This window comes from Erigeron canadensis, chromosome 1 (genome assembly GCF_010389155.1).
Source record: "Erigeron canadensis isolate Cc75 chromosome 1, C_canadensis_v1, whole genome shotgun sequence".
Classification (NCBI taxonomy): domain Eukaryota; kingdom Viridiplantae; phylum Streptophyta; class Magnoliopsida; order Asterales; family Asteraceae; genus Erigeron; species Erigeron canadensis.
The window spans coordinates 5,691,472-5,763,560 of NC_057761.1; the positions used below are offsets into that span (position 1 = coordinate 5,691,472).

General features: G+C 32.9%; 4 protein-coding genes and 1 long non-coding RNA gene across 6 annotated transcripts; 2 read left to right on the plus strand and 3 right to left on the minus strand.

Annotated features, from left to right (window-relative positions):
* Positions 1 to 1,857: 1,857 nt before the first annotated feature.
* Positions 1,858 to 3,451, minus strand: LOC122585834 (zeatin O-glucosyltransferase-like). The gene is made up of 2 exons (XM_043757958.1): positions 2,751 to 3,451; positions 1,858 to 2,633 (listed from the first exon to the last, which is right to left on the minus strand). The coding sequence occupies exons 1-2, from the start codon at positions 3,385 to 3,387 to the stop codon at positions 1,858 to 1,860; spliced, it is 1,413 nt and encodes a 470-aa protein (XP_043613893.1). The 5' UTR covers positions 3,388 to 3,451.
* A 2,101-nt stretch (positions 3,452 to 5,552) lies between these two features.
* LOC122594458 (ABC transporter G family member 39-like) lies at positions 5,553 to 26,227 on the minus strand. The gene is made up of 20 exons (XM_043766913.1): positions 25,850 to 26,227; positions 13,526 to 13,646; positions 13,363 to 13,451; positions 13,162 to 13,246; positions 12,792 to 13,082; positions 12,624 to 12,714; positions 11,238 to 12,138; positions 10,982 to 11,142; positions 10,347 to 10,450; positions 10,041 to 10,206; positions 9,877 to 9,960; positions 9,321 to 9,466; positions 8,430 to 8,762; positions 8,053 to 8,343; positions 7,532 to 7,615; positions 7,332 to 7,465; positions 7,019 to 7,246; positions 6,698 to 6,869; positions 6,372 to 6,626; positions 5,553 to 5,953 (listed from the first exon to the last, which is right to left on the minus strand). The coding sequence occupies exons 1-20, from the start codon at positions 26,080 to 26,082 to the stop codon at positions 5,684 to 5,686; spliced, it is 4,239 nt and encodes a 1,412-aa protein (XP_043622848.1). The 5' UTR covers positions 26,083 to 26,227; the 3' UTR covers positions 5,553 to 5,683.
* A 2,472-nt stretch (positions 26,228 to 28,699) lies between these two features.
* LOC122596685 lies at positions 28,700 to 30,580 on the plus strand. The gene is made up of 3 exons (XR_006323362.1): positions 28,700 to 28,913; positions 29,866 to 29,932; positions 30,335 to 30,580. It is a non-coding gene; the product is annotated as an uncharacterized LOC122596685 (long non-coding RNA).
* Positions 30,581 to 34,950: 4,370 nt separating this feature from the next.
* On the plus strand, positions 34,951 to 48,219 carry LOC122586005 (BTB/POZ domain-containing protein FBL11). Its single transcript, XM_043758120.1, has 18 exons — positions 34,951 to 35,309; positions 35,528 to 35,645; positions 36,242 to 36,381; positions 36,973 to 37,015; positions 37,925 to 38,013; positions 38,098 to 38,188; positions 39,641 to 39,677; positions 39,793 to 39,944; positions 41,482 to 42,013; positions 42,591 to 42,866; positions 43,459 to 43,604; positions 43,762 to 44,097; positions 44,236 to 44,479; positions 45,669 to 45,724; positions 46,701 to 46,781; positions 47,303 to 47,347; positions 47,428 to 47,496; positions 47,880 to 48,219. The coding sequence occupies exons 1-18, from the start codon at positions 35,044 to 35,046 to the stop codon at positions 48,051 to 48,053; spliced, it is 2,895 nt and encodes a 964-aa protein (XP_043614055.1). The 5' UTR covers positions 34,951 to 35,043; the 3' UTR covers positions 48,054 to 48,219.
* A 1,455-nt stretch (positions 48,220 to 49,674) lies between these two features.
* Positions 49,675 to 54,127, minus strand: LOC122602619 (serine/threonine-protein kinase D6PKL1-like). 2 transcript variants are annotated; one of them, XM_043775225.1, is made up of 4 exons: positions 53,983 to 54,127; positions 51,226 to 53,073; positions 50,320 to 50,576; positions 49,899 to 50,237 (listed from the first exon to the last, which is right to left on the minus strand). In XM_043775225.1, exons 2-4 carry the CDS (start codon positions 52,887 to 52,889, stop codon positions 49,990 to 49,992), a joined length of 2,169 nt encoding a protein of 722 aa, XP_043631160.1. In that variant the 5' UTR covers positions 52,890 to 53,073; positions 53,983 to 54,127; the 3' UTR covers positions 49,899 to 49,989. The 2 variants fall into 2 exon arrangements, with proteins under 2 accessions (XP_043631153.1, XP_043631160.1); XM_043775218.1 differs by having other exon boundaries at positions 49,675 to 50,576; positions 53,983 to 54,116.
* Positions 54,128 to 72,089: the final 17,962 nt, after the last annotated feature.

Here is a 72,089-nt window from a genome sequence, read left to right on the forward strand (position 1 = left end):
ATTGTCTCTTATGCCCATAAGAATCGGCAGAAGAAATGCATAGTTTCAACCTTTCCATAATTGCTCAAAGTGACTCTTCATCTTGAGTACATGAGCACTTACCGGTTTCCCATACTCATGTTCAAGTTATGGAGTGACTCAATTAACTCAAGTAATTCAACTCCAACTTGTTTTCCATACATAGACTTGAGTTATTTGATCATATCACACGGATTTTGCAATCCGAATTGCTTTTTGAAGCTCAGGAGACATGCTTCTAGCATCAAATAAGCAACCTCAATATGTCTATTGTACCGAGTATTTTATGCTTCCAACTGCAAAGTAGTGTCATTCGCATCAGGAATAGCGGTATCTGAGTTTCAAATGACATCGGTTTTCTTTTCAACTCTTAGAACAATTCTCTATTGACAAAACAGTCATTGAAATTGGTTTCAGAAAGTTTTCTCTTTCTAGCATCGACCTGAAAGCCGACTGGTGTATGTTTTGTGAAGGATTTGTTGCCATTTACAAAACAGATTCAAGTTCAATTATCGGTATTTTCAATAATAAATCCTTAAGAAATTAATTACCCAATGTTTATAAAATAAATAATTAATTTCATTAAGGCTAGGATCTAATTGACATGCAACCATTTCATTAGTTGATCTGCTAGAAATGATTACACTCAAAAGGTAAGTGACGAGCAATAATTGCATTACAAGTGCAATTCCTAGTGAGTATGGGACCTACGTAAGACACTCGATTCATCAAGTGATCTTTTGTAGTCATGTTTTGTCCCATCTTTTGCCACGGGTCAAGTTCTCACCGTTTAACTCGCTTTAAGTCGTCCAACTAAGATTGTGCAAAATTGACCACCATTGTGTACCAGTGAATGGGTTTCGCCATGCAACCGCCATTTCACCACTGTGTACCAATGAGTAAAACAACGACCCCATGTGTCCTTGAAAAATTGGATGGCAAATGACTTAAGTTTATTGGGTCATTCAATTGGATATGTGATCAAAAAGTTATGTTTGAAAATTCATGCATATCTTCTAAACATAACATTTAATAAAATCATTTTTATAGTCTTAGCAACACAAAAGAGCTCAGTAGCTCCATTTGAACGCACAAAGAAGCGCAAGGGCAAAGGTTTGCGATGAACGCAATTAAAAACCCGCCCTTTTAGAAGGCTAGCACACTCCGACTTATACCTCTCTTAGAGTTTGTTCAAATGGGTGAGCCGGTGTATCTCAAGGTTGTAAGACTCCAATTTTATTAAAAAATATCTATTTCGATATTGCTTAGTCAAGTTTATATTTTCTCAAAAACAATTTTACATCACAATTTATATCACAATAAATATGCAAAATCATAAACTATTAACTATTAAGCATGCAACGAGTTATGGTAAGCCACCTAAACATGTCACTATGGTTTAATTATGTCTAAATCGGCTCCCCCTTCAAAGAAGAGGACCACATACATCAAGTTGCCTTGATTGCGTAAGCCTTAAACATATACAAAACAATCAATTATCATATAAGCACATAGTTGCTCACTGGAAATTCCAGTAGCTTCACGACCTGTTTAGACCTTTTTCTGGTCCGATTCAGACTTCTACCAGAACTACAAAGTTTTAGCCATATGTTTTGAGAATCTACACTTCAAAGTACGACCTCTAACTCAATACGGATTAAAAGATATGAATTTTTTAGTGAACTGTCGCAAAGCAGAAAAATCACACGAAAAATTCACATAGTCACACAATTAATTATCCAATTATCTAGCATAATTAACCCTAATGATCAAGATTTCATATCAATATATCTAAGTAAGAATCATGAATAATTTGCATGAAAAATTCATGATTTTAACCTATCTTGTAACATGGGCAACAAATGAGTCCAACTCTAACCGTGTAACACCACCAATCTCCATGGATTGTCGAATCCTATCACCAAGCTCGACTGCCCTTTTCCGTATCTCATCCCCTTCCTTTGATGCCATCAATCGCCTAACCACGTCTTCTATCACCCCCGAATTCACCATCTCCTTTCTTTGAGTCCAATCCCTTACATACATCCCAACATTTAAAACCTTAGTTATCAACATAGCGTTGCGTGGCTGATCAGAATGCATCGGCCACGCAAGAATAGGAACACCCATGGTCATACCCTCCATACTCGAATTCCACCCACAATGACTCATAAATCCTCCCGTGGACGGGTGTCCCAATATTTCCAACTGGGGCGCCCAGTCTACTACCACCAACCCATTCTCTCCCACCCTCTCTTCAAACCCTTTTGGCAATTCAATCTTTCTAACTTCACCTTCAAATATATCGCCTTTATCCGCATCTCTCAACACCCAAATGAATTTGTGCTCGCTTTTCTCTAAACCCAGAGCAAGCTCTTGTATTTGCTCATTGCTAATCGAAGTTGTAGTACCAAATGAAACATATAGGACCGAATTAGGCTCTTGTTTGTCAAGCCATTCAAACAATTTATGTCTTTTATGACTAGAATCACATTTTATCTCAACCGGGTTGAACGGGCCTAGAGGCCAAAGTGTTTTATCATTTTGATAATTTTCTTTTTCCACTAGATCAATGAATTTGCCTTCAATAACCCTACTTGCATCATAAATTGTACCTATAAAGTGTTTGTAAACCCCGTCAGGATAAAAATATAACTAAAAACAAATACGAGTATCAAATAGACCTCAAAAGTACATAATTTATATATAAAAATAAAAATAGATATATATACCAGATGAAAACGTCTTGTAAGATACATCTAAGGAAGCAATAAATTGCCAATCATCCATAGTATAACAATCATCATTAGAAGGAACTTCTTTTAATAACAATTCAAGTTCTTCGTCAAGTTTAAGCTTGCCAGCTGATGCGTCATTCATGTACCAAAAGGAAGCAAAAGCCGAGCAACAATAAAACATATAAGTTTCAACATTATTATCCGCGGCCAACAACTTGACATCTTGAACTACAGAACCCATGAGGGAATCATGGATCACAACCACCCTTTTCGCACCATGCGAAAGGGTTGAGAGTAAGTCATTAAAAGGTTGTCGTAAATGCATTGAAGAATGGAAAGCTGGGATTAGTTGTGAAGGGAATTTGATAGTGGCATTTGGGTCGGGTTGTGGGGATTGAAAGGGTGGCGTTTGGTAGTGATGGAAATGGATGTTGGGAATATTGGAAAACAACGGCGTTCGAGTGGTGGCTTGACGACCGTGGGTGGTGGTGGTGATGACGTGGATAGGGAGGTTATAGGTGGTGGTAATAAGACTGCTTAGGTGGAGAAGCTGGTTGAGATGGCCTTGTGCCGGAAAAGGGACCATTATTATTACTATGTTGTTATTATTGTTGGTTTGTTGTGATTCCATGTAAAAGAGTATGTGTTCGATATGGTGAGAGAGATGTCACAAGATATTTAGTTGTTTCTTGTAGTAATGTAGTTTGTACGTAGATGGTAGTGAGATTAATTGGGCTTGAAAACTGTGGTTCATAAATTTCATATATATACAGATTTGGAAATTCGTACGTTTCGTTTCTTACGTCCCTGGTAAATTTTTGCGTCTAATGAATGTCATTGCGCTTTTAACATTTTACACATTAATTAAAGATTTTGATGATCAGAACTCTTATATTCAAAATAGACGGATGCTCGTGCGATGCGGCGGTTATGGTGGTAGCAATGAAGGTGTGGTAACGACGGCAGTGGTGGCGGCGTTGTGCAACGGTGACGGTGGTGGTTACATGGTGGTGGATGTAAATTAATTGATACAAGAGACGTTAATATCTTTGTTTAAGGGTTGGAGGAAATTAGTCTTAATTTAATATTCTTTGGCAAGCTCTTTTCCCTTTAACCAAGTTTAAAGTCTTTGTCGTAAAATATAATATAAATAAATATCTAAATTTATAGTAAATTAATTAATAATTTTATTATTGGAGTTGAAATTTGATGCATTCTTGCTTCTAATCAAAGTTCTAGATGTAATTTATTATTTAGTAATAAAACTTTGAATATTCTTTCACCACAAGTCATTCAAACCCATTCATGAATATATTCCATCCATGAACCAAATATGAATTGCTCCTCTGAAAAGGTAAAAAACAAAAAGTCAAAAATTATACTGTATTATATATTAGTTACACAAATATACGGGAGAGTATATGACATTGAATAAAAGTTTAAAAATATGCATTGAATATAAGATTAACAATATGCAACCCAAAAAGTCATATAAACTCAAATGTATAAATATACTTCAAAAGTCGTTAAGAAAAATGAGTTTATATGAGTACTATTTAATTAGCTAGCAGAAACATTGACTTGGCAGATTAAATATATATTTTGGGCTCTGGTGATTCTATGGTGTACATAAGGATCGGAGTTATATATCCTAAATTCTATTTCTATGGATTATATAGATCGATATTATTTTTATAGTTGTATTTATTCAGAAATTAATAAATAATGAAGTGGGTATTAAATTAAATCTTTAGTATATTTGTGTTTATATTAAAAAACATGTTTATGTGTATTTTTCTTTTTGTGTGGGCAGATTTTTGAGTAATAGTTGTATTTATTAGACCCAAATTTACCATTCAGAAAGGTTTTAAGGGTTGGTTTTAAGCTATAACAAATTAAATGTAGGTGAAAAATAAACCAACAAGACAAATAAAATAACCAAAATAAATAAAATACCAATTGAATGTTTGAAAAAAATAAAATAATCAATATATATGTTTATTTAGACATTTTTTCTTTTTCGTGTAATGGTCATGGTTAATTCAAATAGATAAATAAACCGGTTGACAAACGACAATAAGTGGAACTTGATTTTTTACGAGCGCGACGTAAGCCAAACTTTTCATTTTTTTTATAGTTCTTCTTTTAATAATAAACTTTAATTTTAGACTAGGTAATATCGAGGTATCGCGGTCACAAATATACCCCGACGTTGTCCATTCAATCAGGTGGATATATCCTTTTCGTTATCAAACAAATCGTCATAAAATATATACGAATTTAATGGTTGCAATTTTCGTATTATCATATTTTATTAGTTATATAAAACAAAATGCTTCATTAGATAAATATAATTAAAGTTAAAGGCTCATTTTACACCATCATTGACCACTATTCAAAGACAATCATAGATTGGTAGCTAAGTAGAATTAGCCGTCGTCACCCTTTTAAAGTTATAAGGGTCCTCTTCAATTACGGAAAATTTGATTATTTTAATGTTAAAATACTCGGAGGAAGTATCCACCTTCACGCATGGAAACTATTCTAGTTCTAGTCTATAATAAAAGAGACGTGTGTCATTTGAAAAACAAATCACTTGTCCATTAATAGAAAACAATCAATCATGTTTTAGCTACATTTGATAAAAGGAAATGATTAATTCTCTTAATATAATAGCTTAAAGATCTTCTTAAATCAAGGGTGAGATTAGGAAAGAGAATTAACGGTACTCATATGTCATCATTTAAAGTTATTAAGAGGATTTTTAAACTAATTTTTTAAGAAGATAAATCATTCTCCTTTGATAAATCATATATTGTCACCCAATACTAATTGACCTTTGGCCTGTTTTACAACCATTGTCTAGCTAATATTTGAAGAGTTCATTGAGAAACATAAATTGATTACATAGAGATAAAACCCAACTATTATCTGTGCTGGAAATTGAGAAATTTGATAGCAAACACGAATGCAAAGAAAAATAGAATGATCCAACCAACATGTGCTAATGCCACCACCGGAAGGAAGTCATACTCGAACCCAAAACTCTCTTTAATGAACCCTTTTACAGTCATGTTACCAGCTCCTGGTACCTCGAACATGTAATCGACCTGACCCAGTTCACCAGCTATGAGACCGTAGATCGTCCAGCTGAAAGGGTGTGCCCAGTAATACCACCTGCACCATATTGGTATTTGCTGCAATATAATGCCCATACTAAGTTTATTAGTAGTTTCCATTGTTATTACCAAATTATCATACTTATGGAATGGATTTGCACAAAAATGCAATGTGCAGACACATTTTTAACGAGATGGACTTGAAGAAATATGCAAGTTTTGGTCAAGTTAGTCCCGGGTCATAAACATTTAAAATCTTGGAAAAACAATACATTTTTCTGAAGTAAGCACGAAACATATAACGACTCTTATATAATTCCTCTCTTATTATGTTGACATCTTCTAAACATTATAAGTAGAACTCAATATAAACCAAAACTTTGGTTAGCTCAGCGTCAATGTGGTCAAATCTTAATAGCTGTGGGGGTTGAGGAAGTTACATTAACTAGTATATGTTGCAAGTCTTGAAGAAAGAAAGGTGTAACGAATGACATACCGGTCTTGGGATGATGAACCCGGAAAACAAGTTCCAAAGGCAGGTGAAGAAGTATATCAAAACAGAGGAAATTTGGGGTGTAGGTGTTAGTGACATGGTCATCATGCCAAATAATGTGAAGTAGATGAAACTCATAAACAAGAAATAGTAGAACCACAAAAACTTGGCAGCAGTCCACTCGAACCCCAGCATTGGGTACAAAAACAAGGCGTAAATACTAGTCTGGATTACGATATATATAGATTCTATGGACACCTGCAGAATGTTGACATTCAGGTTATTATTAATTCATCAGTTATTTGTAGACTTTGTAATTCATTCCTTACCTGGGCAATTGCATAAGGAAATGATGAATACATCCCTGCAGCTCTTTCACGATAGAAAGCTGTTCGCTCCACAGCAACTATAGGTTGGACAGAGTTTGTGTTGATCGCTCCAAGAAAAATAACAATAGCATACAAAGTTCCCAACACGTCTAGAAGATCTTGTAGGTTTTGTCTGCATACCAAAACTGACAGTTAAGTAGCAGATTCTTGTCATGTTAAGATTACCGTTATGCATCAATACTCTTCTCAAATATGGAGAGAAAGGAAAAGAACCAAGTTGAAGTTATGAGAAAATAAATAGGAACACGATGATGGCCGTACATCTTTTCACCCTTTTTGAAGAAAATAGCACCAAATAGAGCAGCAATGACGATGGTAGTAATAAAGCGAATGACGTTATACTGAGGATTTCTCCAATACGACCAATGTTGTTTCCACAAACAAGCTTTGCACTGTATGATGAAAGGTTGAGTGTATTTGGTTCGAAAATGTAGATCATTGGAACCACTTGGAGGGACACTAAGCTCTTTGATTAGTTCTTGATTATCTCTGGAAATGTCACAGAAAGTCAATGAAAACATATTAATAAATACATAGAAAACAGTTACACTAGATAGAGAGGTTTAGATATTACTGATAAAGCTTGGAGTTGGCATAAATCTGAGCATAGTTAACATTAAGCTGAACTTCAGCCAAAGCAGAAGTCACTTCCAGCACCCAAGTAGCAGGATTATAACCATTCTTGATCTTTGGCACTCCTGAAATTGACTATAAATAGGATTTTTAGAGGAAATTTTACTCCAATATTAATATGATCTGGCTTTGCAGACTCACATGGAAATACTCCACAAGCTTGTGAGATTGGTGGCCTAAAGGTCCAGCATAGATAATTTGACCTCCGATCTTCATCAAAAGTAACTGCAAAGTTTATGATCATAGTCATATTAATATCAGCAATATAGCCATCGATCTTTACAGAAATGGATGTAAAACGATAACTTATGAACGGGATGACGTGGGTTTTGCTTCTAAGAGATCAAAGCAGTTAAAATACAGAGCTTATCTATAAGGAAAGAAGTGGAATGCGATGGTTGCCCAAAGTATAAGAATGTCCTAGATCAATTCTGAAAAACACCATTTTAATTATCATCGACTTTAACCTTTTTCATTTCCAGCATATTTTCAACATCAAGCGATTATAAAAAATTTATTCTTTTAATGAAAGGCATTTTGACGTCCAACCAACCAATCAGGTTACAAAAAAAAAAAAAGAAAAACTAGGTCTGACCCATTACCCAACCTGCCAGATGTGCTTATATTGTCACCTCTATCTTTTCAGAGCTTATGATACAAACCTCATCAAAGGATTCAAATATGTCTATGCTTGGTTGATGAATTGTGCATACAACAGTCCTCCCAGTGTCAACTGTGTTTCTTACAGTACGCATGACTATGGCTGCGGCTCTAGCATCCAGACCAGATGTCGGTTCATCCATGAAGATGATGGATGGATTTGCCACCAACTCTACAGCTATTGTCAATCTCTTCCGTTGTTCTATTGTAAGACCATTTACTCCAGGCAGCCCAACGATTGCATCTCGTAAAGGATGAAGCTCAACTAGTTCCATTAATTCATCAACAAATACCTACAGTTCATAGTAATCAAGCAATCACCAATACAATAACCGCACAAATCTATATGCAAAAAAGGCATTAGTTAACAAGAAAATACCTTGCGTGTTTTTGTGTTAACATCTGAGGATAAACGTAGCCATGCAGAGTATAAAAGAGATTCATAAACTGTGACATTCGGTGAATGAATATCATTTTGTTCACAATAGCCGCTAACACGAGCAAATGTAGATTGATTTTTTGGGTATCCTGAAATGAAGACACTTCCTTCAGTATATCCACCAGTCTTCCGACCTGCTAGCACATCCATTAGGGTGGTCTTCCCAGCACCACTAACACCTATAAGTGCAGTAAGTATCCCTGGCCTAAAAGTACCACTAACATCCTTGAGCAATTGCAGTCTATTATCTTTAACCCCTCTAGCCTTCATTTCCTAGTCAAAGAATCATTTATGGTTTTTGTCATCAGCATTTATCACATACAATTACATTTTCTGTAGGTAGCACAGAGATGATAATTTCAGCTCATTTGCATAAAAAATTATAACCTCGGTTGTATTTTATTCATAATGGGTCAAACAGTTTGCATAAAAAATTATAACCTCGGTTGTATTTTATTCATAATGGGTCAAACAGGTAAAGTATAAATAGGCCTAAAACTCAAACAGCTCAAACTGATGACACCAGTTAAACGGGTTAAAAGTCATCTACTGTGTATCTAAATGATCTCAGTATCCTTTTACATATGATTGTGTTTTAAACCATACTAATCATTATATTAAATACAATGGTTAGTTACTAAATTCAAAAGAAGTGTTGGTGGGCCTTGCCAGACCCGTTTGACCCATACATGAAGATTAGCATCCGTCTGTTTTGACCTGAACCCATTATGAGTTATGACCAGTCACCAAACTTGACCAGCCTGCTATTTATGTTTATTGCTTAGACTCGATACAGTTTATACAGGGAAGGGTTTTAAGAAGATTACTAACAAATGGTGTATCGATATAGTAATTGACATGGTTGAAAGCAAGTGAAAGAGGCTGAAATGGCAGAACCATTCCTCTTCTTTCCATACGTTGAGCAATGGCGCTTGAATTGTTTTCTTCTGGGGTGCTTCTCACTTCTATATCAATACCTTCAAATTCATAGCATGTCAAAAGGACGTCTTCTTTAGCTTATTATCCTTCAAATAGTACTTTTTGAACACAGCTAAGGAAATTTGTAGATAAATGCCAAGTTCTTAATTATCATTTATACCCATGTAAAAAATGCATACATACATAAGCCAAAAGATAGAAAAAAAAATCAAAAGAAACTTTGCGCTTATAATTGCAGAAAAAGATGGTGCAAACATAGTCTAAGATTAATTTGTTACAACCAATATCTTTAGGCAAGAGCAATCGTGTGTGTAGCCATAGTATACTTTTAAACGTGCATATATGGTGATAAATGTATCAGTTTCAACTTATTTTTGTAGAAATTCTTTTATCAAGTCGAATATTTTTATTAATGCTATGAATGATGATAAAAGTGGAAGAAGCCCACCTTCATAAGCCTCTTTTCTGTTACCGTTTTCCGAATTATTTATGTCCTTTTCCTCTCTGATAACCGGTTTAGCATCACCAAGAGCTAGAAGAAAAGAATTTGTAGAGTCAAATTCTAAAGAAAGAAATGGGGAAAGAAGATAAGATTTACTGCAGGTAACCTACGATTAAGAAAAGTTAGTGCAACGATAAATAGGACGTTGAAGATAATTGAGAAGCCAATGAGAGTCCCAAGACATATCCAGAACCAATAGTCCTCGGTAAAAAAGCTTCGTGATTTAAGAAGGGCTTCCCCAACAGTTAATGCATTGATCCGGGGATCTATATTTGGCTGCATCAAGGATACTTCATTATGTCACAATAACAATATTCTTAATTATTTACTTCTAGACTTCCACATTCATTTATTTAAGAAATGTAGTAAACTTAACCATGGTTGAAAAAAATACTTAAATAAGCTAGAGAACTCACCGTACTCCATCTTTTGTCAAGAAACTCATTTAAAACCAAGGCATTCTGTGCATACATCATAGGAGAAGCATAAAATCCCCATGATATCCATGCCTCACTGTTATCTGAAATTGAAGATTGTTGATTCAGTTTTCTAAATTATGTTGTCTAAATCTAGGAATGGTTGTGTTGTCTAGTTCACTAGAATTCAATTATCGGAACAAGTTTATTTGGAATATAAGCAAACTTGATGGCCAGGTCTGAATCCTATATATAGAAGTCATAGACTACATTATTTGGTGAGGAGGTTGAGAGAAAAGGAGAAGACTACTGAGAGTTTTTTTGTGGGTCTCCCTCCGTCCATGTCTGTGTCTACGGGTACACTATAATGTTGAGGGATCCTCCATCATTGTAATCCAACCCGTTGAGAGTTGTGAGGATATTTAAGAATGTTGTAAGGATATAAGACATGTGATGGGTCACTTATAATCAATTTATGTTAAAACGGCCAAACGGTTAAGGTTGAGATATCTTCTGTTGAAAATTATAACAGTCACAAAAGAATAGTCAAGTGTCAAAATAACTAGTTTTGTCCTGTTACTCAATCCACCCGCCAGGTCATTTTTCCCCACATAAAAAGTGAATAAAAGTTATACCCTTAGCCACTATGAACCCTCCAAGGGTGACTATAAGCAACATGGTGAAGGCACCCAATGTATTTGAAAGTACTTCTGTTCTTGCAACAGCAGCAATCAATCGAAAAAGGGCAAGCGCCATTTGATGTATGGCAAAGAAGGTCAAGAACTGCTGAGTGAATCTGAACAATGAAACTGTTAAATATCAATAACAAGTATAATGATAAATAAATAAATATATAAACTGAGAAGTTATTCATGCTCTTGATATATTTACCTGGTGACGTCTGGAGCATACCCTATAGTGTAATATGTAAGAACCACCCAGATTGCCGATTCCATAATAGATAACGGGATTCTAAGTATCCAAATGGGAAGGGCAAAAGCCCAGGCTGGATACAACAATGAATCTCTTTGTTTATAGAAAACCGGAAGCCTCATAACTGTCAGTGCAAGCTCTGCCATCCCATTAAACATTACAATAAGAAGACCAAAAAAAAGTGAACCGAAAAATTTCCCCCCATCTTCTAAGCTTCCAACATGCATCTCAGTTCTGAAAAACATAGCCATGCTTACCAATGACATAAATGTCAACTGGAACGTTTTAAATATGTACAGAAAAGAGTTACGCTTTGATAACAACCACTCCCTATCAAAGCATGCTTTCAGTAGTTCAAGATTAGATACTCCATACTTTTCTTTGGCCAAAACATCTGGATGTGTTATGGATGTATCGTAAGGAGTATGAATATCTGTTTCAAGTTTCTGTCCGATATGAAAAGACTTAAAAGCCCGTGAAAATTCAGGGATTGTAACATATCTATAGTGTTCGTTTTCCTTAAACCAGTATTGTTTTTGGTCTTTCTTTGAAGTTACCTCTTGAAGAAAGTCAGCTACCCCCTTCCTTTCTGGGCACTTGAATCCCATCCATTCAAAAAATTCAAGAACATTTTCGCAAGGACCTTGATACACAATCTGACCTTCTGACATTAATATGACATCATCAAAAAGTTTGTATGTCTCAGGGTCAGGTTGTAAAAGAGAAATAACCATGGTTAAATCCATTACATGAACCATCTGTCTTAAGAACTTGGTGATGCGCCAAGTAGTGGAGCTGTCAAGACCAGTTGATATTTCATCCATGAAAAAGACATTCGCAGGCCCGACTAACATCTCTCCTGTACCAAGTTTTTTTCTCCAAAATTTAGCAACCAGATAATGTTGTTAGGTTCATTATTTTGTATGTAGTTTTCTACTTTTTGTTTATTTATGCAAACATTGTGGATCGGTGGGACTTCTGAAGATGTAAAAGCAGAGGTGGCTAGTTCAGAGTGCGAGTTGAGTAATGGGTAATAATGAGTAGCCAAAATGGGTGATCATTAAGTGAGAGCCAGGATGGGTCAACCGACCTACAACCACTACTAATTTAGTCTACACTGTTTGTCTCTTAAAGCAGATTAACTACAGTATAAAATAAGCTTCCAACAACAATCGTTCATATATTTCTGGAGATAATCTACACTTTTTAACAAAAGTTCTTCGTAGGTTTGTATATATTTGGTGTGTTTCTTCATAGTTTGATTATAATGTCACATTGTCACCTCTATGAAAAGAAGGTTTAGAATGATGAAAAGTGATATGTTGCAAACGAGATACAACGTACCAGTAGTGACACGCTTCTTTTCTCCGCCGGAGATTCCTCTTCTCATTTGATCACCAACCATAGTATCGGCACAAGCTTCCAGACCAAGTATCTATTGAATGAAAAAGCTCAAAATGAAATTAAAAGCAGCTAATGTTCAATTCATTTTAAATTTGGTTACTGTAATACCTTGAGAACATAATCAGTGATCAAATTGGTTTCTTTGCCTGAGTGTCCAGTGGCATCCATGAACGAACCGATATCAGGATCAACCTTGGTTCCTTCCTCTTTATCCATCTTCAAGAGTTCAATAAGTTGCTTGTATCTTGGCCCAACACCTAAACATCGTCCTGAAAAATCTAATGTCTCTCTCACTGTCATCTCCCCAGTATGAAGGTTATTTGGACTTATATAAGCACATGTTCTTTGAGAAACGAAGTCAGATAGTTTTTGGCCGCAATATGTGACATTTCCAGACACCTGCTAGCCACCGTCTAGTAGTGAACAAACGCAACGTAATTTAAAACTACCTTACCCGATTTGAAAAGAAATATCTTACTTTTAAATCATGGCCAAGTTTCCCAGCTAGTGCTAGCAGCAATGTGGTTTTGCCCGCACCTGGTGGACCTAAAAGCAGTGTCATCCTGTATTTAATCAAAATATTTGATACAAAAATGAAAACCGGAAAAGAAAGTTACAAAAATCTAAGCTAGATAATGAGATCATCTAAGAAAAATGTGAATAAAACAAAGTAGTATACCTAGATGGTTTGATGATTCCACTAATAGATTGAAGGATCTTCACATTTCTCTTCTTAGAAGGAGTCAGACCGATCGATTGCAGTGTGCTCTACAAGTTTATTTCAAGTATGAGAAAGGTAGATGCACAAAGAGAAAATGAGCAAAAAAAGTTCATGTATGCACCTCAATTGAATTAAAGGTGACATTATAGAGAGACGGAAGAGCCCTATCACCAACATAAGCCTCTCCTTCAACCGATAAGTTCTCATATCGTACTTCGATCTTTGGTGTCTCAGTCTCAACCCTACACATATCAGTTGTTTTAAGCAGGTGTATGTACATATCTCATATAGCAACATTACATGTCTAGTATCATTATCCATATAAACTTTGGGCTATTGCCTCCTTGTAGCTCTAAAGGAAAAAACCTATACATATATATTATGGTCTTTCCATGGAGACAACAAGCTAATGTTGACACAAGAGCCATTATTTAATTATGTTTTAATGACACATCCTCAATATGCAAAGAAATACTTTCTGCTTGCTATTTGAACAAATAAGTTGTTGGGCGTGAAGAATAAACAACCGTTTAGTGTGCTCGAGTCGCAGGTTGCCAATGTGTCAAGCATGGTGCGTTCGAATTGCACAAAGCCAACCCGTCCAGTGGGTCGCGTAGATTAGGAATTCTTGGAAGTTAAGTTTGTTTCTTAGGCCGGTCCTTATAGGTGTGTCGGATTTCCGTTAGACGCCACACCCAATTTGGACGTTGTTGGCAGGGCGGCGTCTAAGGCCGGTGTCCAGCCGTTTATCCCTATTGTAGACGTGCGTACGAAGTGGTTGTGGGGCCCAGTTTTGTGGTTGTGCGGCCCGGTTTTGTAGTTTCCGTTGCAATATAAGAAAAACGAAAATCGTTATCAAAATAACCGTTACTTTTGAAGCCCCCACTCCTCCTCTGTTTTTCTATATTTTAAGTTTTTCTATAAAAACACCACCATTTTACATCATTTCATCGCAATTCACCCTATATACTTTGTCTCTCAAATTTTATACATTTTACATTATTTTTACCCCATTTCATCACACTTTATTCAAATTTTATAGAACGAATTGCATTTTTGGTCCCTGTGTTATCACTGCATTTGCATCTTTGATACAAACATGTGAAAAGTGACGAAACGTATCTCTGTGATATCACACCTATTGCAATTTTGGTCTAATTGTAACATGCCGTTAGAATCTAGCCGTTAATGCCCTCATGTGCGTCTCACGAGCGGGGTAATTGAGTCATTTACACCCTCCCACCCATATATATACCAGAAACCACCCCCAAACTCACTTTAATCGGGAGTTCTTCCCAAAACATTTATCAAATCCACAAATTTCATAAACAAATCCACAAAATCATCAACTATTACTAGAGGAAAATTTGTAATGGCTTTAACAAATCAACAAAGTCATCAGCTCCTGAGTTTTTCTCTCTTTGAGTAACTCCGGCCGGCCACCACCTCTGCCGCTGGAGCAGTATCCAATTTTGCCACCACCAGACCACCTTCACGCTGCTACATGACCACCGGACCACCTCTTATTTCTTCTTTCTTTTCTATATCATATATATTTATACACATATACAAATCAAAAGTGATATCAAATCCACGGTCATAGTGATTCCAAATCTTCTTTATTTATTTAATCACTACTTCAATCTAAACCCACCTTAGATCTGGGTTTTCGTTGTACCCGAGGGATGTGGCAGCTGGTGGTAACGATTCGTGGTGGTGGTTTCCCGGAGTTGTGACACTGACAAAAAAGAAAGAGGGAGCAAAGACAGATGCCCCTTTATCTAACGGATGAGTGATGCTTACATCAAATATGGTAGGTATCCATTTGTGTGGGGAGAGATCGCTGGATATCAAAAATAATCAGTGGCCGAAAATTGCGGAAATTCACTTGAAAAAGGTATATAGATTTAATAATTTTCACACAAAAAGATTAGATAATATTTTTTTCTATTTACTTGGAGATTCTTTTTGGGTGAAAGTAATTGCTTCTAATAATGGATGTGTTGTTTTTTGATTTAATTGTGAAAGTAATTGGTTGTAATCATCGATGTGTTCTGTTTGGTTATGGATTAACACATAATGTATATGTATATATATATACCTTTATTTTGAGAACCCATTTTTTTTTGTAAGAACCGTGAGAACTCCTAAATTTTATATTGGATCACTTGTTTTTATTGTTCATTAACATGTGAAACGTTATAAAAATATATGTTGTACAATAAATTTTTTTTTTCAAAACCTTATATAAAGTCGTTAGTCACATGTGAACAGAAAATGTGAACAAATATATAATTTAAGAGTTCTCATGATTCTTACAAAAAATAATGGTTCTCAAAATAAGGAAACTCTCTCTCTCTCTTTCTATATATATATATATACATTTGCGATGGAAAAACCCGATTGAAGTGAATCTGGGGTGGTTTCTGGTGTATATATATATGGGTGGGAGGGTGTAAATGACTCAATTACCCCGCACGTGAGACGCACATGGGGGCATTAATGACTGTTGGACAGGTATGATATCACAGGGATACATTTCGCCACTTTTCACATGTTTATATTAAAGTTGCAAATGGTGTGATAACACAGAGACAAAAAATGCAATTCGTTCAATTTTATATTTTCTCTCTATCCACAAAAATGCCTAGAAAAAACACCAAAAACCTTTCACAACAACATTCATCACAACCGTCGTCATCTCGAGTGTAGATCAATGCCAATTTTAAAGCGCTTCTAACCATGGGATCTCCTCCATCTATGTCGTCTTCAAATGCGGTGGGCCAATTGAGCAACTATGGTCTAATAAACACATCGTATTCGAACCAGTTAAATGAACAAATTTAACAAGGACAACAAGAATAGTTGGAAAAACAACAGTTTCAACAATTTCAAACGGCACAACAACAATTCCAAAGGCTAGCTATTGATACAGATCCTCAAACGGCACGAACTAGTGTCGTTTCAGCAAAGGAAGATGTCGACAAATTAGCTGCACCGCCCAAACTATTGATTAAAAGGGGGAAAGAAATGGTGGCTATACAAAAGTGGTATGTTGCGAACAAGGTTAAAGAGGTTTAATTTAAGAGAAAATGATTATGACAGCTCTATGCGTTATCATTAGTAGCTTATTACATGCATAAAAACTAGTAATTTATACATAAAGAAACAACTCCTAAATTTTCGCATGACAAAGTATAATCTTTAATGCACTCAAATAGTCTAGTAAAAGTCGTCACTAATAACACTCTAATTTAATAAATAAATTTTGTTTTATAGAAAGAGAAATGAGAAAAAGAATAAAACAATTTCGTTCTAAAAAAACAAATGTAAAAGGGAAATGTTCGTACGAAAAATACTCTTTTTAATCAAATTTCAGTCAAAATATTACAAGACAGATATCAATTAGGGCTGTCAATTTCGACCCAACACGAACCTAACTCGAAAAAACAAGGTTAGGGTTGAGTATTTTTGACCCACCAACCCATCAACCTGATTTTTTATGGGTTTGGTTCGAGTTGGGTTGTTGGGTTGTCAGGTCGACCCGGCAACCCGATATCTTTAAAATAATTGAGTTATATATAATAACTCATACTCCATATTACACTAATCCATACGCCTCATTCTCATTTTCAATATTTCTAACCTAAAGTAACTTCAAATCTGAAATAAGAGGAGGATTCAAAATTTTGTGAGATGATAAATGATGTGGAATGAGACGGTAAGTTTATTAACATTGTGTAAAGTACTAACAATACCCTCGTATTTCTTTCTTTCTTTCTTGTACCATTCGTTTTCAGGTTATACCATCAATGATAAATCTTTATATTGGTTGATTTGTCATATTTTATATTTATATATATTTGCTTATCAGGTCACATGGGTTGCGTCATGGGTTGGCGGGTTGTGGGTCAGGGTTGAAATTTCTGACCGTAACTCAACCCATGCGTCATGGGTTGGCGGGTTGTGGGTCAGGGTTGAATTTCTGACCTGAAACTTTTAGTGGGTTGGGTTACGGTCGGAGTTTTTCAACCTACCAACCCAAACCTTATACAATCTTATTTATTTTAATTTAATATTTTCTTTATATATTTTATCTTTAACCATATCATTTATATATGTTCATAGTGACAAGTTTTTTAGTTAAACATTTTTCTAAATTTTTTCGCTCCTTTATCTGTCTTTTTTTTTTTTTTTTTATGGTCGAACCTCAAATTATTATTTATAAAATTAATATTTTGGGTAGCTCATCTATTGATTGTACTCGTAAGAATTTATTACCAAATAATGATCACTTTTGAGCGTACGATAAAGGCACTAGTCATATATATAGTACGAAGTTACTAGTATTTATTATCCCAAATTCCCAACGTTTTCATTTCCTTATATAAAAGTATTTATGTAATATATGTTGCTATGATTGGTTATTTACTATAATCGTATCCACACGATGCTATGTGTTATGTGTAGTATGGTTTATAAAAGAATTTAAATTTTGGTGTGGATCTACTTTAAAAATATAATACGTAACTTTAGTAAGTTCATGCCACATGCCAAGGCAATAGTGTTCGTCGACCGGTTATTGTTGGGTTTGGATTATGTGACACACGGGTATACATATAATTATACAGATATTTTGTGCTTTTCATATATTATTGGAATGGAATTGAATAGTGAAAGAAATGATTGTATAAAATGAATATATATATATATATAGCATATATAAGGTGTGATTATTAAAGGAGTTTAGATTATCCGCATCAGTTCAGGATATCTTTCTAACAAACATCCTAATCAACATGCTACGTCAGCTTTTCATCCATTCTTCCCACAAACACTTTTTACCCACAACAATAATATATTTATCCTTCTTACAAACAACCAAATAAATTACAAAGTAACTTTTGTTTTTGACTTTTATCTCTCCTCATTCTTTCTCATCATTCTCTACAAGCAACCATGGATGGACATCCTCCATATCACCACCCACATCAATAGTCTTTCTATAAACACCCTCCATGTCACCACAAATTTTATATGGACATTCTTGTTGTGGATGGTCTTATGTTCTTAATTTATTCAACACGTTACTACCGATCATTTTTTTTTTATTTAAAAAAAAGACCGATCATTTCAAATACTATTGATGTTGATTATCTTCTTAGATATATGAGTGTAATTTTCTATCTACATTTTTACGTCAACTTCATCCTATATGTATTATTCTTAAACATATATACAAAAAATCTATTGTAACTTGTTGACGTAGTGATCTTTGATTGTGTCACTTAATTAAATCTTTTTTTCAGCTACATAAATATTATTATTAAAAATAGATGAATATATATATATATGGTAAAGTTATTTTGATAATTTTTTTTGCGAGAACTTTTGAAAACTTTTCAAATCAAGTCCAACAGATGATTGTTCTTTACATGAAAATTGTTTTTTAATTGTTTTCTGAATAACTTATGTGTAATTTTGAAATTTATAATTGTGTGGAGCATGGATTATCATCCGTTAAACAATTATGTGGAGATTTTGATTCTTAATCACATGTGCAAGAATATTGCTATGATCACATGTATGCAAGTCGATCACATGTAATCATAGCAATATTCGTGCACATGTGATCAAGAATCCAAATCTCCACATAATTATATAACATATAATAATACATGCCTCCATACAATTATAAACTTCAAAATTACACATAAGTTATTCAGAAAACAATCAAAAAACAATTTTCATGTAAAGAATAATCATCGGTTGGGCTTGATTTAAAAAGTTCTCAAAGGTTCTTGCACAAAAAATGGTTCTCAAAATAACTTTTCACTATATATATATGAAAAGTTTCCTTATATTGAGAACCATTTTTTTATAGGAACCATGAGAACTCTTTAACAAATGTTTTTTTTGTTCATTCACATGTGAAATGATATAAAAATGTCTGTTGTTGAAGAAACTTTTTGAAGAAACCTTCAAAATAGCATTTTGTGAAAGAATTTGTTCACATGTGACAAACGACTATATATAAAGTTTTGAAAAAAATTTCTTCTGCAACATATATTTTTATAACGTTTCACATGTGAATGGAAAAAAAAAACATGTGATTTAATATAAAAATTAAGACTTCTCACGGTTTTTTTAAAAAAAAAAAAAAGTTTTCAAAATAAAGATCCTCTATCTATGAATAGGAAATAATATTAAGCTCAAAATTTATCATTAAAAAAAATATTATTAGGAAATGAAAATACAGCTCAAGACGAGCTGATTAAAGTGATTTTTGTTAGTTTTAGCGATCGATAACTTTCTCCTACTACTTCGTACTTCCATAAAGCGACAAGTGTGTCTTTCATAATAAATTCTTAACACATACTTCCAACTAATTGATTTAAATGGGTTTCTATAAATTAAATATTAAATATTATTACTATACGAGTATTTAGTAATTAATTAAAATTAAATAGGTGTGCCTATGAAATGTTCGTAGCTACAAAAGAAAATATAAATAAGTTAACAGAATGTCGTGGGAAATTCATGTATACGTATCTATATCTATAATCTATATCTATAATTTCCCTTATAATGCAAACTGAACCATTTATTCTTAAGCAATTAAGAAATTACCCCTCTTCTTTTTACATCTTTAATTTATATATCACATGCTTAATTAGACTAAGATAACATAACATATCTATATTATTCTTTGTGAAATTATTTACAATATAAATCTCTTAATTTTTAAAATAATTAAACCAATAATTAATCAATAACTTTTACATTAATAATACATCTCTACCCCATTGTCGACGCCACTGCCAACACTAAACACCGTCGCTGCATTGCGTGCGGTTACCATTCTAGTACAGTAGTATACAAAACAACTACATTTACAAAGTTATAGTAGTCTTCAGTAGGATTTGTTTTTATATAAAAATAAAGATTGATCGACCGACCGACACAAAAATAGAAATGAAGTACTTCATTAATTATTTCATGCAATTAATTGTATAGACTAGAAATGGTATATTAGCATATGATTAGAAATCGTAAAATTAAAATTCTGGCATACAAGATACATTATAACGGCCGGGAGATGTATGGATATATAATTTTTATTGTGTTAATTTGGTCTTTAATTTACTACAGAAAAATTAACAGCGTCATTTTTTGCTCGCTCGTCTTTTTTCTTTTCACGTAAAAATGTGGTTCGAGTAAAACTTTAGTTTTTACTTTACATTCTAGAATAACTGTATAGGCACATGCATTGTAACTTGATTGATGATGTGATATATATGGCGTATTATGGTCTAAAACTTTTTTGGAATAATACTACGTCGATTCAAATATGTCCAATCAATATAATTGGAAGTTTACTTTTTACAGTGTTTTTTGCTTTTAAAAATATCCATATTTAGGCTCATCTATTCGTTTGTCTTGATATATATGTGGTGTAAGGTCGATCAATTGTAGCTAGACAACTTTACTAGTATTCATAACCCATCATGACGAAGCTACACAATAAAAGAGATGATAAACATAATCTTTTAAGATATTTTTGTAACAACGTTCAAATAGAGGACACCCTCTAGAGCATGTACAAAAGTTTATTACATTCATAAATAATTTACACACATTTTATATAATTAATTATTTTTTAAATTCAAAGACTATAACTCAAAGTATGAATCTTGATGCATGTACATAGTAAACTCGATCTTATGTATATATCACCTAGCTAATTTACTATATTTTCATTTCTCTAGATATTATTAATTAGAAAGAAAAAAAAAGTTAATGTGTTATATTAAAAAAATGACAATAGGGTTGTTTGAATATATAGAACATTTTATAGTAAGGATTGCCGAACCATATCTATAAAAATCAATGCGTGTTTAGGTTACATGTGAGTATGTGGCAAAGCAGTTGAGAAGGTGAAAGTTGATTTCTCTCATTTAATGAAACCATGATAATATATACGTGAACAAATCTAACTACATACTTTTCGAAGAACTACAAAGGATAATACATACACTTGTAACATGGACCTAAACATTATTATATTATAATTTATAAAATTATAATAATATAATAATAATATTTATAGTAGTAACCAACCTTTGTTTTGAAGTTTAAATTTTAGCAGGTTTTATGGGATGGAGATTCTCTCAAGTTACTTTCAATTTGAGGGGTTAAGTTAAAAGTTTCTTAGCCTTTAGATGAAATTTAAGGGTTAAGATGCAATAATGATCTTTTAATCTTGGTCCTTGATTTTCATTCAATGGTCAAGATCCCCTCAACTTAACTCAAATTGGAGTTTCAACTTGAGGGAATCCTGGTCCGTTTTCATGTCTTTAGAAAGAAGTCCGGTTTCAATCTTGGCCGTTAGTGAATATTTAAGATTATATTTCGTATAGTTTACGAGTATATATGTCTTTTTTTACCAATCAATTAGTTAAATTAAACAACGTAGTATTCTTTATGTGACCCATCCTTTTCATATCATCAATTAAGGCTCAGATATAGTAAAGACTTTCAGAAGGTCCCCCATCTCCTTTTCCAAATTAAAACACTCAACATCGTACAAACGCGACATTAAGTAGAAGTATTCAATGTAGTTTAAGATAGATAAGAACATGGTTAGCTTTCACATTGTGACTATTTTGATCGAGTATATGTAAACTCCGTATAATTATTATATTTTTACATATGACGCTTTGTTAAATTAAAAATATCATATATGAATTGACAATTTGACATTAATATATATAAAATATATAAATAAACTAAACCTAATCTAACTATCTAATAAAACAAATCAGTCTTTCTTTCTTTCCTTAAACTTTATGTCTTTGGAAAATCAAAAATATTCTTCTTTCTTTATTCATTAATTTAAACATCTTCATTTAATATATCTATAATACCCTTTGTGAAATAATTTAAGGTATAGATCTCTCAATATTTAAAATAACTATAATATCACATTTAATATCAATTACTTTTATATTCACCACCATCGTTGCCCATCACCGTCCCCACAACCGCTCCCACCACCGTCACCACTACAGCCTCCCCATTACTACCCCCACCGTCGCTGCATTGTTCGAGCATAATTCTAGTTTTTTTTAACTAAAACTGGAAGCTTTTAATCTCATTAACTACTTAGTTTATTATCAAGATTGAATTTCAAAATTAACTACTTAGTTTATTATCAAGATTGAATTTCAAAATGTTAGGAAGTTCTTGATCGGTTAAACACTATCAATTTCAAAGTTAATATTTTACCCTCTCTTAGGGCCTGTTTTGTTTTTGTACTCGTTAGGTTCTGAATGTATTAAGTGACTGAATGTATAAATAATGTTTGTATACATTAAGTAAAAAATAAGTATTTGACGGTTATTTTTGTTTATTAAGTCAAAAAAAGAACATGAAATTTAACTGAATGCATTATGTTCTTAATTATTAAGTCTATTATAGAAAAAAAGAACAAGGTCTCGGTATATATATATTGAAAAGATGTATTTTAATTTGAATCATTTGTCACTCAATTTAGGCTTAAATTTTCTTAATAACCAGGTTCCGACTACTATAAAATGGCTTGTTTGAAAAAAAAAAAAAAACTTTGTATATACCAGAACTCGAACTCATATTTAAATTAATGAATAAGACTCCAAGACTCACCCACTTAATTTGGGTTCTCAATTCATGATCGAGTTACTGCATCTCCACTTTAATATCGTGTTAAAATCAAAATTGGCGACATCAATACGACTGTGATATGTCCAAACTATATTTAGAATTAATTTTCCAATTAAAGGCTTTATTGGTAGGAAATTTTGCCCGTACAATGCATTCTATGTAACAACATAACGTCTAGTGGTGTTGATCGAACTCTTTAAATCATGGTCATTTAGAAGATGACTCAAATTAAAAAAACCATCAGATATCATTCATAATTTCTAAAAGTAAACGCAACGAAATGCCCAAAATCTTAAAAGAGCATATTGTATATATATATCTCTTATTTTGTTTTTTAAACGGTCAAGGAATGTAGCTTGAGTACCCATAGTTACCGAATGGTGAAAGGCGATCCTTACCCGCACCCACGTAACACACACAACGTTAGGTAGCCAAAACACAGTGTCTCCAGATCCAAAGAACAGCGGCGACAAAGACTCGCTACGTTGTTAAACAATCCATTTTGTCTAATTGGGGGACTTGAATTTCCTCAAGCACTCCCCGTTGCTTTACTTGGACTGTTTGTACAGTTAGGGCGCGTTTGGTTCACATAATGTTTTGATAAGGAATGAAATTTGTTAAAGGAATTAGATTCTGAAAGAATGAAATTTGATTGAAAGTTTTTTGTTTTTTGAAAATTCAAGAGAGATAAAGAATGAAATTTATCCAATAACGTCCCAAGGAGTAGATATTCCACCAATGAATGAATGTTTACATTCCAAACGAATGAAATTTCATCATCTTTTGACAACTAAACGTAATTTAATTTCAATTCTATCATATTACATCAAAATATGTGAACCAAACACGACCTGTTGCTTTACAATTGGACTGTTTGTACAGTTAGTAATTAAACAACTACGAGTATTTGCATCATCAACTACGTGTGATCATCATATATATAATCCTAACAATATATAATGATCGATCTACGGGATTTTGCCTAGCATGTTCTCATCGATCAGGTAATTAGGCACCTCTGCTTTGAATAATTAATCTTTTGTTGTCCTACTTCACTTGTTTAATATCTTTATTACTTCAATATTTATGTGCGATGTATGATTTTACTTAATTTTGCTCATTAATTTGCTGCGTAGCTAGGTTTTTAAACTTATAGTAGTGTTTTTTCTTTTACTCGTTATATTTAATATGATATTTTGGTAGGAGAAGTTGTAGTTTTCTTGATTGTTATTTTATTTTTAAGTATAGCAATGTTATATATATGTTGATGTGTTTATCTCTAAACTTTATTTGTTGGTTATTTATAATGTACTAATTATTATTTTTCACATGATATTTATTTATGTGGTTATTAACTTCAAGTCTAATCATGTTTTAGTTATGTATTGATTGATATATATATATATATATATACTAGTGATCAGGTCCGTCCAATGGACGGGTAGTCTCAAAATATATTAATTAAAGCTAAAAAATTAGATTTTCAAATATATTAAATAGATGTACCGAAATCAACTTGAAAATTTGCTAGTTGAAGAGCCACTCCATCGGTCAAAATACTCCAAAAATTATCCGCCCAACGAAGAAATATACGAAAATTAACTCCATATGAATATTGATTTCAGTTTACCCATTTTTTTTCAACTTTAGTTAAATAAAAAATTTATAGTTTTTTATATTCTAAATGTGTAAACTATATATATAAAAGTATAATTACATATAAATTAGGTTAAAGTGTAAATTGGTGATGGAAAATCAAAAAGTGTAAGTTAATTATTTTAAATTGGGTTGGTGATGGAAAACTAAAAAGTGTAAATTAATTGTTTTAGATTGGGGTTAAAGTGTAAATTGGTGATGGAAAACCAAAAAGTGTAAATTAATTTAGATTAATATTAAGAAAAATTAGAGGATTAATAAGGAGGGAGGATTAAACTCAAGGAGGTGGATTAGGGGTGCCAAGTGTACCCCCAACCCCCTCTTTTAGTTATATTATAGATAGATATGGGGAAGGGAAGGTGGTGCTGTTAGGCACCTAAGTTGGGTGAAATCTCTCTCACATGCTAATTTTTTAATCCATGAAAAGCATGGGGGGCCATCATTTATTCATTATAAATTATGGATTAAAAAATTAGCATGTGAGGGGGATTTCACCCAAGTTGGGTGGTGCTGTCTCACACCTTCACTTTTCCCATATATATATATGGAAGAGAATATGAGGCTGTTAGACAACCTAAGTTGGGTGAAAAACCCTTTACATAACTTTTTTTTAAACCATAAAAATCATGTGGCCAAGCATTTATTTAAAATATTAAAATATTGGTATGTGAGAGTTTTTCACCCAAGTTGGGTGCATAACAGCCCCATGCTCGCTTATATATATAAATATATATATATATATATATGGGCTGGGTATTGTAAAACAAGTATTAAAGTAAAACAAATAAGATAAGATATTGACTTTTAGATCATGGTTAAATTGATGCACAATAATTCACGAAGCAACTGATGTACGATGATTTTCATGATACACAGTGATTATCACTGAAGAAAAATCTATTATTTTTTTTATTTTATTTTAATTAATAGTTGTTATATTTTACCTAATATATATATATATATATATCTTACAAGTCTTGAATATTAGATGTTTAGTAAATTCTAATCTTCATGAATGTCAATAAACAAAATGCAAGTTAAAGAAAAAACAAAAAAGGTTAATACTACAAAATGACCTATTGTGTACCTGTCCATTCTTTGTCTCAATCTTGTCAAGAACTTAGCATGATCTTCATCCACAGCCTCAAGTAGAGTACTACTATTCATTAACTTCTTATCATGCACACCAATTATATCTCCACCACCGCGGATATGATCTCCATCATCACGGTCATCGTGCTGCCAACCACGATAGCCAAGCAAATCACCTAGTTTCGAAGAACCACCATTGCGGTCCTTCATTGGAACCGCCGTTACCATAGCTAGGGTCAAGATGATGGCCTGTTTATATGTATGACAGCGGTCAACGGGTCATGTTATGTAATATATTTTAGTTAGTGATATTGCGACACGATGGAAAATGATGTTTTTATGTAGCAATGGTAGCAAGTCACAATGGAATAATATGGTGTCTCTTATTTATATAGGCAATGGTATCTATATTTGTTTTGGGGGCATAGGCGACCGTTTGGTCCTGTTAACAGGTAGTTGTATATACATAATATATGTCATGTATATGTACTTAACTTTGTTGGCTAAATGTTCATGTGATCTTCGTTATTTTTGTAATTGTAATGTTTTTAATGATATAAAATTTGTCAGGGAAAATTTTTTCTTACTAAAAAAGGAAAAATAATAACAATAATATACTTAGTTTATTTTTTAGTAGATAGATATGGAAGCGGTGCATTTAATATTTACATCGTTTCACTTCTATACATACTTTATATAAAATAATTAGTCACGTTATAACACAAAAAAAATAAAAAACATACATTATATGGACGGTACATTTAATTTTATGTTATCTCCATTCTCCTATACCTTGATCGATACGAAGTCTATATTAAACGACATATATATCATGTTTCATCCAATTTATTAATGCCAATCTATATTACATCTACTAATAACAAGAAAGATGATAACCACTGCCAGCCGGGGCATTTTTTGGAAAGTTAGAAAAAATTGTTGGTTTGGAGACATAGGATCAAATTTTAATTTTTTATGGTTTTGGACATTATCTTTTAAGCGTGTGGGCATACGTGTTATTACTACGCGGTTTCAACTTTCAGCATATTGTCTACCTTGGATGTCACCATTAGGGTTCAAACCATTAACAACTAACATTTGTTGTTCAAAAAGAAAAACAAGAAAGATGATATCCAAAAATTATTAGTTACTTTGAATACATGTAGAACTAGCGAGGTTCGGGTCTCGCTTTGCGGAACTTCAATTGTCGTGTTGATATAACTTTGTTATGGTAATTTACTTGCGTTGAACCTATTTAAAAAATCCAAAAAAAAAAAATTTCGAAAAAAACCAAGTAATAACCTGAAGAAAAACAAAACGTTTGTGTGAGAAAACAAAGAAAACCCGCATCAAAAAGTTTGCAATGTCGATTACATACATTTAATTTGTGAAAGAAAACCAAAAATCAAAAATAAAGAAAAAACAAAATGTTTAGTAAAAGTTTCTAATGTATTAATTGAGAACACAAAAACAAAAACTATGAAAAGAAACCAAGAAACAGCCGAAAGAAAAAACTCAAATGTAGTCCGATATGGCAAAATTCATATAGTGATGCGAGGTATAAGATAAACTAATAGAAGAAAACACAAAAGCAAAAACGAAATACGCAAAAAACCAAGAAAAACCAAAAAGATTGGAAAAAAAAAAGTCGAGCGAAATACGATATGGGAAAATCCGAATAATAATGCAGGGTTAAGATGAACCAATAGATAAGTGTCCATTGGATGGTGTCACTCATAACTTTTATCTTTAATGATATTACAATTACAATTTGGTAATTTAAATTTTACTATAAATAGGGTTTATATACTAAGTTTAAGCTAGTTAGAATGTCCCTCTTTCTTTATAAGAGGGGGGAAAGGAAGGGGGAAGGGGGGAATTTGATTTACACACATCTCATCATTCTATTGTAAATCAAAAATCACTTGGTTATTAAACAAGACTAAATTTCAGACATTTTTTGTTCTTGGTGTAACACCCAATCTTTATGTTCTTGCTAGACAGAGATTATAGGTGATCAACGGTTCATGGGTGGTGCTCAATGGAGCTATGTTGGAAAACAATGTGTATACATTGGATAGAAATGCACTCACGTTTGGTGCATAGGTGATTGAGAAAGAGTTCAAGGTTGGTCATGAGCTAAAGAATGATCAAGATCGTAGGCTTGAAAAAAAGCATCTCAAGGTCATCAAGATCAACTTGCTTTAAACAAACGAGGAAAACAAATGGTGTTATTTACACGGTCCAAGAAGACTAGTATTGATGTAATGGCTTCACTAACGACATAAGTTAACATATGTGATGTAACAATAGTCTAGGAGGCCTAATTTTAAATTATATGAAATTTTATATAAACCCCACGTCCCCACCCCATTTATATTTTAAGCTTTTAGTATACTTCATAAAATATTTTTGGGTTTAGTGCGCGGAATGAAACAAACTATGCCGAAAAAGTTATAGTATGCATTAACTAACATTTTTGTTTATTGTATGCATAAACTTAGTAAAAAAAGTTTAAATCATGCAATGTGTATACGTGGCAGCCCATATGAGCTGCCACGTGTAAAAAACTTTTTTTTGAACAAGCCACGTGTAAGTTTTTGATTGGTCGGTCATAAAAAGTGTAACATCCTAAATTATTAAGCCAATGAAAATTAACCCCTATTATAGTTTTGACATTAAAATAGTTTCCTAGTATTTTATTTTTGAATATGGGATTGTTTTAGTTGGAACTTTAGCGGATAGCGGGTAAAATACCCCCAAAAACTCATTTGGGTCGTGGCACTTAGAAAAGTTGCCAGACACTTCTTTTTTTTGTTGAATCACAATTCCACCACCAACCTTTTTCATTATTCATCTTTTCTTCATTCCATCTTTACCTTAATTCTAATTCTCCAAGTAATTCAAGAAATTCTTCAAAACTTGATTATAATAATAATCTTCCTTCATCTAAGAAATTGAAAAGTGGGGGTTAAGTGTAGTGATGGGGCTGAAATTAGGAAGAAGAAAGAAGAAGACAATTATGATTTCATTCTAAATTCCAATTCCTAATCTTGAAGGTAATGAATTTTCATTTAACCTAATTCTTGATTTCCTTTAGAAAATTAGGGTTCTTGTTATTAATTTGAATTGGAAATTTGGGGGTTTTTCATAAAAATGAGTTAATTTATATAATACAAGTTAGGGTTCTTTAACTTAACCAATTTAGGGGTTTTTAGTTGGGTTGCATGATAGATTTTGTTGAATGTTAGTAAGAACAAAGTTGGACAGATTCTGTCCCTAAGTTTGAAACGAGTTAAACACCTTCATGACAGCATTTTCACTTGTTAAGTCCTAAAAAGAAAATGTAGGTTATTGTGTTAAGTAAATTTTCCCACTGGAATGAGTTAAAAAGACGAAGTAGAACTCTAGATATGAATTTTTGAATCCAGTGGCGCAATGCTGATCTTTCAGCAAAAATGATTCTGATGTCTGTGGTTAAAACGGGTTAAACACATTCTTGCAAGTTAATTCATATCTTGGTCACTGAATATAAAATGTACCTAAATGTGTTAAGAAAAAGTGGCCACTGGAATGAGGTCAATATATGGTGTAGAACTCAAGTTATGGTCATTTGAAGGCAGTAGGGTCAAAGCTGTTTAACAGCAACAGTTTTGATTTTTAAAACGACCAGAAGTCACCTTTGAAGGACAATTCACATATTGGTCACTAAAGGTAAAAGGTAGGTGTATGTGTCATGAAAATTTGGCCACTGGAATCATGTTAAAAGAGTAAGTAGAACTTGAGTTATGCTTGTTTGAAGTCTGCTAGATCAAATATGTTAATGACGATTTTGATACGAAAGTAACTCTTGGCCAATTGAAAGTGATATAAGAGATACATGTTATGTGAACCAACCCAAGATTAATATAAGATTGTAAATGATGGGTTGGGTGTTGAAATGTTAGTGATTATGGCTAGATGGCCTAGTATGTGATTGATGATCCTATATGTGTTGTGATTTGTTGCTAGGTTGAAGCATACATGTTTTGTGTTCATGCGGTCTTCTTGAGTTATGATTTTGGTTGTCGCGAAAGAGGTGAGTACTCTTGCATACCTTTATGTATACGTTGGGTCAATCGACCACATCATGTTGAAGCCTTTTGTCCATGTGTGGTGTTGACCACATCATGTTGAAGTTTATTTATCCATGTGTGGTGATTGATTCGGCGTAGGCCCATATGGGGCATAGTGTTTATGAGGCCTAAGAACCTCCCGGGCCTAAGAATCCCAATAGTTAATCATGTTGATGATTGTTTAGCGTATGTGGATCCATGTATGTTTTGTTAGCGCAAAAGTGAGTATGCAAGTGATGATATGACGGTATCATTGGCTACATGCGATAGTCTTTTGTGTTTTTGCCCTCCTTCGTATGTATATTTGTATGCAAGTTTATTCACTAAGCATTCACTTACTTTTTAGTTGTTTACCATTTTTATAGGTAGTTCCGGAAGAAGGAACTAGTTGTTGATTTAAAGCTTGAAGTATTAGAAGTAAGGATTTTGCAAGACTTGGAGGTATTTAGGTCATTCATGGATGAATGACAATCTTGTGGTTTAGAGGCTTAGTCATCCCTCTCCTTATGGCTCTTGGTACATTTTGTTTAGATGGTCATTCTATTGTCAAACTTCTGTAAATGGTCAAGTGTGATTCCATGAATTTGCAAAACTTGTATTTTGACTTAAAAAGCGTCAAAATGGGTAAGATGACCCATTTACTTGTATAAACTTGGTTTGTATAAATGGATGGTATGGAGACTTTTGGAAATGTTGTGTTAGTTGATTTATGTCAAAACTAAGTTGCTAATCAGTCGTCGGAAGCTCGGTTTTGAGAAAAAAGGGTCGAAAGTTGTTCAAAGTGTCAAAAGTACGAAACCTGAAGAGGACGGCCTTTGTGCAGAGGACGGCTCTTGTGGACGGCCTCTGCAGGACACAAGAGCCGTGCTCCTCTGTAATTTTTTTTACATTTTTTTACCGAGGCTTCGTTTGACCTTTCTGGGACTTGAAACTCATACAATATACTTATATTAACATTCTAAGGAGGTTCAATTTGTCATTTTTCAAATTTAAGAACTTTGATTTTTGGCGAAAATTGGCTTAAATTTTCTAAGTATAAAATTGTCTAGCTTGTTTAACATGAATTTTCAAATGATTGTATGCCTTTCGAGTTAATATGGTTTGGGGCGTTTCAAAAAGTTACATGATATAAACATTTTTACTAACTTTATGCATACAATAAACAAAAACGTTAGTTGATGCACACTATAACTTTTTGGGCATAGTTAGTTACATTCCGTCACACTAAACCCAATATTTTTCTTATTCTTCAAGCTTTATTTGTATTTTTTTCTTCAAACATTATTTCATCTATTATCCTAAACACATATAAGATGCCTAATAACTTAAATTGTAAACTATTTATACTCTTTTGCATTTCCCTCGTTTGGCTGGAGGTTCTTATGTAGACAGTCTTTCTACCTCCGGATATATGCAAGACTATTTACATCCCACCTCCTTCATTCATACCCAACATGCAAGGATTAAGTTTTGTTATTATTATAACAAAAATTGTAATCACGTATATTGCTTTACAACATATGCACCTTCAATATTTCACTTTCTTTAACGTATGGTACTCACTTACTTTATTAATTACTAGCTTTAGTCTCGTGTCGAATACACAAGTTTGTTTACAACATATATATATATATATATATATATATATATATAAATTCAAAAAACCTTAAACATTCAAATGTAAAAATAAAATAAAAAACACACTAGTAAATTCAAATGTAAGTAATTTAATTATCATCAAAGTAAAAAAATAAAAGTAATACTGAAATATTGACGAAAGTGTTTTACATGTTTGAATATTAATGTCTATGTTAAGATTTGATGGTATGCTTAAAATTTTGTTTATTTTTTTAATAGATATTTAGTTTTATGAAAAATATTTATTTATATTTTAAAATATTTAATTATAAATAGTTATCTTATATTTTTTTAATATGCTATTTAGATTAGCCTTGCTGCAAAAATAATATAAAATAAAATAATCATATAAATATTAGTTCGTATTAATTTAAATGTTGTAATGTCTCTAATATTTTGGTATGTTTCGTTATTAGAGACATTATGCAGTAAAGTATTAACTAAATTGACATTGAATTAAAGTGTAAATTGGTGATGGAAAACAAAAAAATATAAATTAATTTAGAAATGTGCTGATTAAATTTGAGGAATTGAGAATTCTGATTGGTCAAAAGCTATAAGATTAATTGTCTTTTTGTATATATTAAGATAAGATTAAGATTAAGATTTCACTTATATTATCATCATCTTAATAGATAGGCTTTTATCGTATGAGTTTTGGACTTTTTAACATCATTCAACTTCCGAATAGCCAAATTTGTCTTCTTTTTCCTCTTTATAGAACCAAGATTAAACTAAAATTTTTGTTGTTTCTCATATAGATATTTTATAATGTTTGATTTAAGTCCTAAGGTTTCTAGTTATAAGAGTAATAAATAACTTGTGTTTTATATGTGTTTACGAACATAAACGATAAAGCAAAAACACAATTTTATATTTGGATTTTTGTTCATAAACTATTTATTAAATAAAAGAACAAAGATGAACAAGAAACCAATCATATTTGTTTGATTCGTTTACTAATATTACATATTCTAATAAGTAGTCTACTATCATTGGACGAAAAGAAAAACGGTGGTAAAATCATCAAGTTAAAGGTAACTTGAAAGGTAAAGCTGGAGGATTATTGACTATTGGATTAAAACCAATGTTCAATATTCGGTTATCATTTTTTATTTTAGAGATCAACTCAACTTGATCTATCAAGTTACCCCTTAAACTATCTTGAGTGAGGCGTGCTTTGACACTTTTTCAGTATAGAACACCCGAAAACGCCAGAATGCCCTCCACACCACCCTTGGGGCATCCTTGAGAGAAAAAAAAATCATGACACGTTCAATTTCAAGAAAAAAAGAAGTTTATGACTGTTTTGGCTCACATTTCTTAAACAAAGTCAAACCTATAACTGATGTGTAATTTCTTATCTTAAATTTACAAACACGAAATACATAGCTACTGTCTACTATACACTTACGGGCAGTGTACCCGATTGTATGCAATATAGTTGACTTGGTAAGTCCGAGGTCAACACAATGACTGGTTTAAACAATTGTTAAAATGAAGTAATTCAGAAGAAAGAGGGGGTTTTGTGACCGAATTGTCACTTTGCAAAAGTTAGAAAATTTGTTAGTCATCTCAAAAGATTATTTGAAAATAATCCGGTATGATCGGGGCAGGGATCGTCCTCAAACGATAGTAAAAACGATTTTAATGACAATAATAATAATAGGGGCACCTACTTAGATCAACTTATATGTCAATCATCGGGTCTAAACATTACTTGCATTGTTGAACGACTTAAAGGAAGATAAAGTCTCGTTATACTTGAAACTTTAATTGCTAGAAATATAGTTATCGCTCCCGTGAATAATTTCTACTCAAAACAATTAAGCATTAAGATCCTAAGTTGATTTTATGATTTAATCTTTAAAAGCTTCCTCTCGCACTGCTTATACTCCTATCAGATCTCTCTATCATAGAAGTTTACACACTGAAAATGAATTTAACTGTTTAAAATCTTTATCGCTAGTTTTTCTGAACTCCAATGACATTAGGTTAATTATAGACTGATTAACTGTTTCATAAACCAATTGACAATGACATAGATTTTTCTCGAACTTCTAATTACAATTATCAATCAATCAATATAAAAGATAGAAACAATATTTAAACTCAAATAAATGGTAAACATAGAAATCTTGTTCAACATTTGCAAGTTACATCAAACAACCTATCACATGTTCACTATCCAAGCGGGTGCTGAGAGATTTAGTCTCGCATAATGAAAAGATAAAAACAAACAATAGTATATGAAAACATATTGTACCGAATGTTGAAATCGTTTCAAGAATAATGACTAAAAATCAAATGCGGAATGATGAAATAAATCCAATTGTGATCTTGATCTTCAAAGATGATTCTCAAAATAAAAAACCCTCCAAAAAGCTCTTGAAAACGGCTCAATAGTAAATGGTAGGTTAAAGGAATGTTTTTGCAAGCTTATATAGTTTCCAAATATTCTGCCCAGATTCGGCCCCCAGTTGCGGCGCAACCAGGTTTGACTGCTGCTGACTATTTGACTTTCGCTGACTTGAGTTGGCTAGGATCTGGATGTGTTGCGGCGCAACTTAACTCCATGTTTTCTGGTTATGGCGCAACTGGTAGTTGCGGCGCAATGCCTCTTTTGCCAGCTTTGACTTTTATTGACCACCTGCAATCTTCATCCAAATGCCTCGGAAATCATCCGTTAGCACTAACAAATACCATAAACGCTCAAGTACGCTCAAGTACCAAGTATTTCTAGAATTACGCTCAAGTACCAAGTATTTTCTGAAACACTAACAAATACCATAAACGCACAAAATGTATATTAAAACGACTTGAAAACCATGCCAAATCAACTAAATTCGATGTGGGAAATGGATATAAAATACGACATATCAATAACATTAAAGAAAAAGAAAAAAGCAGCTTGCTTCCTATTAATGCCTCATACCAATAAATAATAAAAGAAAGTTCATTGCTGACTGAACTGCCATATGGTAAGAGATGATCTTAAGAGACACTTTATATTAAGGTCTCACTCCTCATAGCTAACTCCCTAACTTGAGGCCAGGGTTGTAAAACTCGGCCAACTTGGTCTGGAATTCAGAAGCAGAATCGGAATCGGGTTAAATGGGCCGAGTTGGCCCGAATTGGGTGAAAACTCAGGTCAACGATTTGATCGCGGGTAGAACTCGATCAAACTCGCCTGTACCGGGTCAAAACTCAGGTCAAACTTACGACCTCGATTCGAGTTTCCACGATTTCGATTCCAGTTTTAAAAAACTTAGGACTCCTCCACTCGCTGATCCGAAGAGTTACGATGTCCTCAAGTGACCTCAACGATATTCCTTGAGGGTATCTCTGCTTAAAGAAAAATAGATAAGTTCAGGAACACCCCAGGGTCTGAATTAAAAACTCAAACTCGTGAATAACCTAAAATCGCAAGATAAACATGCCAGCAGGTAGCAGATCCTCCATGGCTGAAGAACAAGAAGAAGTGTTTGTACATCTAAAATGCCCACAACAACAACAACAACAACAACAACAACAAGAAAATGAAAATGATGAAGAGACTCATAATATATCAACAAAAGATGTTAAAAATTGGAACTTTTCATCAATCCTTCAACACCCAATAATTATTATTCATGCTCACAAACACACCCTTGTTCAACATTCAACTTATTTCCATGCTCTCCTTGCTGAACAATACTTCAGGTTTCTTTATTTCATTTTTACTAAAAATTAGGATGCTTTTAATTTTATAGAGGTTATTATTTTTTTTTTTTTTTATAGTTAGATGTTAATTTTATAAATATACTTGCTTTATTATCACTCTAATAAAATGGCACAAAAACATATTTGAATGACTCAATTGGATGTAAATTAGTTGGATATATATATATATTTGATGAATTTGTGTTATTTATGATCAGTGATCCAGACTTTGAAGTGTTAGTTAAGTGGAATCAGACAGCATTTGTAATTCTTGTGGCTTCATTGTTTGGTTATCCGCTCGAGTTTACCTCGGAAAATTTTCTTCCGATTTTCGAGGTATAGATATATGTGATTCATTTTTAGCATGGGTTTAAGTCATAAAATGCAAACCTACCATAGACAGATGCAACCATGTACTTGTTCATTTCGTAATCAAACTTGTTGTTCCGTATCCTCTGCATACCTTTATACCCCGTATTACACAAAAATAAGTGAGGTTAGGCTAACCAGAACGCGAGTCTTTTTGACTCAAATGTTCCTATCGGAATTCAAACCTTAGACCTCTTGTTAAAAAGTCCAGTAAGTTAACGACAAGACCACCTTAGAGGTGAAATGTTGTTTCGATATGGTAGGTGAAAATGATGACCGTATATAAACCCTTTCACCAAAATATGATGACCATATTAGTTATCTTGCGATATGACCCTTGAAAATAAGCTGTCTATAGAATCTCATATATTTACCAATTTTTTTTTATTCGTATTCCAAATTTGCCCAGCTTTGGTTTTTAGTAGTATCAGTGCTGCGTAGTTTTTTTAACAAATAGCTGATGCTCTGCTTGACCCATTGCATTTTCTTGGATTCTCGAAAGATCATGAAATATGTAGTATCAAAGGTTTTATATGATATATGATATAGCTGTTGTTTTTCAGGGTGCACTTTATTTTGGTATGGATATGATTCTCTCAGAATGTAAGACGTGGCTGACTAATGCCATGTTGGTAAATGAAGTTCCTTCGGTACAACTTAAGGATCTTGTCAATATCTGGGAATTTGGGTCTGAAATTGGTGAGTTTACTACTAGAAAGTAGGCTTATTCTATAGCTTTACCAAATCCTGGCATTGATTGCTTTTGGCTGCCTTTTTTTATGGAGCGTGCTTCACCACAAACTTATAGGGATACGAAAATGGCATTATGTAAGTGAAAGTTTTCGACTTCCTTTTTATGAAAGTATGAAACAGAGTTGAATCTGTAAAAGATTTTGTGAACCTAGAACAATGGATAAAATAAATATATATATATATAAAAAAAAAGAAACTGAAGTTTATCTTTTTAAATAGGAAAAACATGATACTTTCCTAGTAGTCTGGAATGGGTAGTGTATGGATTTACTACCCAGTAAGATGAGACATAGGTTTTACCAATCTATTAATTTGATTTTAGACTTCTATATGTAAAAGCACACCCTGTCCTTTAGTTTATAGAATCTCTAGATACCCATATCCATGCATCAGTATTGCTGGAACATTGTTTTCCAGCTTTTGATATCGATGAAAATGATAATTTGCCGTTTGTAAGTGAAAATATATATTCAAAATATTGCTTTACAACATTTTGTTGGTCTTATGCCTGATATGCTAAAATGTTGTGGATTGCAGTGAGCTATATTCCCGAACTATGTACAAGCTATCTTGCTAAAAACTTTGTACGTATATCAGTCACCATATCTACATGTTATTGACACTTTTTGTTGTTAGATGGTAATGGTATTATTTGAGTTTGGTTGATTAGTAATGTTGGTTAACCCACATTGGTTGAGTTAACGAGGAAAACATCCATTTGTTTAAATAAGGGAATTATAAACATGATAATGGGAATTATAATCACTAGCTAGCAGATGCCAATGTTTTTGGACAAGGGATATTTGATTTGATTCTTCATCTTATTTGAAGTTTCTACTGCCTAAGAAAAGAATTTTCCCTTCCCCGCAAACAAGGGATATTTGAATTGATTCGTCTTATTTGAAGTTTTTAGTACCTAAGAAAAGATGCCCACATGGAATGCTCGGGATCTTAATTGTATATATTAATGTATCTGTGATTCTCCTTAGATATGTGGACAGAATATGGCCATGACTAGGAATTATGGTAGTCTCCAGCATTAAAGAAGTCATTTATTTTAAAACCAAAAGCTACTTAAGAAGTGAACAATCATTTCCAGACTTGTGGGATAAGCCACAATTATGTTAAGAAAAACATTTTAGACTTTTAGCTTTGATTTTGAGTCACTTAGCTAAATTTTGATTCTACATGATATTTGTTGTGACATATTGGTCACTCATGCTGAACTACTTTATCATCTATGAAGCACTTGCCAACTTTAAGATTATGGAGTTCTAATAGCTAGGCACCACATCATCATCTCTTCACCACTCAACTTCAATGTGACACATCACCCTCTCTACCCTTCTCCCATCACCGCCTCTGGCGAATTTTACGACCGTTAAAGATCACCGGAAACCATTAATTGAAAATCTGCCTGAAACTATTCCCTGGCGCCCATTGCGCAGCTATCGTCCTAGTATTTCTAAATAAAAGAAGGCTTGTTTGTGCAGATTTGGGCGATGTCCTGTAGTTCTTTTGATGATGTTTCACATGATTTGTTGCGTTCTACTATAAAGCATCCCTATTTAACTGTTGATAGGTTTGTTTTTATTTGCTATAGACTTACTGTTACTTAATGTAAAAGTAAAACAGCACTTATGAATGTTACCAATGATATTTCCAGTGAAAAACAGCTTTGTGATGCGATTCTGGCTTGGATTACTGCCAACAAACAACAGTGTACTGAAGATGTTTGTATCAACCTTCTCAAGCAGGTACACAATGACAGCTTAACATGTATCAGCATGTATTTGATGATAATTTTTTATAATGAGCTATTGATCTATGCTAAATAACATTAATCAAAATATCATCAAAATGTTCAGAAACTTCTAGGATCAATCCTGATATCCTGCCTTTCTTTTCTTTTTTTTTTTTTTGAACAGCAATTTGATATACTGTCTTCTTAAAGTGGTTGTCTTGCATTCTTTCATGTTAATTTCCTTATATTATCTCCGTGTCTACTACAATTCGGTTTCCCACTTAATTATTGGTTTTGTTTGCAATTTAATATTCTGCAAGTTTTATAAGCAAATTCCATGCCACGCTTTCTATCAATTAGTTTTTGCATGCTCACGAAAGTTGCTTGTTCTCTACATCCTAAATTTCTTGTTTACAATGTGAATCTTTCAAAAAATATAAAGTCTTATTAAGTTAAGGTCTCCTTTTACATGGCACATTTTCAAAATCATCTTTCGTTATATGTTCTCTCCAAGAGCAAATATCATGACATGCCATCTTAGTATCTGACTTCCAAATTTGCTGCAATATCCTACTATGGTTCACGTATGTACATGCTATTGTGGTACTTGTGAGTTATGTTAACTGTGACTTGCTAAATGGTGACATATATATATTTATTCTGGTGTGGTATGACACATCAGTAGCCTAAAAGACAATAGATGCCATGTCAGCCATCAACCAGATATAGGTGGGCTTGGCAGATTACATCGCATCATGTCACTCTGATTGTCCTGTTAGAAGCTAACAATGCATGCCACATCACCATTTAACCTCTAGATCATTATTCTGCAGGTCACCTTTCAAATTAAATACCATAATAGCACTTACATTGAAACTTTAGTGACAATAAAGGGAAGTATATAGAGACATATATAGGTGAAGGTTACCCTCTATCTAATTCATGTTCAAGTATAGCATTTTTCTCATTTAAAGAGCAACTATATAACTACTTATATTATGATATATATAGGTGAAGGTTACCCTCTATCTAATTCATGTTTAAGTATAGCATTTTTCTCATTTAAAGAGCAACTATTTAACTACTTATATTATCTTAAGGTTATTGTGTGCTTAGTGGAAGAAAACATAGTTATGAGTCTTATACGCAAAGCCCGTAGTGTTGAACTAAAGAGGGTGAAGTGGCTACTATTCCCCGCATGGCAAAGTCATTTTACAACTATGCATACTATTTAACGTGATACATTGCATGAACTTTTTGCATATCTTATTGATCGGTGATTTTGTATATGTTGGCTATTTGAACATAATGGACGGTCCTAGAGTTATAAAGTGACAGAAGTATATGAAATGTTTACTTCGATTGGTGACATAATCCATGACACTGGGTTATATGTATGTTTGCGTATATGATTATTTTATAATGTATATATTTCCTGATGCATCCACCATTCGTGTGCTTACAGATCCGTATCAGTCTTCTGCCACTGTGGTATGCTGCTGGTATGTTCGAAAATTCCATGTTTGCTTACATATAATCTTTTTGGCAAACACTATACAGGCCCAGTGACTGATAGATCTCTCTGTAAGATTGATTGAACATTTATATGTGTTGTAGGAAAATACAACCATCCCTCCTTATCCATTTGTTTCACTGAAAGCTCCCGTGGAGCCGTTAGCCTTCTGAAACAACCTTTAGGTCGTTGTATGGATGCACTTGGAGATGTTGACTTGCTAATTTTTAGAATTCGTTTGTCGGAGTTCACTCAGGTGTGTATGCAACATCCCCCTTCTGAATAAATTTTAACTCTGCTTTATGCGTTAAGGTATCTTTGTGCACTACTTTTTCCCCACTCTTTTGATAAACAATAGCAACCACTGCTTAAAAAGAAACTCATCCCCAGTCCTCATGAAGCTGATAGTCACTCATTGTATTGGTTACCCTTTAAGGTAGAAATGGTCTAAAACTAAAGGTCTACTGTAAGAACAGATTATATCTAGTGCAACCTCAATGATGTATATTGGATGCTTAGGTATTGTAAATTTGCTCCACTTTTACAAAGCGGGGTTGTATATGTGTTCATATGGCAAGAGAATGCAGATGTTCCGACTAACTTGTTCGTTAGTTCAGTTCCATATAGCATCCTATGATCTCTGATAGGAAATTTCTAAGATATTTTTCGTACTCATGGGCACAACATAACTTTCAATAATTTCTGCTTCATTAAATGCAAGAAAAGGGGCCATTATCTTTTTATGGCCTACTTTGTTATAGCCTACATTGTGTTTTATTTGTTCTCTCATGATGATTGGTGTCGTTATTTTTGCTTCTTATAAGTAAAGAGATGTTTTGTAGTAAGCAGTGGAAACAATAAGAACAAATTGTTTATTGGTTGGAAGGACCTGAAAAATGTATATATATATATATATAAGTAAAACACTAACTCCCAGTGCCGTTTTCCACGGGTTTTGGGTCCCAATACCACGACGGTTTATGGGGAAGGTTAAGATGTAAACAGCCTTACCCCTACCTAAGGCAGAGAGGCTGCTTCCTAGTTCCATATAAGATAGAAAAGGACCTCCGGCCTTGCAAGGCATGAGGATAGAACCCTTGACCTTTGTCTCCAGAGGCAAGGGTGTTAACCAATTGATTTAACCTTGCTGGTTTTGCATATATATATATATATATATAAACACCCTTAACAGTTAGAAATTTGTGAATGCCATAGAAAAACCTCCGGAAAATATACCATTCTTCAAGGATGTGCAAGACACAGAAAAGAAAAATGTGAACATTCACCACCAACCTGACGATCTTGAAAATGAGGAAAATAAAATAAGTTAAAAGCTAGTTACACTTTTTTGTTAAGCTGATACTAAAAGGGTGTCTCTGTTATTCCGCTTTGAAGATTGGATTGCTATTTATGTCAAATATATAACACCGAAACTTCTTAACCTCTATTTGACTTAAATTGATATGTAATCTTTAATCTCATTTTATACTTCATTTCCTTATGTTCTCATCATGATATAATTAGAGTATAATCTTATATGCAATAAAACATGTAAGTTTTAATAATGTCTCATATTGAGATCTATAGCAACCACTAAACCTAGCATCAAAGCCGCCAGAATTCCTTAATGTAAAAAATAAGAAAAATATCGAGTTACACATTCTGTTCTCTTGTAACAACACTCCCTCTCCAGAAAAGGGATTAGATGTGACTTTGTTGGAATCATTGATGGCTGTCGACGATTTTTGCATGTTCACATGGTCATCTAATATAGATGTTTGTGATTGCTGTAGCGAGTGGATCTCTCAGGTTGTCCACAGATAAAACTAGGGATTCTTCTCTTGTCCATAATTCCATATTCCATTAGCTTTGAACCCATGTGGAAACAAAGAGTTGAACAGCTTTATATGAATCATGGACGTCTCAGTGGGAATGCTTTTAGTAATTCATACGAGATTTTCCCAAAATTGACCTTTGAAGCAGTGCGTGAGATTGATATCTCCAATTGTCCCATGCTACATCTTGAGATTGCCATTGAGTGCTTCAGCAAGTCATTTCCTTCCTTGAAAATGTTGAAAGCAGTCAATCATTTGGACTTCAGGACGGCAAAATTAATGCTGCTGATGAAGAGATGTCCGTTACTTTGTGATATTGACTTAAGTGTCGATGTCCCTCCAACAATCCCAACAAAAGTCTCAGTTTTATCCTCATTTGGGTCTTTTGACTATGCTGGTCCATCTTTGCATGTTCCCTGGCCTTATATGTCCAGACCATCACCATCCAGTATTACAAAGCTCACAATCGAGGGACGAAATGATTTTAATGGTATAACCCTTTCTATATCTTAACTTAAAAATGTCATAGTCAGTAGCCAGGGTGTGGGATATTCTCATTTAGAACAAATTAAGAAGGGAACCTTATGCAGAGTGGCCTGCTATTTACGGTATGCTAAGTTGAACACTATAAAGAACTTTTGGAGATCATTGGAGTGCTCATGCATCTCTGTTACATAGGTATGTGAGAGATGACAACATGGGCGGGTTGGGTAACGAGTCACTTTTAATATGGGTGAAAACACCTTTGTAAAATAATAATCTAAATCTTTGAACAAATGATTACAAGATTGTGGGTACACACACAGTAATTTTCAACTTGTTAGACCCATTGGTCCTTTTGACATGTTCTTGCTACAATTGTGTATCTGACCCATTTGAGATTAAAAATAACTCAAATAGACCCGTTCATAACTTACTGGACCCAAGTTCCATCTCTATTATTTTTCTTCCAATGTCTATCCATTTCTGGCTCTCTGCTATAGGGAACTTAACACACGTTTTGTATTTGGTTTTGATTTTGATCCTTTGGCCGATGTGCTTACTTGTCATCTTTACTCTTGCGACAGATTTTGATCTACGGAGCATATCTGATATCTGTGTTTCCTTAACTTACCTAAACCTTAAAGGCTGTACCTCAGTGAGTGATGCTGGCATATCTTCTCTTATATCCAAATGTTTGAAGTTAAACTCCATTGTGGCATGTGATACGTTTTTTGGAGAACAATCAGTTCTGGCTCTATGCTTTTCAAATACTTGTTCTGATCATGTCACAACAGAACATACTGGAAAGAACATTCCCTGGGGTTCCAATCTTAAATTGCTATGTATGGGTGGCTGCAAAGGTGCACTAGCTATTCCTTGTGTCATTTTAGACTTGTTCGTTTGAATTTGTTATTAATATTGATCTATATAGGCATGTATATCTTGGCTGCCACCTATTGACCTGTTAGGCATGTATTGAAAAGGCTCTTTTTCTCTCTGTAAAGGAAACGTTAAATAGGAAATTATCAACTTCTTATATCGTTAAAATTTTCTCTTTTTCTCTCTGTAAAGGAAACATTAAGTAGGAAATTATCAACTTCTTATATCGTTAAATTTTCTGGAGTAGTGTGGAAAGGTGAACCTGGGATACATGACTAGATTGTTGATTTCTGTGTTTTTTCCTCTCAAGATCCTTCTTACTTGTGTTTTTCATCTTCTCTCTCTTCTTTGTATGTGAGTATGTCTGTGATATATATTTATATACATTACATACATACATAGTCACATGCATATATACATATGGCTACATACATACATACATACATACACACACAACAATATGCTGATATGTTTATGTGTGTATCTATGCATAGGTTTTTCCTTTGTTTTATATATGTTTACACCATTTTTACTTCTCGGGTTCGTACAAAATTGATCCTTCTGTCTGAGCAGGGGTCACCATGGCTACTTTTTCCAAGCTTATGTCTCAAGCATACATGCTAAAGCACCTGTCTTTGAGAGAAACTCAAGTGGTTGATGGTGGCCTTTTAAGTTTTTGTGGGTCTTTATTGGAGGTGCTTGATGTTTCCAATAGCAAGGTATGTATACATTCTTATGGGAAAATGCATTCTTCAACTTAGCAGAGTTATTTTGTGGATGTTAATCTTTTCTTTATAAAATTCGTTGTTTAAATCTAAGTTCTCATTCTTTAGTGAAGTCCTAAACACCAAGACATAACTCACTTGCAAAATTCAGGTTTCTGTTGCTGCTCTAGCTCATGTCATTAGCAGAAATCCTGGTTTGAAATGTCTAAATGTAAGAGGATGTTGCAATTTGCTTCAGGAAGATTGTAAACCCGATGGAGACGAAATTTCTAGCAGTGTCATTTACATGGAGCTTGGGAAGTCTTGCAAATTAGATGAATTTAGTGTTGGATGGGGATTTTCATATTTGTCCCTCGAGACTTTGAAGCCTGCCATTTCATTGCTTAAGACAATAGAAGTGGGCTTAGGTGGATCATTAGGTCAGGACGGGCTGAAATGGCTACCTGTAATTTGTCCTTTACTGGAATCGGTAGTCCTGTATTATCAGGTATGCAACTTGAGGTATGGTGTGAATGTGTACATATTTGTGTGATTTTCTTCATTTTTTTGCTGAGATTTCTCTCTTTTTCTCTGCGTATCTGTGTCTAAATAAAAATTAGCATCATTATCTTTCTGAATATTGCAGGTGATCTCTGATGATCTCATAGTAAATATGATGGAATCTCTAAGAAACCTCAAATCTTTTTCGCTGTGCCATTGTCTTGGTGAGACATCTTTCCTGAGTTTTAAAGTCAGTATGCCAAACTTGAAAAATTTGAGACTTGAAAGGGTAGCATCACGGATGAACAATGCTGATTTGATTAGCCTAACTCAAAATTGTGCAAACTTGACTGCACTGTCACTGGTGGGATGCAGACTTCTGAATTCAGGTTTGTATTCATCATCTGCTTATCTATACTACCTATATAAACAAACTACCCCTCCCCCATTTAACTCTCTACCTTTGAATTACCTAATATACCCTCTACATTTAAACTACCTCCACACACCTTATCCCTGAAATTCCGAAATTAGCCTTAATAAAAAAACCCACAATTACCTAAAACCCCTATTGTTATAAAATCTCCATTAACTCTAAAGTTATTATTGCTACGGATAAGAAAAAATATCTTAATTGTCATAAATGAATGTTTAAACAATAATTGCCTTTTTATAACTCACGAAATTACGAACCAATTATGTCCTTTGTATAAATTTTAATCTTTGACTATTTATTTTTTTTAATTGCCTTGGTCTCCTCCCCTACAATTGTCAGTGGTTATTTTTCATGGTTAGTGTTTGCACTTCATTATTTTTTGCACCTAATACGTGACTTATTTTTAGAATGATATATATGGTTAGATCATGTATTGACGCATCTCATGAAAGTAAACTGAACGCTATAAACCATTATGGTGTCTAAATCGTTATAGACCGTCGCCGCTGCAACAGCGCGGGCACCACTCTAGTGTGATTACAAGCATATTTACGTGCCTACGTACCATAAATAGGAAATTGTTTAGGAGGTGATTGTAATACGTGTTTATTGATATGCCTTTTAGTGGATGAGTGGATGAAGGTATCATATGTTGGACCAATCCTCAAGATTAAATGAGTAATCTAAACTTGTAGAGTAATCAAGATTTGGTTGAGATATAAGGCTCAAGTTTATATCTGTGAACTTCTACCATAAGTCCATAACAAAACTTAAATTGTAAATACATAATGTTCATAAATTTCTTTGGATTATACATACACAAGCATATTACCAATTTTTATTTTAAGCTTACTCTCAATTTTTAATGTGACAGATGTAGCTTAGTAAAGCTAGGGCTAAGTACCCCATATATGGGAACATGGAATACCCGCACTCTTTTACATGCATGGTTAGGGTCTTGAATTGGATCATTAAGTGCAATAATCGTTGTTTTTGTTTCAAGCAAACTATATTCAATGGGTTAATCTTTGTTTATATGTTTTGTTTCATGTCTGATGTCCATTCTCCGTTTAAAACTAGTTACGAGTTATATTACAATAACATCTTTAATCTTTGCCATACTTTGGTTTTTGTGTATGTAGAATCACAAAAGATCATATCAAGTGGTTGGCCAGCCTTGATCTCTATCCATCTAGAGGTTTGCACCTTGATTTGTCTCTGTTTTTTCACCTGAAAATACGCTGATGAAATCTATTGCTTTGATGTATACGTGTTTAATGTGACAGATGGAGCCATGCTTTATTGCTTTCTATGTCTTTTGCTGACTATGTTTTCGTCCATATATTTCATGTGATGAAATTTCAATCGAGCGCAACTGGGTTTATTTTTTTTTTCCCTAGCCACATCTACTAATGTGTAAATTTAAAAATGAACGCTTCTCTATTGCCTAAAGCTTTAAATACTCCATACAAAGATCATGTAATTATTAGTGATGAGTTCATAAAATTTTTAATGGATTTTCCTGCAAGGTAGGAGTAAGATATCTTGCTACAAGGGAGAAGTCTCGATATATCTATTAGTTCATCATCTGTAGAATTTCTTGACCTTTTCCATTGTGATATTATCCTTCTACCAGAGTACAATACAATACAAAAAAAAAAAAAAAAGTCTCTCGATCACAAGATAACTGTCCACAAAATAAAATCGAACAATTTGGAAAAATCTAGTTATTAATGTTTCCTTCTTACTTAAATGACTGTCTTACCATTTACCTTCAATATTTCTCTATTTTTTATGATCCGGTAATATGAGAAAGAGAATCGATTATAAACAGCATGGACAATTATTTTGTGACGGATGGAGTATCATTTTTTTTTGTTCATCATTTTATTTTATTTTATTTACTTGGTTCATTTAAGTTCTCATACATATAGTACTGACAAAGCATATTTGCAATAGCCCAAGACTCAACTGCGAGATACATACCTGTAATCTTTTATTGATTTTCCTTTTTTTCCCTAACCTCTATTGCTTTAATCTTGTCAATGTATGTGTGAGTTTAGTACTCATCAACATCATTATTTATTATCTCATCTTTCTGGATGTTTTTTGCTCATGGAAAACCAGATACAGTATTATTTACTCGTCATTTATTCTTCTCAATACGTTTCCAGGAATGTGGAGAAGTGACCAGCAACGGTGTTGTTTCTTTCTTCGAGTGCCATGCCCTTGAAGACGTCTTGTTGCGCCACAACGTGAGCATCCTTCAACCATTCTCCTCTTCCCCCCTCTCCTCTTCTAAAAGAAAATAATTGTATACGGGAAAATGATGCTACTTCAACATGTAGGTTATATGTGGACCACACACATGTTGATGTGTACATATATAGATACCGATACATACATACATACACATATATGCATTTATATGTATTAATAACAGTAATAGTGTCTATTTCTTGTAACTAATAAAGAAACCATTAAGAGAGAAACAAAAAGGTGTTTTAATTATATCTACCCTTTCCATTAGGTATTTTGTATTGTTTTGTGACTTTGCTAAGCTGGTTCTCCTATTTTATGTAAAGTTTGGTACAGTGTTGCTAAGAATGCAATGATGGCTTGTGATATATAGATTTTACATATTGTATGTATAATGACTCTGGAGTCATGTATGTTCTTATTACAACACCACAATTCTAAATGTTAACATGAAAATGTCACTCAACTACACGCTTTACTTCTTGAATCTTCTGTTAAGTTTAACCTTTACTTGCAGGGTTCTGGGATTCAGAAAAGTTTTGTTACTGATGCTGTAATGAAGGTAATTTCTGGCGCCTAATATCACCATCTTTTTCTGTATCATAGTATGGACTTTTTACTTGTAATTTATGATTAAAGCAGTTGCCAATGCTACGAAAAATATCTCTTGATATATGTGATGCAAAGGATAGAGACTTTGACATTCCTGAGGTGAGTTATAGTACATTCTTTGTTCCTATTCCAAAACCTGTTGTTCATATACTAAATAATATGCATTTGTAGGTTACGTGATTAAAATCAAAATGAAGTTTTATGTAACGTGATGGAACACATAGTTACTTAGATGTACGCTTGTAGCGTAATATTGATCTCAAAGTTTACCTCTTTCAACCATGTTTCTCGTTTTCAAACAATAAATTCATGCAACATCCCCAAATACTTTTTTTTTTAACAAATAATGAGGAATAATTATCTCTAATGTCAGAAGTTTAATGGTAGAAGCTAGATAGTACATTTCAACATTAGGAAGTGTCGAATATAACATATTTGAATATTTAATTTAATGAATTGTTGGTTTCATGAATATGTCACAGTTTGCTGAAAGGCATTTCTTAAGCCATGTGAAAATAGCAAGATGTAAATCTCAGAGATGCTCTTTCAACCCGGACCATGTCATGGCACCCAGGCCGTCAATACACAGAGAAACATTGGTTCTAGTGTGGGATAGCAAACAGTTGACCAAAACCGTAGTCAAAGAAAGATTGTAGCATTCTAGAGAAAAAAAAAGTGATGTGCGGTTGTTATCAACTTAATGAGCTGACTTCTTACGCAAAGTTTCCCAATTCTTCACTATTGAAAATCTATTGGTGTATGTATAATTTGTAAATCCAACTTTATTCACAAAATACATACTTCGTAAATGTTTGGAAATCAGTCAATCTAGTGGATGTTAATGCAATATGGTCTGGGTATGTTTGGCACCTACAAGTTTTAAAGGAAGATTGGTACTGTCGAACCAATTCTTTTTGTCCAATTTTGTTTTTGCTAAATTTCTGGCTCTGTTCAACAATTGGGTGCAAGTGTGACCTGTACATGGATATTCCCCGGCTAAAGAGTAAAGTAACCCTCAATTGCGTTTTCCACCAATTTTGGGTCTCAATACCGTCTTAGACAGTCTTACCCTACCAAAGGTAGAGAGGTTGCTTAATTTAGGCTCTACTAAAGGTAGAGAGGGACTACCAGCCTAGTATGAGGATCAAACTCTTGACCTTTGTCTCTAGACAAGGGCTCCAATCATTTGATCCAACTTAACTGGTTACGGATATTGCCGGGCTGTTCTTTAATAAAGATAGATCCCCGTGTTATTGTAAATTCATACCAAAATTGAATACATTAGTACAACTACGGATGTATGTAAACTATGTAAGTTGAACTCTTTACGGCCCAAAATGTTTTGGTCTTGTTTACACCTTGTTTATGTGATTTCGCATAGGTTTATGAACCTGCGTTGATTTTGTATGCTCCCGCAACATTTTTGTGTATAAAAGTGTACTAATTTTGTTTTCCTTGAAAATATCTCATTACATCTTTTCAGAAGTTCATATAACAACAATGCATCTTATTTTGTATATTTCAATCGCTTGACTGCTGGTAAGATCCAACAATTTCTCGATATCGTAAAATTGAGGGGGTGTTTTTCGATCCACCAGTTTTCTAAATTCATAACAATATGACAGCTCTATATATTTATACTGCAAATAATTTATGTTTCTTAAGACTAGTTAACTATTGTGTTATGTTTAAATCGGGTTGGTTTTTTTTATGGGATTGGTTTTGGTTTTTGTTCTGTTGGCTTACAATTGAAACTTTTGACTTCAATTAAGTAAGCTTCGTTTTCTACAAAAACTAGACCATAACAACCAATTTTCGAAATGAAGAAGAAAACCTTGTAGCAACCTTCATCGATAAATTATGAACCTTGTAGTTTTTGATGCTCTAAATAGATTATGAAAAACTAATTTTTGGTGTTAAATTACCATGAGTATAATGTGAAGTGTCAAAATCCAACCGACTAACAAAACACATAGTTAGCTTCACCGATATCGTGCCCCGTGCCCCTCACCTCAACGATAGTCTAGTCGTGATCATCATGCCAATTCTATGCAAACACTAGTAAAAGGTGCAACTACATTAAGCTTGTTTCAACTACTTTTAAAAGCAGAAAGGGCTCTATACAAATAATAGATGCAAAATTTACATGCCCATAGAAAACATTTGTGGTGACAGCTAAATGAGAATGCATTTATTCCACCCATGTATATTGATGTTTTGGGAAGCATTTCATTACTACTCTAGTTGAATCGAAACCATCGTTCGTCCTCGACCACAAATATGAAGACAAGTGAACTCATAGTATACCTACAAATATGATTCCCTTGTGCTAGAATAGCTCAAATTCCAAGTTCCCTCCTGCAGACCCGTTGTAGTCCAGGTACCTCTTTGCTTTCTCCATTGACATGGATTTATCCAAACCAATATCATAATTCTCAGGCACCTCTGGTGGAATTGCACATCGTATCAGAGCCCAATTTAGATCGTCGAAGAAAGGGTGTTGTTTAATCTCAGCAGCCCCTCTTTGTGAGCCTAATCGGTTTTCAGGCTCCTTTACTAATAACCCTTTGATAAGATCTCGTGCTTGGAAACTTACAAGTGGGGTGTCAGGAAACATAAGGTTCTGTAGAACCACATTGGCCAACGTCTCATCATTTCCTGAACCTTTAAAGGGTGTTTTCCCATACAAAAGCTCGTAAAGGAAGATGCCAAATGTCCACCAATCAACAGCACTTCCATGGCCATCTCCTTTGATGATTTCAGGAGCAAGATACTCATGGGTCCCCACGAATGAGTTAGAACGGGCTTCTGTCGGCTCAGCCACAAGCTGTGGTAACGATCTGTGAAGTGATACAGGGTTGGGTTTAGTTTTTCTTGTTCTGTGTGGATGTAAAATTCTAGGGCTGAAACACGAGACTTTACATGAGGGATCAATGCAGAACGGGTCTATGCAGTTGGAACCAGCACACGGGCCTGACATCCTTGGAGGCTCCATTGCAGCTGATGAAGGCGATTGCAGGAGAGTGGGGTTTACAGTACAACGAAGAGATAGATCAAAGTCTGTGAGCATTATGTGACCATCTTGCCGTACTAGAATGTTTTCTGGCTTCAAGTCTCGGTATATAATTCCAAGCATATGCAAGTATTCCAAGGCAAGAAGAACTTCAGCAACATAGAATCTGTGAATGCATCGAGTCCAAGTTAGTACAGAAGCAGCATAACTCTTAAAAATGTACAAAATTAGTCTTTTTACGCAACTGGATTCTAAATGCAGATTCTGATCAAGTTACTTTAAAAATTCCAAAATCTCGGTTTGCCGTTAAGCTTGATGATAAAATATGAGTCTGGTTCCTATTCTTAATCAATATGCATTGACAAATGAGTGCTTCGTATATATTCATAGTGAAACTATCAACATTTAAACTACAAAATCCATTAGACAATGGTCAGGATAAGTATGGGATGCAACAGGTAGTTGCAACGAGTTGAGGGAAGTTAAGTAGGCCCAAATATCTTTTGTCCAAAACATATAGATTTAATATAAAGAAATAAGCCTGTCAAAAATGATTACAACAAAGTATAGTATTACAACAAGGCAGTAATCCTTTCCAGAAAGATATGAAACTTAGGGAGACTATTTTGATAAAGTTCGGTTCACCTTCCAACTGTTCAACCAACCATTTTCTTCAGCTAATACTTTTTTTTATATTACCCGTTAAAAATGAGACATAAGTTTTATGCTAACGGTGTAGATATTTGAGTATAATGAAAACTTAATATGAATAGAGAAATGAAAACACAGCTAATGAATGCATGATTATGCCTTACCTTGCTGCTTGTTCATGATAAAATCTGCCAGGTTGCTTCTGTCTAAGAACATGCAAATCACCACCCGGGCAATACTCCATAACTAGACATGATAGGCTCTCAGATACAAAATGAGCATAAAGAGTTGGTAGAAAAGGATGATCCAACATTCTCAAAATTTCTCTTTCGGTATGTGCTCTAGGCATCTTTTTCCTTCTCTCCAAGAACTCATTGTCCATCACTTTTATGGCAAACAGACAGTTTGTACCCACTAATTCAGCTAGATACACTGTACCGATGTCACCACAACCCAACTTCTTCAAGAGATTAAAATGTCTCAGTCCCATAAACCCGTTCTGTTTCATCATATCTTGAATTGCCTGCCATCTCATGTCCATTGACATATGAGGCCTATTCCCAATGCTACACCTGCTCATATTGCTATCTTCACTAATACTCGTGCTACTACTATATTCACCAATACTGCTGTTTGAACTTTGCGTGAACTCCGATTTATCTCCACTTTTTGATATCGTGTTACTGTATACAATAGACGCATTTGTACCACAGCTTGTAAGGGTAGAGTCATGTTTTACCACACCATTATTCCTCTTGAGATAATGAACCTCGCTCCTGGTACTTGTACAGGGAGGTGAACTCGGTTCCTTTTGTTCATCCTTTAAAGCACAATGACATCTTTGACATACTGGCTGACTTGTGTTTGTAACTGACGTAATATTTTCCATACTAGTTGAAGGTGACTCCTGCTTAGACTTCTTTTTCACGATGTTTTTGTTCCTGATTACCGTCTTGACTCGTGTTGACTTAACTAACTTACTATTGCTGGTAGAAGTACATGATGGGACATTTTGCAGCTTCCCTTTTCGCCTCAACTTCATGGTTGCTTTATTCACCGACTTAATTGGCATATCTTCGGAACAATTTGTAACTGAATTTGAAGACTCAGCAGCAGCAATATTACTAGATCTAGAACTAGAAGAAACAACCTTTTTCTCTTGTACAGGCTCAATCGTTGATAGATCATCCCCGGTTTCTGGTTCTTGTAAAATCTGATTCAGCCGAACTGCAATTCCCACTTTCTTCGTTGACATTGGACTACTGTTATATGACTTCAGCTTGGGCTCTTGCGGGTACTGAGGTGTCTTTCTTGAAGACATCGATGTGCTTTCTTCAGAACCAACTTTAAGCTCTTTAACTTCAGGTACAGAAGTACTACATTCACTTGCTTTAATAGGTTTGTACACATTTGGTAGCCTCCCAGAGTCGGAGAGAGCAGGAGAACCGGGAACCTTTGATAACCTTTTCATGGCAGCCATTTCTGATGCTTGAGAAATGCAAAGTCCCCGTAAAGCCTGCTTCAGAGATACAGGCTCAGGGTATCCAATCCCAGAGGTAGATGACGTACTCATCCTCATTGGTTTCTTTGATGGATTTCTTCTTGGCGTAACACCACCCATTTCATCAGGGTGAGTGAAACCATGGAACGAAGTTCTTACATTTATTCCCTCAAACAGCTTATTGATATCATCTTCTATAGTTTTACCCCCTTGAGGTTTTTTGCCTTTATCATTCACCTTTGCTTGGTGAATTTTCTTAAAACTATCACTTAACTTAGGCTCGTCGTCCAATTCGACGATCTCACAAGTGCCATGATGTGAACCCATCTAACAACTTGGGATCGATTACCAGTCCTTTCCTATGGCCAGAACTTACATATAAATAGATTAACTTAAACACTTACAAAATGCTTAAAAACCCTTCAGCCTTCTATCATGAGTTACAAATAAGAACCCCGATTCAATCATATCGTCCAAAATTCTTTAAGTCAAATGATACATGCACCAAATCCTGCAATACGACCAATTTAGAAAATAAGTTAGCCCCATCAATGCAACTTCCTTAAAGATCCTTACCTCATTATGTTCATACTATTAATAAAACTAATACAGCTCACAAACAATAAATCATTCAATATATCGAAAAAAGCTTTTCCCTTTAACATACTCATTTGATCAATATACCATCAGCAACAAAGATATCATCATAAAGGTACATAATATATTTTTTGAACGACAAAATCTACTCGGCTACTCCGAAACTACCCCAAATAATCCTAATTCACTTACGCCCGGGATTAAATCCTGGACTTGCGACATGAGCCTCTACCAAGTGAGCTAACTCCGCATTGGCAGAATACATATTAAAATTACTAAAAATAACAATATTGCATTTAGCATATAACAATTATATAAACTATATGCAGTAACATGGTTTTCTCAATCTAAACATATAACAAAATAATTCACACTTATGAGGCAATAATAATAAAACCATATATGTTGTCAACTACTACATAAATATTTATTATACTATAATAATTAATATAATATCTAAATATATATATATATATATATATTTCGATATTATAATTACTATATGTAGTAAGAAATATTATTGGCATCTTTTTTCCTAAAAGATTATAATGGTAAGCACAAACAGATCTACTAATTTTAGAAATTACAATTTCTCATTTCTATCCATCCATTAATAATAACTATATTATTATTACATATCAAAAAATCAAAAAAATATATAAAAACATACAACACCTACATAGCAATAACACTAATAATTCAATATAAATAACAAACGCGGTTTTAGACAAATAAAAAAAATAAACAAAAAGCATATAAAATAGTACTATGTTGAGTTGAAGTTGATGAATAAATTTAAAATCTTGAAAAAAGTGGATCTTACATGAAATAATAATTGAATGCTGATCTGCTAGGGAAGATAAAAAAAAATAATACAGTATAAAAAGTTAAAAGATTTTGAAATGGAGAAAATGGGAGTTAGGGAAAGAAGCCCTAGGGAAATGTGTGTGTGTGTGTGTGTGTGTTTTTGAGATTTTGAGAAGGGAGACAAGAGCAGAGAATCTGAGAGATAGAGAGAGATAAAGAGAAAAAAAGATATGTGAAAATGTGAAATATTTTATTGTAAGGTGTAAAAAAAGGAGATATGTTTTGTTGAGTGTGATGTAAGTTGAAGATATATGTATAGACTTTACATTCTATGTTGTCTTTAACAATCCAACATTACACCATACCAAATCAATATAGAAATGTTTTAATGTTATTAATTTTATGTTAAGTAAATAAGGTGATAAAATAATGGTAATTGAATGCGTGTTTATGGATTTATGTTTGTTTGGTTGCTCTCGTGACTAAATTCAATGTTTATTTTGAATGTGTTTATTTTGCAATGTAAAAAGAATATTTTTATTAACACTAAAACAAATTCATCTCCAATTTATAACATCAAATTGTTTTCCGGACATTTTATATATTTAAACTTATAATTACTAAATTACTTTGATTGTCATTCTCACATATACCACCTAGATAATCGGGAAAAATAGGAACAATTGCATCTTCTCAAATAAATAGTCTCTCATCGAATTTGCTTTCAGGAAACTCAAAAGAACTAGCTTTCATTGGTTTATTACTAAAGCTCATATTAATAAACTCCTGAGTTTAATGTTAAAAAAAAAATACTTTGATTGTTTCAACATTAATTTAATTGTTTTAATAAAAATAATAGTTGGTATATATAAGCTAATTTAGGTTGTTTTTTTTTTTATGTATAATAGCTTCATCTTATGATTTTTATAAGTTGAAACTCATAAGCTTTATTTGGCAATTTTTTATTATACTAAATGACAGTTGCTCATAAGTTGAAACTAAGCACATTTTTCGATTTTCTCAAATTTTCAATATTGACCTTTTATTATTTAAATAAATATATAAACACCATATAAATGTCGACCATAAGGTTATTAAAAATTAAAAAACCATAAGATAAACATTACCTTATTAAAAAATATTAAGTAAAAAATTGATAGGTACCCAAGTACCCATGTATCATAATCCCATAATCGGCTCTTTACACAATATTAAATTAGATAAATATACATTATATAAATATAGATATTTAATTTAAAGTTTAATACAAACAACTCTATATCTTATCCCAAGCACACTACAAACATAGATCGATATACAACATCTCTATCTTAAACATAATAGGAATTACTAAATAGGGGAAATACATGATTCTAATGTCCATTTGTTACATTAATTTGCTTTTTTATTTTATAACATTATTGACATTTTAATTAAACATTTACTTTTTGCGTATATTTTCAACTTAGAAACTAAAATCTTTTATGAATTAAATGTATGAAAATATTATATTGATAATGTCTTAAGCTTGTGTCCAGTGTCGAACACGGGTATAAAATCTAGTCATATATTATAGCATAATATGCTTATTCACATAAGTTTTTAAATTATAAGTTACTTGATGAAACATACCTAAATATAGAAAAATAAAACACGGTTTAATTAGGGTCATAAACTAGTTGTCCAGGTTTTTTTTTTTTTAGTTTCAACAACCAAAATTGACTATGTGTAGTTTTTGAAGAATTTCTAACCGGTAACTCCGTTTTTGACGTTTGAGCTATTCACAAAAAAGGAAAGAGTTTAATTTCTAATAGTTGTGGTTTAGAAGTTTACATCAATTTTAATCACAACTTATTAGTTGTTATATGACTATTGCTATAGTTGGCATTTTATGTGTCTATGAGAGTCGAACTTATTTTATACATATTTATTCATAAGAATACATGTATTTATGTTACTAAAAATTGTATTTCTATAGAATTTATAAAAATAAAAAATAAAAAGAATTTGCCGGTGATGAATTTAATGACTCTCAAAAATCCCTTAATAATCTACAACTATAAATGTAAAAAGTAAGATCGGAACCCTGATAAATTTTTCTAATTGCGAGTTATCAATTAGTAGTTGACTCTGTGCAATTTTTTATTTTGGTATCTCCGTCATTGCTCTCAAGCTTTTGGTAACTTTTGTCATGTAACATTGGCAAGGAAATCGGCATGGTGATGACAATGGAAAGAAAAATCGGCATGGTTTGAAAGCTTTGTGAAGCTTGTACTGTGAAGTGGGACAAGTTTAATCTTCCCATGACAAAATTTAGCATATGGTAACACCATCCTTATACTTTGACACTTTTAACATGCTTTGAGCTTTAACAATTTTTTTTTTTCTTTTTGGCACAATATTATGGCTTACTAACATGGTGATATATACTCACTCCTTTCGTCTTCTATATTTATATTATATTACTACTCTATAAAGCAAATTATTCCTTCCTCTTTAAGTAACTAGATTAATACCCGGTCGGTGACCGGGTTACCTAGTAAACTTATTTTTGTACATTTTTCGATATAATATATATAGAGTGGGGTTATTATATATTAAGATTGTCAATACTTGACTTTACCGGAAATTCGACTTGAAACCGAATCAAAAAACTGGGTTAAAGTTATGAAATCTCGTAACCCGCCAACTTGATTTTTTTGGGTTGGGGTCAGATTGAATTTTTGGGTTAAAAAGTCAACCCGTCAAATAAAAAAAATTTAAATTTAAATGATACTTATACCAACCCATTTGATTCACCTGACCCAAAATCAACCCATTTGATATGCAAACCACCCAATCTTGACCCAATACTAAGGCATTTGGATATTTTTTGTGTGTTGGCGGTTTGGTTCAAGTAGACAAGTTAACAACTTTTGGTGAGATTTCTAAGTCGATTTTGATATCTAGTTGGGTTTGGTTTGAATATTTTCAACCCGCTAACCCGAACCAGTTAGCTTAAACTTGTTATAATTATATTATAATTATACTTGTATTTATTTTAGTTATTGTTGTATATAAAGTTGTTTATTCGTGTAGTAAATTTTTTTTAAGTCGATAGTTGGTGAAGTGGACCGTCATCACCCTCACCCGTTTTCATAAGTAAAGTTTATAATCATCATTATTAAATTTGATTTAAGTCAAAATTTAGATATTTTGATAAATCATTAACCATTTTGTACATTGTGGAGGTACGATTCCAATGTTTATTGTCGTATCGCATTTATACATTCAATAACTGTAGTATCTATAATTTTCGATTTTGATTCTTGATTTCCGATATTGAATTTGTTTTCACATCTCATATTCTACCAGCAATATATATACATGCTAATTTTTTAATCCATAAAAACATGGGGTCAATCACTTATTTATCATACAATAAATATTAAAATATTAGTATGTGAGAGGCTTCTATACCTAGCTTAGGTGCAAGACAGCTAAAATATATTGTATTGAACTAAAATTAGATTAGCTAAAACATCCTTGTATTGGACTAAAATTATATATACTGGTCATTTTTTATAAAAATTCTTCAAATGTAAATACTATGTCGAGGTTTAGATTTTTGTTTGTCATTGTAAGGTTGAGATTAAAAAGTTAAGTATTAGTATTTTTTAAAGTTATTTTGAGAAACATGTGTTTATGTTTTTTTTATAATGATAAGCTCAAATCTACCATAAGTTATCAAAGATTTAATCATATGCAATTTATGAGATTGTGATTTGTGACTATGTTGTTATGCATTGATCATTGTCGTGTATTTTTGAACTAATAAAAAAATTTGAACAGCAGTATTTAAAACAATTGAAAAGTTATTATATTTATTAGCTTTTGACTTTTATATTTTTAGAAATTTGATTTTGAATTTCAAGGGCTAAGATGAAAGGGTTTATGATTTTAGATGGTTAGGATTAAAAGTTGTTTCTTATTTTTTTCTCTATGCTCTACCAACAATATATATATATATATATAAGATTTTTAAATGACCGTATTACCCCCTTTTTTTATTTACTAATTTAAACATCTTCACTTACTTACTTATAATACCTTAATGAAATAAATTACAACATAGATCCTCCAACCCTTAAATAACCATATTAACCTCTCTTACATCAATTAATTTACATTCGTCACCACCACTGTCACCGCCGCACATCGCCACCACCACTGCCGCCGTTGTCACACCTTTGTCACTACCACCATCACCGCCGCATCGCGTGGTCATTCGTCTAGTAATATATTAACCTAATTACCATTAACAAAACAATAATTAAACCCATTTTGTTATTCTTACTTCTTAATTAAACCCGTCAATCAAACATCTTTCCTAAGATGTTTCAAAGGAAAGACTATGTACAAGTAAAAAAATTTATAAAACCGGTCTGAAAAGAAGAAATCTCCAAGTAGCTCATTGTTGTGGGTAAAAAGATACTTTATGAGTGGTTGATTGCTTCAGGGATTCACTTCATTGTAGGTGTTGGTGGTTAATTGCTATGGAAAGGAAAAATACGTACTTCGTATAATATGCTGTAATATTTATATATTGTGATATGTATTATGTAAATTATGTTGTGATATCATCAATAATAATTAACTTCGCTAAGAAAAAAGAAGTTCGTTTCATTTGAAATAACAATACTTGTATAAGTGATGTAGCATAGCTTTGACATGAAAACTAAAATGAAACTGTTTAGCAATGTCTTGAATGGCTATAATATATACAGCATTTCTAACAATAAAACATAAAGAAAGCTATTAAGCACATGGAGTAATACTCGGGTTAGGTAGATGATGTGGATGCTAACATGTTAAATTAATTTGTTTGATTCAATCAACTTAGATCTTTGATTTGAAGGTTAGTCATTTTATAATCACAATTCAAGCATATAAAATTAGCTAAGCTTTGTGAATTGTTTTCATTTCAACTCTTCACCAGCAACATTTATTAAAAAAAATGACTAACTAATTGAAAATAGTTTGAAATAGCATTAAAATACTTACATCAGAAAGAAGGATTTTTATTATTCACTCATTCTAAGTATATACATCATTACTTATTTACCAATAAAGAGTTAGCCCACCGGTAAGGAAAACACTTGATAACCTTAAGGTCTCAAGTTCGATCTATGTTTGACACATAAAACAATTCCTTTAAGGTATCCGTTACCAATGAAGCATAGACTCACAAATGAAGATTAAATACGCGGGTTCGATCGTTCAGGGTGCTCAGATCATGTGGGAATTGGGATGGAGGTATTATACCGGCATCATATGAAGTGGTGGAACCAAGATCGAACGTGACCCGTAGCACAAAATTTTTTCGTTAGCCTCGTATCGCCGCAAAGTAACGATAACGTTTAGACTGTTACAATTTTTAGTATTTTATTAAGGGTTTTTGTCTTCTTTTTTTTGGTGTGTTTTATAGGTAAAAGGAAAGATATACCCTCACGTGGGTAGCACGTAATGGTGTTAACGACTTCTCATGGAAGGACGTTTGAGTCAAGAGCTTCCGGTGATCAAAAATGAAATTATATGGGCATCTAGAAGCATTAATCGACCACGGGGTGCAAAATGCTAATTTCGACCACCACAGGGGCCATTTGTGATATTAACCCTAAATTTGTTATTGGGTAAAAGACTTTTAAGTTTACTAGGTAACCCGATTACTGACCGGGTATTAGTCTAGTTATTGCATATTGCAAGAACGTGAAATAAAATTAGTCAAAAACTGAAAACGTATTATTTTGTTAATTAAGTATGACATTATATTTAATTTAATGGTTTTTTAAACGCAACTTTACGGACTGCATTATAAGGTGCATCAAATAGTTGTATATTTATAACTATCAGGGATGGAAATTTAGTATGAAAGGTATAAATTTTATATGCACGTTAAGTATAACATAAGAGAATTTAAAGTTTTTCTTAATTTATAAATATATTAAAGGGAAAAATCCATAAAAATAAAATCTATAGTTGCTTGTATCAATATTCCATACATCTTAACATCTTCTGCTTATATAGTATAGTTGCAATTTTTCTAATGATTTGTTATCATAGTAAATAAGTAATATTTTGTACAATTACATACAATAATTCACAAAACCTTATTATGTCTATTGATTCAAAATTAGCTTCAACCTGTCATAGTTATAGACTTATAGGTATCACAAACATAATTTTACGGCATGTAATTAAAGGTTTTTAGTTGATATTCAATTATGATTTATATGTATATATATATACCACATAAATAATCAACCAATCAAGTGCTAATTAGAAGAAAACCATATATTTGAATGTAGACTATGAGAAGAGCTTTACTTGATGTTTCAATCAAAATTCAGTATACCCCAACAAAAAAAATTTGTCGGCCAAAAATATCCTTTGGGATACCAAGATACATCTATCGTCAAAATTAAAAATAATTATCTACATAATTTACTGCATATTATTAAGAATGTACGTATAGCATGCAAAACAAAACATATATTGTATAACTTTATACATAGGATAATATGAATCAAATAAATAATTTGAATTTAATATATATAAAGATCAAGTTCAAGATTTACCGACTTTGTGATCGAGTTAATCCTTGCAAGAAATATTTTTTTTTTTGTCTTCTATCCTTGTAGCCGATGAACTACAAAACGCAATAGAGTTAAAATATCAATCGTTCATCCAAATTAATTAATCGAGCTCATGAAACCTTGAGACTTTAATTTATAAGCTAATCACTTTTCACTTGGTCCATCCTTGTCAGATTGTGAACCGAACTCTAATCTTAGCGACATCTCTTAATCAAAATTGTTACCAATTAAATACAATTTTTATTGAATGAAATAAATTAAACAAAACAAAACAAAGTCTTGTTTTTTTTTTTTTTTTTTTCTTAAATTGTTCAGCGAAATTCTTTTGTTGCTTTTTTTTTTTTATTTGTTTGGTGAAAAACAAAAAATATAATGATAACAATAAAAGCTAAATAAAAAAAAATCCACTATTAATGTATTCTATAAAAATCGTTAATTATAAGGCACAATTAGTAATTTAAGATAGTGATTGACTAGTTCATAAATTTAGTTCAAAACAATTCGTGCATTGACATTGAAGAAAACCAAGTTCTGTGTTTACGAATCAAAAGAAGAAAGCAAAGAATTTTTTTTGTTTTCACGATATATTATTTAGGGTTAGGGACTCCTGCTGATAAAGTGTTGTAAAACTAGAAAAATAGAACAATACAAAAGACAAGCATATAGAGAGAATGGAGTTCTATATCTCATTTTTTTTTTCTTTTGAAACTGCTATAATTATTTATTAAAATGCTTCGACAAGACGCCTAAACAATAAAAGAAAAGTTACAATTACAAAAGAGAAAAAGGACTCAAAAGCCAAATCGGCCATGATACAAGATGAAGTATACTCAAAGAAACAAATCTCTCTAACATAATATCAAGATATAATAATAATATATCAAGATATAATAATAATATATGGATATCCATCAAATATTTATTCATATTAAGCATCTATTTGTGACCGTGAGTAACAAAACAACAATAACCAATTTTGTGAGGAAAAGTGCAAAACAAGTTATACGTAAATCGTCATATTAAATTTTAATATATAGAAAAACTATATGGTAACGTATTCACATTTCAATACCATTTTTTTAGCCAAAAACGTCAATTGTTTCTCAACTTAATAACTAAAGTTAATTCTTCAATTTGAACTGGAGATTCTGGCACAAGTTATGTCTTATTTTTCGTTAAAAAAACGCAAGTGATAATTGGTAATAGAAAATGAGGTGGTGGTTTGTCGTATAGGACATAACATGTGGACGGCGACAGTTAAATGGCAAGATTTTTAATTAAATTATTATTAGGGGCATCCTTACGTTACGTAGAATCCTATGATGGTGTCATTGGTGTGTATATATACCTTTTATACTAAGTCTTAATCATTTGATTAATTGTTTATTAGATTTGTATAATATGAAATTATGAATTAATTAATTCATAATAAGGAGTTCGTCTTACCTTTATCACACATTCAGACCAACAAATTTACTTTAACGGATGGGTAATATATATACCATCAAATTTATATCTATATCTATATCTCTCTCTCTATATATATATATGATAAAGTTATTTTGAGAACTTTTTTTTCGAGAACCTTTGAGAACTTTTCAAATCAAGCCCAACTGATGATTGTTCTTTACATGAAAATTGTTTTTTGATTGTTTTCTGAATAACTTATGTGTAATTTTAAAGTTTATAATTGTGTGGAGGCATGGATTATCATCCGTTATACAATTATGCGGAGATTTAGATTCTAGATCACATGTGCACGGATATTGCTATGATCACATATATGCAAGTCGATCACATGTAATCATAGCAATATTCGTGCACATACGATCAAGAATCCAAATCTCCATATAATTGTATAACGGATGATAATCCATGCCTCCACGGGTGGATATATATATACCATCAAATCTATATCTATATCTATATCTCTCTCTATATATATATAGGGTAAAGTTATTTTGAGAACCTTTTTTTTGCGAGAACTTTTCAAATCAAGCCCAACCGATGATTGTTCTTTACATGAAAATTGTTTTTTGATTGTTTTCTGAATAACTTATGTGTAATTTTAAAGTTTATAATTGTGTGGAGGCATGGATTATCATCCGTTATATAATTATGCGGAGATTTGGATTCTAGATCACATGTGCACAGATATTGCTATGATCACATGTATGCAAGTCGATCACATGTAATCATAGCAATATTCGTGCACATACGATCAAGAATCCAAATCTCCATATAATTGTATAATGGATGATAATCCATGCCTCCACACAATTATAAACTTTAAAATTATACTTAAGTTATTCAGAAAACAATCAAAAAACAATTGTCATGTAAAGAATAATCATCGGTTGAGATTAATTTGAAAAGTTCTCAAAGGTTCTCGCAAAAAAAAGGGTTCTCAAAATAACTTTTCACTATATATATATATATATATAGAGAGAGAGAGAGAGAGGAGAAAGGGTTATTTGAGAACTCACAAATAAAAAAGAACGCGAGAACAATTATGTACCACTCATTTTCTTATATTTTCTCTCTTTTTCATTAAATAAGAAAATTCACCCAAATCATTTAAAATGCTTTATCTCACAAACCGTAAATCGTTATATGAAACAAAAACCATGGATAGTCTTAAAATTTCGTCATCTTTCATTAGATATCCAATTCGATATAATTTTGACGACTTTTTAATTTTCGTTTTTTTTCCCATCGCGTTCATCCTACACATGTGTAAGATCATTGTTTTCACATATAAATTAGTAAATGAACATATGTACACAACAATGAAGGTCAAGGGCGGAGCCCGTCAATCCTTGGCAGAGCCATGGTAGCCAAGGACGGACCCCGTCAGTCCATGGCGGAGGAATAACGGCTAAGGGCGGAGCCCGTTAGGTAGATCACCCCTCACTGGTCACCCCCTACCTACACATGTGTAAAAATTACACATGTGTAAGTTATGTGTAACTACCAAAAAGAAAACGAAAATTAAAAAGTCGTCAAAAGTATATCGAATTGGATCTCTATTGAAAGAGGACAAAATTTTAAGACTACCTATGCTTTTTGTTTCGTGTAACGATTTACGGTTTGTGAGTTAAAACATTTTGAACGATTTGGGTGAATTTTATTATTTAATTGAAGAGAGACAAAGAGGAAAAGAATGTGTGGTCCAGAATGGTTATTGAGTTCTTTTTTTAGGAGTTCTCAAAATAACTCACCCCTATATATATATATATATAATTATTAAAACAGTAGGAAACCGAACGATTCTATAGCCTCTAAAATCTCAAACCTATTTTATAAATTTGCCACATAAGATTTATCTTACGTGACATCTCCATGTTTTTTTAAGGATATTTATATATAATCTACACAAAGTTATTAAAAAAAATATCGTATCAAATTAAAAACCGTATATGGAGAGGTACATCCATTACATTTAAATTTAATTTGGCAAATATTTTTTATACGAATATTATTATATATTTCTTATACTAATACAATTCCATTCAATATACATGTAATTTTTGTTCACCTAGCTAATGTGTCCCTGTGTTGTTTGAATCTTGTGTATTGTGCTTGGATTTTTTATTTTTACTTTTTGTTTTTTGTATTTTCTTCCACTTGGTAGTGAATCATCTCTTTATGTCATAGCTTTGCCGTTTTATTTCAACAATATTTCAAGTTTATATGAAATTGCTTATATTCTTTATTCCATATTGTAGTCATTTACAATCGTTCACATCTCTATATCTTTATTTTATTTGAGGTATATATGATTCTTTCTTCACATTCATACCTATTTTTGTTTTATATATTGGATGTTGTCATGCTTAATCATTTTAATCTTAATTGTTTCTATACTTCTTTTTTTTTGAAATAATCGTGGGATGTTTATTAGTAAAACAAGGTTTTTGGATCAAATTGAGAAGAAAATTGAAAGGGCCACTATACCATGATTCGAAGAAGTCATGGCAAGGTATTTAAGTTTTAAGTACATTCTTATCGTATAAAATCAATTAGATAAAATTGATTGATGTGATAATTTGAATATTGTCAGGCCTTTAACGTTTTAAGGTATAAAAATGGGCAGAGGTAGCTCACGTTATCATGCTTTCAACATTAGTAAGTATTTAATTTTTTTCATGCCTTCTCTATACAAGTTAAACAGATTTTAAACAAGTTGCGATATATTGCAACTACAAACATTCTAACACCTTGGGTTGTCATTAAATTTGCAGAAACTTACATGGAAGGTGGTGGAGACTTTGATGCATATGGAGTTCATATAGTAGTTACCTGTTATTAACGGAGTTGACTCAAAACATGGTAAATTTCTCATCGGTAAGTTTTCTTCATAACGTCATTCGTTTATATTATTTAACTCTTCGATTATTATCTTACTAATTTTCATATTTTATATCTTTTTATTATATGGTATCCAATTACATGAAACTTATAAATAATTGAAGTAATTTTTTTATAATAAAATTAACTCATAAACTCACTTTATTAAACATCAACTTAAATTAGTCGCACATCGTGCGGAAAACATTAGTTATCTTAGCTTTATAAATCTATTCAACCTCAATTTAAAGTTGTCACCAAACATTGCCACATAGGATTCTTTATAGTATATTTTTTTCAAGATATTCATTTTATTATGTGTAGATTTTGGCAACAAAAATCTCCATTGTACAATATTTATAACATAATATATCGTCCATATATTATTATTTAATATTTCATTTAATATATGTCGCCTTTTTTACACATCTTTAGACAATAATTATAACAATTCGCGAATCGCGCGGAGTAATATACCTAGTATATATATATATATTATAAAACAATAGTTATCCTAACGTTTTAAAGGCATCCACCTCACTTCAAAACTATTCTTAAACATTGCCACATAGGATTTAGCCTATGTGGCATCTCCATATTTTTTTACAATATTTATTATATAACTTTTATTTCTTTACTTTAAATTACATAATAATTGCATAATATAATTTATTGATATAGATATATTCAAATCCGGTACATAGAAAATAAAACATTTTTGGCTAAAAATCTTCCAAATCCCACAATGCTTATTAGCTACTGACAAAAGTTATTTTCTCAAATACTGATTTGATCTAATCTCTGTTTCATAAATATTATCATCAAATATCAATATCAATATTAATGTATATGCTTTCATGTCATAACTAGCATAACAAAGAAAAAAAAAAGCACGACAGAGGGCAGTCAATTAATTAGCAGCTTTTGTGTTTAATCTAATATTACGTTAGAATTTGTAAAGTACATATACGATATTGAAAGCTTTGGTTATAGAAGATGTTATTTTATTTTTTTTAATATTATATTAGACCTTGCAAGGTACATCTACATAGTTATATGATTTACAAATTGCAAACGTTTTTGGAAGACTCTTGCGGGGAAATTGATTGCTTTACATATCTTTTTCATATTATCGGTATGTTTTCTGTAATTAATTGGGTGAGTGGTTTTTTATTATGTTATTCATGATTATCGAACACGGTTTTTATATATAAGGTCTATAGTTTCCGAGAACCAATCGTTTCACAACCCATGAGAACCTGATTAAGTCTTAAAAATATATGTAAACATATACCTTCTAGTATACCTTGTATATATATAATTCTCTATCTCAAAAGGAAGAAAGGCCAGCTAACTTGTTCTTATGACACATCCTTTTCCACTAACACCAACCTTCTCCACTCATGCCTTCTTAAATCTTCTAGTAATCAAGTGTATATGTTTACTATCAAAATTTAAGATTTACCACTCAGTCATCTCAAGCAATTCATAAAAGTATTAGGTTGGGGGTGTGTAGAAGGTGTGGGTGAATTGATTTGATAAGAAGATAAAGAGAAAAATTGTGAATTTCATCTCATTTTAATCCAATTTCTTCAATTAAGGTAAGAATTTAACCTAAAATCCTTGTAATGAGATTAGGGTTCTTATGTAAAGAAAATTTGGGGATTTTGGGTTAGAAGAGTTATATGGAGATGCTATAGGTTTTATTTTAAGAGCTTTGTTAGTATTGCTAATCCTACTATAATGTAGTCATAATTGTGTTTGACTAGTGATGTTAATGTTTTTTTTCAAGGTAATAATGAAATTGAGCTAGCAAAATAATAACTTGTATAAGTAGTTTCAAATGATGATGATGATGTATATTTTAAGCCAAACACAACTATGAAGTTAAGTGAAAGATTTAGCTATTAATAAGATAAAGTTAAATAAGAAGCCTTACTATGATGTACTTTTGGATCGGTGGACTTTAAGGAGAAGAATTACTTGTCAAGATTGTTTTGTTTTTCCATTTTCATTTGCAAAGGTGAGTACATTATATATATGCATATGTTTTTAAGACTCCAAGTATGGGCATCTATGTGCCATACTTGGTGAAATGTTGTTTATGACCTTTTTGACATATGATGAAATGATGTTTATGGCCTTTTTGGCATATGATAAATGATATTATGAATGTATGAAGTCAAGAGTGAATTGCACACTCCCTCTTGACAATGATGTAGTATGGATCCATGCTAGTTTGAATGATGTTGATGATTGTGATATGAATGAATGAAATGGAATGTATGAATATATATGTTGTACTCACTAAGCTTTTCGCTTATACGTTTAGTTGTTATGTTTTCCTTATAGGAGGATCAAGCTCTAAGGGTAAAGCTAGTTCTTGAAGTGAAGTGAGTTGAAGATCTTTTAGTAGGTGATTGTTATAGTTAATGTTGGTGGATAGTTGTCTCTTGATCAAGCACTCCCAAAACTTGTGTTTTTGTTTATGAAACGATGAATCTTAATGTTATGGTATTGTGTCTTGTTTAGTTTCAACTCAACATTTAGCATTGTAAGAATTATGTTAAAGTGTTGGTTTGGCAAAATGGGTAAGATGACCCATTTACTTGTATAAACTTGGTTTGTATAAATGAATGGTATGAAGACTTTTGGAAATGTTGTGTTAGGTGATTTATGTCAAAACTAAATTGCTAATCAGTTGTTGGAAGCTCGGTTTTGAGAAAAAGGGTTGAAAATTGTTCAAAGTGTCAAAAGTACGAAACCCGAAGAGGACGACCTTTGTGCAGAGGACGACCTCTGTAGGACACAATAGTCGTCCGCTTATGTGAATTTTACACTTTTACTACCGAGGCTTCGTTTGACCTTTCTGGGACCTGAAACTCATACAATAGACTTGTATTAATATTCTAAGAAGGTTTAATTTGTCATTTTTCAAATTTGAGAACTTTGATTTTTGGCGAAAAACGACTTAAATTTCCGAAGTATAAAATTGTCCAATCTGCTTAACATAAGTTTTTATATAATTGTATGATTTTCGAGTCGAAAAGGTTTGGGGCGTTACACCCGTCAACCCGCAAACTTGATTTTTTCGAGTGAGGTTCACATTTCGAGTTAAAAGGTCTAGCCATTCAACCTCAAAATATTTTAACTTTATATAACGTTTTTAATAGGTTAACCACCAACCATTTGACCCGACAACCCTCATATGTTTGACCGAAAATTAACCCGTCAATTCAGCAATTCATACGACCTATAATAAACTCTTCAGCCCTTAACCCGCTAACCTGATATTTCCGATCTGGTGGGTTGGTTGAGTGGTAGGAAAGTTTAGGTTGAAATTTTCAACACGATTTTGATATCAGGTCATGTTCAGGTTAGATAATTTCTACCAACTAACTTCAACCGGACCCTTTTAACACCATATATATACAAAGAAGTATGCGTATTTGTTTTAAGCTTAAATTTAAAAAAAAAATGAAACTATTTAAATTTTAAAAAACTTTACTAAATATTTACTTTAACGGGTGGGTATATATATAACATCAAATCTATATATATATATATTAAAACAGTAGGAATCCTAGCCTTCTAAAGCTCTCCTCAATTTAAAGCTATTTTTAAAATTTGCCATATAGGTTTTTATCCTATGTGGCATCTCTATATTTTTTGACAATATTTTATCTCTTTTACAAAATTCAAAAACAAAAAAAAACCAAAAAACAAATAAATCTGTAATGAATAATCTTGAGCTTAAATGAAGGTTTAATGGTGGAATTAGAGTTTAGTGTGTGTTTGAGTGTGTGAGGGTGATGGGAGGTGGAAAATGATCTAAAGAGAGAAAGTAAGTTAGAGAGAAGGAACTATAAGATTAATTATGAAAGGCTTTTTACAATTTGTGTTATGGAGAGGTATTTATACAAATCTCCTAATTAACACTAATACCCCTTCCATAGATAGAAATATTACAATTTAACACCATTTATATTCTTAACAATCTCCCCCTTGGTGTTGAATTGTAAATGTTGTGTAACATCCGTGAATTTTGACCCGTTGCTTAATGTGTAATTTGATGAATTATTGAAATAAATGATATTTTAGGTTTATCTTGTGATTAAATGACTAACTTTATACTCGTTGGGTCGATTGACGGTGTGCTAGATGATATGTCGCAGGTTATGAACTAACTAGTTATGTGATGGGTCAACCCATGGATCAAAGTCATGATCCATGACCCACTTTAGTCAACCCAACCCCCCCACCCACCTTATCCTTTCCTTCCCTCATTCTTCTTATCTCTCTCTTCTTTACTCTCAAGAACACCCAGACACTCTCCTTTCACTCTCTCTCTAATTTAATTCATAGTTCATGGAAATTCAAGCTTAGTTAAAGCAAGAATAATAAATCTTATCACCATTTTAACATCATATCAAAAACTTGGGTTCCAAAGTGCAAGAAATTACCTCATTTGAGTCAAAATTCGGGTTTGAGTGCTAGGTGAAGATTTGGTAAGCTAAACTTGTTCCATAACCTTTATTTTATCTTTGTTTACTTGTTTCTAGTTGATGTCGAGTGGATTCGGGTCTTGAATCGAGTCGAAAAGCTTGCAAGTGTCATTTAGGTTTTTTAGGAAATTTAGTTCAAGAATTGGAATTTGACTTGAGTTCGAAAGAGAATTGGGAAGTGGGTTAAGTTTAGATATGGTTAATGTATGTATTTTCGTGTTAAAAATTGAGTTAGAGGAGTCTTGTAATCGATTTGGAGGCTAAAAAGGGTTTTGGGTCGTGTTTAGGCTTGAAGTTGCTGCTGGTCTACTGCAGGTAGGAGAGACTGCGGCGCAGTGAGGAAGGCCAAGCCTCACTGCGGCGCAGTGCCCATTTTCTGGTTAGAATCTTCGAGCCTCACTGCGGTGCAGTGTATACTTGCTGTCCGACAATGTCATTTTTAAACGCTCGTATCTTTCAAACCGTAAGTCCAATCGAGACGTGTGACCTATCGTTGAATTCGTAAAAGAGTCTAGTTTCTTGTAGTAACCTTCATTTGGGATGAAACCTTCCCCATTTCTAAAAAGGTCGAGTCTTTTGAGCCTAAGTCTTTATTCGGGAAAAGTTATTAATGCTTGGGTACGTTGTGGCCGACTTAAATTTGGTTTAGACCTTACCTAGACGTTTTAACAACTTTATCTAGTCCCGAGAGTCACTAGAGTTGTACTCGTTATGAGTAGGACATAAATGGATCGTGCTAATAATTCCATATGATATTATAATTATAGGTGGTGGACATGAAGTGATCACAAGACAACTCTAATTTGATTTTAACTTGTATTAACTACTCTTAGCCGATCAAGGTGAGTTGGTATCTCCCCAATCTATTGAGATTCAGGCTGAAAAGCGTATATTGTGTGTTTTATTGTTTACACTAGTTGTTTGTTGATCGAATGATGATTGATGGATGAATTGAATTGTTTCGTGTAAGTTGGTTTGAGAAAGGTTATATTTAGGTTAGATGTACATACATGGAAGTCGACTTCGCTTTCAAAAGGTTTGAGATGTAGAGGGTTAGCCGCTGGTACACCCTGTATACAAACATCGAAGACTCTTTGAAAGCAAGCCCTCTTAAGTGTATGTATGTATAGTTTGATCATATTGTTAGTTATTAGATGTTGGATGGATGGATTGTTGGGCTTGCATTGTGTTGGTTGCTTTGAGATGATTTGGCTGTCTATCGAGACAAATGTGTTTATCCAGGTATAGACGTATACACTGGTGTTGGTCATCCGGGTTTATAGACGTATATTCGCCGACATTTTTGAGATTCCACATTGGTCATGGTGATGACATGTGAGTATCGTTGCATAGATGGCATGATGGCCATGCATATCATTCGTATCTTGGTTTGGCATGCATATCTTCCGCATTCATGGCATTGGCATTGCATTGGTTATTCTTACACGCTTGTTATATTGCGATGCATTGGTTGGATGTTGTGAAGACTACTTATATGCGATATTTTCTCTTATTTTTATGATATATGATTATTGTCGGTGGTTCCTCTTGGGCCACCTGTAACATCCCAAACTTTTCGAGTTTGACTTATTGGCTTGACCGTTAGTCAACGTTAGGTTCGTTAAGTTTATATGCCCTATATGTGATTATGCGATTAAATTCTTATGTGTTTTATGTGAAATGATTAATATGATGTATAATGAAAGTAATTAAAGCAACGTTATGAAAGTTAAGTGCTTGTTAGATCGTTAAGTCTCCCGGAAGGTGAATTAAGCTAAGAAAGTCAAATTTAGAAGTTAAATGGCCCTAAGTGTAAGATTAGGAGTTGATGGCCAGGGGTTAAGGTGCAATTAGGTATCCCTAATTGTCAAAACTTCAGGACATAGGTGAGAAATACCCCAGCCATCCTCCCTCCTTCTCCTTGCAAGTTTCTTTCAAGATCTCATCGTTTCGTGTCGTTTTAATCGAGTTTTGTTAAGATCTTGAATCCCCTAAGTCTTCTACAGGTAATATAGGTAATATTATCCTTTAAATCTGATCTTATGAGTCATAGATGAGTATTCAATCCAGGCCATGGGGTTTGGGTTGGGTTAATTGATTAAATGGTTACTGATTTCATGTATTCGGGTGATTGAATGATTGATTCATGTTGTAAAGGATTAAAGGATTAATTGGTGTTTTCAATGAGTGATATTGGTCTTATTTTAAGTGTATCTGATGTTCATAAGACCTGGAGATGTGTTAAAGTCGTTTGAGATGTGTTTGGTTAGGTTTTAGGGTTGTTTTTCACGACTGGTCGTCGTAACTCCCGTTACGGTTGTGTAACTCCCGTTAGCTGGGTAATTGCGATAACACCTCCACTGTAACTCCCGTTACAAATTTTCATAACTCCCGTTAGGTGCGTAACTCCCGTTACAAATATTCGTAACTCCCGTTAGGGATTGATTTTCGTTAACATTTTTAAACGACCATAACTTTTGAACCGTAACTCCGTTTTTGACAAATAAGCTATCCACGGAGTCGTGAGAGAGTCTACTTTCTAATGGTAGTGTTTCTAAAAGATTATTATGATGTCAAGTTTCCTGAAAGGTTAAATTAGTGAGTGAATGTTGAGTTCTATCGAGTTATGTAAG

What these genes read in the sequence shown, in the direction of transcription:
- LOC122585834 (XM_043757958.1), bottom strand. Translation starts at nt 3,387, where the DNA reads ATGGAATCACAACAAACCAACAATAATAACAACATAGTAATAATAATG. An exon ending in TTACAAGACGTTTTCATCTG is followed by an intron (nt 2,634 to 2,750) that starts GTATATATATCT and finishes AACACTTTATAG; the next exon opens with GTACAATTTATGATGCAAGT.
- LOC122594458 (XM_043766913.1), bottom strand. Translation starts at nt 26,082, where the DNA reads ATGGTAACGGCGGTTCCAATGAAGGACCGCAATGGTGGTTCTTCGAAA. An exon ending in TCACCTTTAATTCAATTGAG is followed by an intron (nt 13,452 to 13,525) that starts GTGCATACATGA and finishes ATAAACTTGTAG; the next exon opens with AGCACACTGCAATCGATCGG. An exon ending in TCACTGATTATGTTCTCAAG is followed by an intron (nt 12,715 to 12,791) that starts GTATTACAGTAA and finishes TTCATTCAATAG; the next exon opens with ATACTTGGTCTGGAAGCTTG.
- LOC122586005 (XM_043758120.1), top strand. Translation starts at nt 35,044, where the DNA reads ATGCCAGCAGGTAGCAGATCCTCCATGGCTGAAGAACAAGAAGAAGTG. An exon ending in GTATCAACCTTCTCAAGCAG is followed by an intron (nt 38,189 to 39,640) that starts GTACACAATGAC and finishes GTGTGCTTACAG; the next exon opens with ATCCGTATCAGTCTTCTGCC. An exon ending in CGGTAGTCCTGTATTATCAG is followed by an intron (nt 44,098 to 44,235) that starts GTATGCAACTTG and finishes TGAATATTGCAG; the next exon opens with GTGATCTCTGATGATCTCAT.
- LOC122602619 (XM_043775218.1), bottom strand. Translation starts at nt 52,889, where the DNA reads ATGGGTTCACATCATGGCACTTGTGAGATCGTCGAATTGGACGACGAG. An exon ending in TATCATGAACAAGCAGCAAG is followed by an intron (nt 50,577 to 51,225) that starts GTAAGGCATAAT and finishes ATGCATTCACAG; the next exon opens with ATTCTATGTTGCTGAAGTTC.